Source organism: Chelonia mydas, chromosome 3 (assembly GCF_015237465.2).
Source record: "Chelonia mydas isolate rCheMyd1 chromosome 3, rCheMyd1.pri.v2, whole genome shotgun sequence".
In the NCBI taxonomy this organism is placed as follows: Eukaryota; Metazoa; Chordata; order Testudines; family Cheloniidae; genus Chelonia; species Chelonia mydas.
The window spans coordinates 90,803,766-90,875,854 of NC_057851.1; the positions used below are offsets into that span (position 1 = coordinate 90,803,766).

The 72,089-nt window shown below is 44.6% G+C and overlaps 1 long non-coding RNA gene across 1 annotated transcript; it reads left to right on the forward strand.

The window, feature by feature from the left end:
- Positions 1-11,974: 11,974 nt before the first annotated feature.
- On the forward strand, positions 11,975-34,606 carry LOC122465041. Its single transcript, XR_006289571.1, has 4 exons — positions 11,975-12,382; positions 28,613-28,697; positions 29,594-29,717; positions 32,731-34,606. It is a non-coding gene; the product is annotated as an uncharacterized LOC122465041 (long non-coding RNA).
- Positions 34,607-72,089: the final 37,483 nt, after the last annotated feature.

Here is a 72,089-nt window from a genome sequence, read left to right on the forward strand (position 1 = left end):
TATTCCCATTGTTATTGCTGCTTGCTGTGTGCTCCACAATATCTGTGAGAGTAAGGGGGAAGATGTTCATGGCAGGGCGGGAGGTTAAGACAAATCACCTGGTAGCCAATTACACACAGCCAGACACCAGGGTGGTTAGAAGAGCACAGCTGGGTGCCCTGCACATCAGAGAAGCTTTGAAAACCAGTTTCATGACTGGCCAGGCTACAGTATGACAGTTCTGCTTGTTTCTCCTTAATGAAAACCCGCCCCCTTGGTTGACTCTACTTCCCTGTAAGCCAACTGACCTCCCCCCTTCCATCACCACTTTCAGAGGCAATAAAGTCATTATTGTTTCAAAATCATGCATTCTTTATTAATTCATCACACAAATAGGGGGGAAACTCGCAAGGTAGCCCAGGAGGGGTGGATGAGGGGAGGAGGGAAGGACAAGGCCACACTACAGTTCAAAACTTATTGAATGCCAGCCTTCTGGTGCTTGGGCAATCCTCTGGGGTGGAGTGTCTGGGTGCCCATAGCCTCCCACCCCCACCCCCCGTTCTTGGGCATCTGGGTGATGAGGATATGGAACTTCGAGGAGGGCAGGCGGTTATACAGGGGCTGCAGTGGCAGTCTGTGCTCCTGCTGCCATTGTTTACCTCCACGCATTCTGCTGAGCTCTTTCAGTGCAGGAGGACTGCATGAGCTCTAAGAACATTTCATCGTGAGTGCGTTTTTTTCCACCTTCTAATCTGTGCTAGCCTCTGGGACAGAGATGATGGGGGGGGGAGGGAAATGTAGAAACATTTGCAGCTACGGGAGGAAAAAAGGGAGAGTAGTATTTAAAAAGATACAAAAAGATACAAAGGGAAGACTATTTCACACTGAATCAAGTGATTTACATTACATAGCACATGTGCTTTTGGTACAAGGTCACATTTTGCTTCTTATATTGAGTGCCTGCCAGTTTGGTATGAGACATCACACATGCTCGGCTGGGCAACAGAATTCGGCTTGCAGGCAATCATGGTAAGGCAAAGGGTTTCGGCTTCTTCAACCTTCATAACATGTGGGAACGGTTTCAAACAGCAGTGCCCTCCTTTCCCATACCAAGCAAAACCCTTTGGGTTGGCCATTTAAAAGGAGGGGCTATAGTTTTAGGGTGAATGTGCAGCACAGCCCAAACCCCGCCCCCCAATTCTCTGGGATGATTGCTTCACACCCCTCCCCCACCGCATGGCTAGTATCATGGAAGATCCTTGTCAGCCAAACGCAAACAGCTCAGCATGAACGGGCCTCCCCCCACCACGTGGCTAACAGCAGGGATGGTTTCTTTTTAGCCAAAGACAAACAGCCCAGCAGGAACGGGCACCTCTGAATGTCCCCTTAAACAAATTTCCTGTATTTGAACCAGGTGACCATGAATGATATCACTCTCCTGAGGCTAACACAAAGAGATAAAGAACAGATGTTGCTTGAATGCTACCAAACCCTGGGCCCATTCGCTGCAATGCTTTGTTCTGCAGTGATTCCAGACTACTTGCTACTGGCTTGGCCTGGTAAAAGTGTCCTACCATTGAGGACGGAATAAGGCTGACCTCCCCAGAAACCTTCTTCAAAGGCTTGGGAGTACCTCCAGGAGAGCTTCATGGAGATGTCCCTGGAGGATTTCCGCTTCATCCCCAGACACGTTAGACTTTTCCAATAGCTATACTGGCCGCAAATGCATCCCAAGTCTTCAAGGCAAATTAATCATTAAACACGCTTGCTTTTAAACCCTGTATTATATTTACAAAGGTACACTCACCAGAGGTGCCTTCTCCAGCTTCGTGGTCCATGGCTTCAGGATGATGAACAGTTTCTGGCTGCCAGGGAGAAGGGATTTTCCGCTTGCGTGCTGTGCGCTATCCTCAGCCTCCTCCTCATCCACGTTGCGTGAGAGTCCCCCCTTGCAGGTGTCCACAGATAGTGGTGGGGAAGTGGTAGGGGTGCTCCCTAGAATTGCATGCAGCTCATCATAGAAGCGGCATGTATGGGACTCTGACCCGGAGCAACCGTTTGCAACCTTTGTTTATTGGTAGGCTTGCCTCAGCTCCTTAACTTTCACACAGCACTGCTGTGTGTCCCTGTTGTAGCCTCTGTCCATCATGCCCTTGGAGATTTTGGCAAATATATTGGCATTTCGTCTTTTGGAACGGAGTTCTGCCTGCACGGATTCTTCTCCCCATACAGCGATCAGATCCAGTCTCTCCCATTCAGTCCATGCTGGAGCGCCTTTGCGATTCTGGGACTCCATGGTCACCTATGCTGATCAGCTCGCCACGCTGGCCAAACAGGAAATGAAATTCAAAAGTTCCCGGGGCTTTTCCTGTCTACCTGGCCAGTGCATCTGGGTTGAGAGTGCTGTCCAGAGCGGTCACAATGGAGCACTCTGGGATAGCTCCCCGAGTCCAATACCGTCAAATTGTGTCTACACTACCCCAAATTCGACCCAGCGAGGTTGATTTTAGCACTACTCCCCTTGCCGGGGAGGAGTACAGAAATCGATTTTAAGAGCCCTTTAAGTCAACAAAACAGGCTTGGGTGCAGGGTTAAATCGACCTAACTCTGCTAAATTCGACCTAAACTCATAGTGTAGACCAGGGCTTAATTGTGAACAGGGACATCATCATATGATATTTGACCAGTGTCCCTGTTCACAATTAATATATATTGAAAAAAGTGCTGATATTTGAAAGCAACTGACAGGGTTACGTAACTAGGAATTGCCATACAACAACAGCCCCAGGGTGCACCTAATTCAGTATCTTGTGGGCGGTCATAATCTGAAAGGAGAGGTTCCCAAGCGTATATTTAGACACGTATATTTATCCAATAGGATTCTACAGAGAGAAATTTCTTCATAGTCATAGCTAGAGATCAGTTTGTGATGTAAAACAGGAGGCTGGATCATCTTTGTAATGTTATGCAGTAACAGCAATTGCTATCATTTCATATTAATGTAACTGGATTTGAATCTTTGCTGCTTGCCTCTGTCCTACACAAGTGAGTTACAAGGACTGATTAATGATTTATGTAAGGACTGATTATTTAAATATCAACTGAGCCCTGGTCTACACTAGGAGTTGAGGTCGAATTTAGCAGCGTTAAATCGATTTAACCCTGCATCCGTCCACACGACGAAGCCCTTTTTTTCGACTTAAAGGGCTCTTAAAATAGATTTCCTTACTCTACACCTGACAACGGGATTAGCGCTGAAATCGGCCTTGCTGGGTCAAATTTGGGGTACTGTGGATGCAATTAGACAGTATTGGCCTCCGGGAGCTATCCCAGAGTGCTCCATTGTGACCGCTCTGGACAGCGCTCTCAACTCAGATGCACTGGCCAGGTAGACAGGAAAAGGCCCGCAAACTTTTGAATTTCAATTTCCTGTTTGGCTAGCGTGGCGAGCTGATCAGCAGAGGTGACCATGCAGAGCTCATCAGCAGAGGTGACCATGATGGAGTCCCAGAATCGCAGAAGAGCTCCAGCATGGACCGAACAGGAGGTACGGGATCTGATCGCTGTATTGGGAGAGGAATCCGTGCTATCAGAACTCCGTTCCAGTTTTCGAAATGCCAAAACATTTGTCAAAATCTCCCAGGGCATGAAGGACAGAGGCCATAACAGGGACCCGAAGCAGTGCCGCGTGAAACTTAAGGAGCTGAAGCAAGCCTACCAGAAAACCAGAGAGGCGAATGGCCGCTCCAGGTCAGAGCCCAAAACATGCCGCTTCTATGATGAGCTGCATGCCATTTTAGGGGGTTCAGCCACCACTACCCCAGCCATGTTGTTTGACTCCTTCAATGGAGATGGAGGCAACACGGAAGCAGGTTTTGGGGACGAGGAAGATGATGATGAGGTTGTAGATAGCTCAAGGCAACCAAGCGGAGAAACCGGTTTTCCCAACAGCCAGGAACTGTTTCTCACCCTGGACCTGGAGCCAGTACCCCCCAAACCCACCCAAGGCTGCCTCCCGGACCCGCCAGGTAGAGAAGGGACCTCTGGTGAGTGTACCTTTTAAAATACTATACGTGGTTTAAAAGCAAGCATGTTTAATAATTAATTTTCCCTGGCATTCACGGCTCTCCTGGATGTACTCCCAAAGCCTTTGCAAAAGGTTTCTGGGGAGGGCAGCCTTATTCCATCCACCACGGTAGGACACTTTACCACTCCAGACCAGTAGCACGTACTCGAGAATCAATGCAGAACAAAACATTGCAGTGTGTGTTTGCTGGCGTTCAAACAACATCCGTTCTTTATCTCTCTGTGTTATCCTCAGGAGAGTGATATCATTCATGGTCACCTGGCTGAAATAGGGTGCTTTTCTTAAGGGGACATTCAGAGGTGCCTGTTCCTGCTGGGCTGTTTGCCTGTGGCTGAACAGAAATGTTCCCCGCTGTTGGCCACGGAGGGGGGGAGGGGCTAGCCACGCAGTGGGGGGAGGCAAAATGCGACCTTGGAACGAAAGCACATGTGCTATCTATGTAATGTTAACAGCAAGGTTTACCGTGAAAGAGTGTACCCATTGTTCTATAAAATGTGTCTTTTAAATACCACTGTCCTTTTTTTTCCTCCACCAGCTGCATGTGTTTCGAGGATCACAGGATCTTCTCCTTCCCAGAGGCTAGCAAAGATTAGAAGGCGAAAAAAACGCACTCATGATGAAATGTTCTCTGAGCTCATGCTGTCCTCCCACACTGACAGAGCACAGACGAATGCGTGGAGGCAGACAATGTCAGAGTGCAGGAAAGCACAAAATGACCAGGAGGAGAGGTGGCGGGCTGAAGAGAGGGCTGAAGCTGAAAGGTGGCAGCAGCGTGATGAGAGGAGGCAGGATTCAATGCTAGGCTGCTGGAGGATCAAACTCATATGCTCCAGCGTATGCCTGAGCTGCTGGAAAGGCAGCCAGAGCACAGACTGCCGCTACAGCCCGTGTAACCAACCACCCTCCTCCCCAAGTTCCATAGCCTCTTCACCCAGATGCCCAAGAACGGGGGGGGCCTCCGGCCACTCCACCCCAGAGGATTGCCCAAGCAACAGAAGGCTGGCATTCAATAAGTTTTAAAGTGCTGTGTAGCCTTGTCCTTCCCTCCTCCACCACCACCCCTCCTGGTGCTTCTCTCCTCCACCACCCCTCCTGGGCTACCTTGGTAGTTATCCCCCTATTTGTGTGCTGAATTAATAAAGAATGCAGGAATGTGAAGCAACAATGACTTTATTGCCTCTGCAAGCAGTGATCGAAGGGAGGAGGTGAGGTGGTTAGCTTGCAGAGAAGTAGAGTGAACCAAGGGGCAGGGGGTTTCATCAAGGAGAAACAAAGAGAACTTTCACACCGTAGCCTGGCCAGTCATGAAATTTGTTTTCAAAGCTTCTCTGATGTGCACCACGCCCTCCTGTGCTCTTCTAAATGCCCTGCTTTCTGGCTGTGCGTAACCAGCAGCCAGGCGATTTGCCTCAACCTCCCACCCCGCCATAAACGTCTCCCCCTTACTCTCACAGATATTGTGGAGCGCACAGCAAGCAGTAATAACAGTGGGAATATTGGTTTAGCTGAGGTCTAACCGAGTCAGTAAACTGCACCAGCGCACTTTTAAACATTCAAATGCACGTTCTACCACCATTCTGCACTTGCTCAGCCTGTAGTTGAACAGCTCCTGACTACTGTCCAGGCTGCCTGTGTATGGCTTCATGAGCCATGGCATTAAGGGGTAGGCTGGGTCCCCAAGGATAACTATTGGCATTTCAACATCCCCAACAGTTATTTTCTGGTCTGGGAAGTAAATCCCTTCCTGCAGCTTTTGAAACAGACCAGAGTTCCTGAAGACGCGAGCGTCATGTACCTTTCCCGGCCATCCCACGTTGATGTTGGTGAAATGTCCCTTGTGATCCACCAGTGCTTGCAGCACTATCAAAAAGTACCCCTTGCGGTTTATGTACTCACCGGGTTGGTGCTCCGGTCCCAAGATAGGGATATGCGTTCCGTCCATGGCCCCACCACAGTTAGGGAATCCCATTGCAGCAAAACCATCCACTATGACCTGCACATTTCCCAGAGTCACTACCTTTGATAGCAGCAGCTCAGTGATTGCGTCGGCTACTTGCATCACAGCAACCCCCACAGTAGATTTGCCCACTCCAAACTGATTCTGACAGGTAGCTGTCTGGCGTTGCAAGCTTCCACAGGACTATTGCCACTTGCTTCTCAACTGTGAGGGCTGCTCTCATCTTGGTATTCTTGCGCCTCAGGGCAGGGGAAAGCAAGTCAAAGTTCCATGAAAGTGCCCTTACGCATGCGAAAGTTTCGCAACCACTAGGAATCATCCCAGACCTGCAACACTATGCGGTCCCACCAGTCTGTGCTTGTTTCCCGAGCCCAGAATCGGCGTTCCACCGCATGAACCTGCCCCATTAGCACCATGATGCCCAAATTGCAAGGGCCCGTGGTTTGACAGAAGTCTGTGTCCATGTCCTTATCACTCTCGTCACCGCGCTGACGTCACCTACTCGCCCGGTTTCTCTTTGCCAGGTTCTGGTGCTGCATATACTGCTGGATAATGCGTGTGGTGTTTAATGTGCTCCTAATTGCCAAAGTGATCTGAGCGGGCTCCATGCTTGCCATGGTATGGCGTCTGCACAGAAAAAAAGGCGCGGAACGATTGTCTGCCGTTGCCCTGACAGAGGGAGGGGCGACTGACAACATGGGCTTACAGGGTTAGCTTACAGGGAATTAAAATCAACAAAGGGGGTGGCTTTGTGAGAAACAGAATGGCCCCCTCAAGGATGGAACTCAAAACTGGGTTTAGCAGGCCGTTGATTTCACGGAGAGAGGGAGGAGAAAATGAATACAAAACAAATCTGGTCTATTTCTTGTTTTGAGCCACTTCGTCTATCTTTATACATCTTGCTGGCAGCAGTCTGTGCAGTATGACTGATAGCCATCGTCATCTCCTGTGTGCTCGGCAGAAGACGGTGCAGTATGACTGCTGGCCATCATCCGGTAGGACTCAATCACCATGAGACGAAACTTAAAAGGGAAATGACCAGGCTGAGTCACTCAAGCAGGCTCCATGCTTGCCGTGGTATGGCATCTGCACAGGTAACAAGAAAAAAGGCGCAAAACGATTGTCTGCCCTTGCTTTCACGGAGGGAGGAAGGGAATGGGGGCCTGACAATATGTACCCAGAACCACCCGCGACAATGTTTTAGCCCCATCAGGCACTGGAATTTCTACCCAGAATTCAAATGGGTGGTGGAGACTGCGGGGACTGTGGGATAGCCACCCACAGTGCAATGCTCCGTGAGTCGACGGTTGCCTCGGTACTGTGGACACACTCCGCCGACTACATGCAATTAGAGCATTTGTGTGGGGACACACACAATCGACTGTATAAAAACGATTTCTGCAAAACCGACTTCTATAAATTCGACTTAATTTCGTAGTGTAGACAAGGCCTGAGTAAAATAATATCTTACTTGTTTTAAATTTGTTTTCTTAGCTTTGCTGAGTGCCTTTGTAGCCTGTTACTGTGAGACAAGATGAAAAGGAGCATCTGCTTGACCGCTTTTCTGTATACCATTTATTTTTTACATGTGAATGTGATGGACTGTCCACCCCACAGGGGTGTAAAAAGGATTAATCATTCGCCCTTATCCCAGAGTGGAGCAATGGAGGTGAGTCCTCCAAGCAGCCTATGCTGCAGGGACATGCTGGCCGCCACTTCCCGCAGCTCCCATTGGCCAGGAATGGCGAACTGCGGCCACTGGGAGCTGCAGGTGGCCGTATAAATGTAAACAAGCTGTAATCTGCTGGCAGGCCACCAGACTACACTGACGGGCCGCGTGCAGACCTCAGGTTGCCCACCATTGACTTAGGATATGTCTACACAGCAAAGAAATTCACAGCTGGCTAGTGCCAGCCAACTTGGGCTAACGGGCTCGAGCTGAGGGGCTGATTCATTGCTGTGGAGATTTATGGGTTCAGGCTGTAGCCCAGCTCTAGGATCCTGTAAGGTGAAGGTCCCAGAGCTCAAGCTCCAGCCCAAACAGTGAGCCTAAGTGGGCTGGCATGGGCCAGCCGTAGTTTGGGGGGTTTTTTGCTATGTAGATATACTCTTAGATTTGTTCCAACTTGCCTTACCTTCCTCTTCTGGCCCAGTCAGCAACCAGATAGCTATGCCTCTCCTGGCATCACCCCTTCAACAGTTGGCCAGATCAAGGCACTTTCCCTAATTGTCTTGATTCATGGGCCTAGCAGTCAGACCTGGTTCATGCCATCTGCTAGCTGGGCCTGGCTCTCTATGCTCTAACAGTATTGCCTAGTGGATAGCACACTGGAGTAGGACTCAGATGACCTGGGTTCCATTCCTGGCTCTGCCACTGGTCTGCTGGGTGACCAGAGCAAGTCACTTGGCTGCTCTGTGCCTCAGTTTCCCCATTTGTAAAATGGGAATAATGATACTGACTTCCTTTGTAAAGCACTTTGAGATCAAGTGATTTGCTCCAGCAGGCTTCTCTGTGAGTCTATCTCCAAGTCCCAGTCTTAGATTGTTTGGGCTAGCTGATTGGTCATGAGCTGCCCAGGTGGCCTATATCCAGTTTGCCATTCTAAAGGAGGTGCTCGGTCCTGCTGTCACAGCCTCCAATAAGAGGAGGGTGGGATTTCTTGCCAGCTCCCTAACCAAAACGGTGCTTGGGGGTAAAGAGATCAACTTCTCTCTTCTGCCCAGGCCATAAACAATTAAGGTTTGGGAGGGGGGATTGGCCCCTTCCAAAATGGTAATTTGCCATCTCAGTGAAGGCTTCATACAGGCCTCCGATAAATTTGTAGCACCCTACCCAACTCTTGAGGGTGCCAGGAGGAGCATTCTTTCCTTCTGTTTTCCCAGCCAGTCCCAGAGCCAGATGGCTAATACAAAGGTGAGGGCTCTTCCCTACTTTCTCTCTCCCAGCCTCCGGTCAGCTGCTACAGGGACTGGGTGTGTCTATATCAGGCTTTCCCAAATGATGGGGACTTGAACCAGTGGTGGGGGCAGGAGAGCATCTGTCTGGATTGGGGCTGTTCATTTACAGCCTTGAAAATAAGCAAATGCAAATGGCCATATGCAGTGCTTAAAGTGGTAGGGGGTGTGGGTGTATCATAATCTGGGAGCAGCAGCTCTGGTAAGACCATGCTTGAGGTGACCCAGCTTGTTTGGGGGGGGTTTTTTTGGCTGGGTATATGACTCCTTGTCACTCCCATCCCCACAGCTGCTAAGCACTGTCTGTAATAATTCTCTGTTCCATTTCCTAGCTCCAGCCGAGGTTTGTCTCTCACACCCAGCTGGGGAGAGAGCAGGGTTTCCCTTAAGTAGTATTGGGAAGCATCCTACTGCTGTGGCACCGGGACAGGAGACAGGGAGACCTTCTCCCGAAGCCAAACTGAGAATGGAGGAGAGAGAGGCTGTAGCACTCAGCTGTCTGACAGCCTTGTTAATAGCACGGTGAGGATGACAGAATGGAGGACTGGACTTTGAGAAAACAGACTTGCAAGGGATCAGGCTGGGAAGACAGAAGCTCAAGAAGGGACAAGGCTGAGGATGCTCCCCCTTGAGTCTTTATGCTCCCATTTTGTTTCCCCTCTTTTGCTCCTTGAGCCCTGTTCTTCCTTAAGCCCCATTCCTGTGAGGAGATGGGCAGATCACTCTTCAGTTTCATTCGGAGTCATTCTGGTTGCACAGAAACAAGCTCTGTCATGAAACAAGTCAAGGTAAAGGCTATTCTAACTGCATATACTAATATTTCATTAATAGTTATATTTAAACAAACAGAAAGAAAGAGAGAGAGAGAGAGACATTGTCCCTAGCACACTCGAAGTACTAAGCTCATTTTCTTTGAAAAAAAAATGGGGCTTGATGGTAAAGAGTTTGAGAACCACTGTTCTGCACTACTCCACACATACACACTCCCATCAGCTAGAATTACTATACAATTCCCCTTCATTATAGCCTTCATTTTTTAATGTCTCCCCACCCTTCCTCTATTTGAGGTTTTTAAACTTTAGCAGAATTACATTTTAATTGATTCCTGTTAATTTCCCTTGTTCCCATAGGCATTTGAAATACATCAGTGGAAACTGGACAGTTTTCAGTCTCTGCAGCTTTTAGAAACTTAGCAGTAGCAGAAGCGCTGGAGCCTTAAGCACCAACTTCTGCTGGTGCCAGTGGGTGCTCGACCCCACTCTGCTCCTGGCCCCGCCCTGACTCCACCCCTGCCCTGTCCCCATTCCAACCCCCTCCCCAAAGTCCTTGCCCCGGCCCCACCTCCTCCCCTGAGCACACCATGTTCCCGCTCCTCCCCTCTCCTTCCCAGAGCTTGTTTCGCAGCTGCAAGTGCTGGGAGGTAGGCGGAGAAGCAACGCGCTCAGGGGATGGGGGGGAAGCTTGGCTGCGGTGGGTGCAGAGCACGCACTAATTTTTCCCTGTGGGTGCTCGAGCCCCAGAGCACCCATGGAGTCAGCACTTGTGTCTGGAGCTGTGCATTTGCAGAGTGAGGCAAACGTGTCTGCACTTGTCATAAATATAAAGGGAAGGGTAAACACCTTTAAAATTGCTCCTGGCCAGAGGAAAACCCCTTTCACCTGTAAAGGGTTAAGAAGCTAGGATAACCTCACTGGCACCTGACCAAAATGGCCAGTAAGGAGACAAGATACTGTCAAAGCTGGAGGCGGGGAGAAACAAAGGCTCTCTCTGTCTGTGTGACGCTTTTGCCGGGAACAGAAAAGGAATGGAGTCTTAGAACTTCATAAGTAATCTAGTTAGATATGCGTTAGATTCTGTTTTGTTTAAATGGCTGATAAAATAAGCTGTGCTGAATGGAATGTATATTCCTGTTTGTGTCTTTTTGTAACTTAAGGTTTTGCCTAGAGGGATTCTCTATGTTTTGAATCTAATTACCCTGTAAGGTATTTACCATCCTGATTTTACAGAGGTGATTCTTTTACTTTTTTTCTTCAATTAACATTCTTCTTTTAAGAACCTGATTACTTTTTCATTGTTCTTAAGATCCAAGGGCTTGGGTCTGTGTTCACCTATGCAAATTGGTGAGGATTTTTATCAAGCCTTCCCAAGGAAAGGGGGTGTAGGTTTTGGGGAGGATTTTGGGGGGAAAGACATTTCCAAGTGGGCTCTTTCCCGGTTATATATTTGTTAGACGCTTGGTGGTGGCAGCAATAAAGTCCAAGGGCAAAAGGTAAAATAGTTTTGTACCTTGGGGAAGTTTTAACCTAAGCTGGTAAAAATAAGCTTAGGGGGTTTTCATGCAGGTCCCCACATCTGTACCCTAGAGTTCAGAGTGGGGAAGGAACCTTGACAGCACTGGATGCATTAAAATCATGTTTGGAAAGTTATCTTTGCAAACAAAAGGGACAGAGCCCTGGGAGCTTTTTTGGGGTGGAGAGTTATGAAAAACTAGATTCTGCAGAAAGTGATAACATAGACCCAAGAATGTTTCCTACTCACCCTGGGCAAATACTTGTGTGGATTTTTGAAGGCCTGACTTTCCCTAGGAAAGAGATGGTGATTGAATGAAGGTGGGAAAAAATTAGAGCATTTAGAAAAAAAAACTGAAGAAAGAATGAAATTGAAACATGTTCAAATATATGAATGGATATGTCAGGGGGTGCACTCACCGATGGTGGCATCTTCTGCTAGCTGTCCTGGAAATTAGCTCTGCCAGGCATTGAGCTCCCCCTCTGGCAGGGTCTTCCCCCCAGGTGGTGTCTCCCTGCAACCCTCTCACTCCAGGGACTGCAATCTCCTCTTCATGGCACATCACTAAGGTCCTCCCTCTCTGGGGAACTTGAAGTCCTTCCCGACCCACTAGCTGGCCTCTCCAACATCCTCTGACACTCACAAGAGGCTGGTAGGGGAACCCAGGCCTCTCCTCTACACTGGATTCCAGCCCAGGGACCCTATAACAAGCAGCTAAGGCTCTGTAGGGACCCAGCCCTTGCTGCTGTTTCCCTGGACTACTTGCTACATAACTAACTTCCTTTTTCCCTGAATTCACTAGCCTTGCAAATTCCTCCACTCAGGGAATGACTGCAGCTTGCTTTGCTGCACAGCCTCTTTGCTGTTTACTGATCCTGGGCTTTATCCTGGTTCCACCTGTTTCTGGCCAACTGAGCCTACTTCTAATCAGTGGCATTCTCATGTGCTCCTCCTCCAGGTGCATCCAGTGGAGTTCTTATTGAAGGCCGGCCCCCATAGCCCCTTTCAGCACTGTGTAATACAGATGCCCTATAAATATAAAGGAGTGGGGACTTGGCAAGGCAAGAATTCAGGTACAGTGGGCTGCTGAAGTGAAAAATAAAGAGGAAAGAAAGGTAAAATTAAGTTTATATACACGGCTTGCATTGATATTGCTGAACCATATTATTCACAGTAGAAAACTAAATGATTGCACCTGTCTATAGGGCCTGAAGTTCTTGACAGCACTCTTCTGAAGACACAAACCTTTCAGTCCCCTCCAAAATGTGTTCTTTTAAATAAAATATTACAGCAATTATCAACAGGTTTTATAACTGATTAACAAATGTAATATGCATCTTTGTATTTTTATTTTTATTGAGTTAGTTTAAGACAAATACATTTGCCTGCCTGATAGTTTATTATGATAGTTAATATAAGTTACATTTTCAGATAACTGTGGATGACAAACACTAGAGAAGTGAACATTTTGATTCTTATTATTCCTGTAATGGCAAAATAGATAAATTATACCTGTCTCTTTAAAAGTGCTTATGCTGTGGCTCAACCTAAAGGGACTAGGAACTGCCTTAAAGATTACCCTGGAGGTCTAGTTATGTCAATAACTAACTGTTACATACCTACTGGAAAGATTTCTAAAGCTGCGCACAGAAAAGCAAAAAGGTCACTCCTTGAAGCACCTATGCTGTAAGTGATCTAAAGAACTTCTCCTAGGGAGTGAACTATAGATTCTTTGTACTACTAAGCTAGCACATCAATGGCCCTCACCTCCCTTATAAGCTATGTTTGATGTGGAATGGAAACTGAGGTGAAAGAACCATATCTAATGAATGTGGAGGAAAACAAAGTGAAAATAGGAATACATATCTGATCTGCCCTGCCTAGCCTAGCTTCACCTAGTTTATATTGTGTATAGTACCAAGTACTATTTGCCCATGTTCCCTTCGTGAAGATTTTGCACTTTACCTTCCATGGCAGCAAATTAAATCTATTCCTGCTTTCAGCATGAACTTTTCTTCTGTTACATGTATTAGTTACAGATTGAATCAAAGAATATCATGCATATTAATTCAAGTAATGCAAATAAGATATACTGTAATTCAAATAGCTAAGATCAAAGTCCTGTTTCTTGGATATGTGAAAGATTGGGTGATTAACACTTCAAGTAGCAGAATAATTACAATCGGTGAGAGCACTTAAAACTTCTTTCTTTGTACATTTAAACAGGAACCTCTTAAAAATCATGTAATGAGATATCTTGTTATCAGCATCTTTCCTAAACACATCTTCTGAATAGGAACCTGTCAGGCCTCTTCTGTAGGTACTGGGCTGTGCTACAGTATGCACAGAAAGTAAAGCAGTTCTGGAAGTAGTTTTTTCCCCATGCAAAGTTTCAACAAAACCGATTTTTTTCATGTTAAATTTTTCAGTTTTTCATATAAAAACCGAAAACTGCAAAACTGAAGATTTTTCAAAGTTTACATCATTTTCAGTTTTTCAACAAAAACTTGAAATTTTTAAACAAACATGGAATGTTTTGCAAAAAAACCCAACCTCACATGAAAACAACATTTTCCATTAAAAATGCTCTACTGGCAAATTTTCAGTCAGGTTTAGGAACCAGTATCCAGTCTAGATTTCTTAATGAGCTCTTTGACCCATAGAACAAATATCCCTCCCTTTCCACTGAATAACCAGTAAAATGCACTTTGTGCAATCCAGGGCATTATTTTTCTGATGACTTTCATAGCATGCAATAATGTTAATAGTAGAGATGGTCAAACGATGGCAAAATTATTCATGAATAATTTGTCAAAATCCCAACATTGGCTAAATTATTTATAAATAATAATTTGACCAGCCCTAATGAACAGTCCAATAGTTACATCATCATCCTTCAGTACAACTCATGGGTTGTTTGTTTCTCTTTTAAATTACATTTACAAGTATGCAAGCACAGGACCATCTGTATCCCCTGCCAGGGTCTACCAGTCAATAAAGAGATGAAACTAACATTGTAATAGACCAAAGGCTGTGTCTACACCAAGGATTATCAGTAAGTCTAGCATCAGTTCAGTTTCATCAGTGATAGCAATAGTACAGGTTCTAGTATAGACCAGGTGCAAATATATGTAATGTTGTTTTCACACAGAATCTCCCATCCAAGTGTTGACCATGGCTACTGCTGTTTCTCTTGTGAGAGCTGACAAAAGCACAGCAAAGGATGGGATGTTTGAAGGCTCTACTTTTGAATATTTCATTTCTGCCTATAATATTCTTTTTAATTTGACTCCATAGGACTCAATAAAACAGGATTTGTAGTAAAACAAGCAAGGAATTCATCACGTGACAGGTGGTAATCAATAAATCATGTGCTAGTTGTGGCTATCTTGTGTTTCAAGTCAAATTTCTACATTTCAGTGTCAAGACTGCTAGCATGCTTGTGGTTTTGCACTTGTAGCTTTCCAGCTCTGCAGTGCTGATTTAAAAATTGCTATTCTTCTCTCCTAATGCTTGTGAGAATCAAATTCAATATCCACAAAACTAAGGAAATGGAATGAAGGAGCCAACAGAGAATGCTGCTTGCTAATCATCACTTGTTTGCAATAGCCCACATCTATGGCTTTTCAATGGAGATTCATGTTCTGGTGGGTTTCATGAACTAAAGGGAGTAACAATATAACACAACACATAGCGCTCAACATATTCGGAGTTCAGTACAAACATTAAGGGCTAGATTGTGCAACCCCGGCTCATATTGGCGAGGATTTACTCACCTGAGTAGTCCCTTTGAAGTCTATGGGATTACTTTTGTGAGTAAGTGTTGCACTAGCCCTAAGTAAGAAAATAAAATCCACATGGTTGCTTGGTTACCAGCTCATCACTTTGGTCAACCGATCACACTCTTGACCAGTGGTGAGCTGAAGCCAGTTTGCACCGGTTCATGGGAACTGGTTGTTAAATTTTGAAGCCGGTTTAGAACCAGTTGTTAAAGGGATGGGCAAACTGTGGCCTGCGGGCCACATGCAGCCCACAGGACCATCCTTTCCATCCCACCTGAGCTCTCGGCTGGGGAAGAGACCCTGAGAATTTTTATTCACCCAGTGGCACTCCGGGCCTTCGGGGGCACTTCGGCGGCAGGTTCTTCAGTGCCGCCGAAGATGTGGAGCGACTGAAGGACGTGCCGCCGAAGACCCAGAACAACTGAAGGAACCGGTTCTTCAGCTTCTGGCAGCTCATCACTGCTCTTGATATCTACAACAAGGGGGAAGGAAAGAAAGCCAAAATAGGGAAAGAACGAGTTGAAGAATAGTTAGATAACTCAGGCCTTGTTTACACTACGAAATTAGGTCAAATTTATAGAAGTCGGTTTTGTAGAAAGCATTTTTATACAGTTGATTGTGTGTGTCCCCACACAAATGCTCTAAGTGCATGTAGTCGGTGGAGTGTGTCCACAGTACCGAGGCAACCATCGACTTACGGAGCGTTGCACTCTGGGTAGCTATCCCATAGTTCCCGCAGTCTCCACCACCCATTTGAATTCTGGGTAGAAATTCCAGTGCCTGATGGGGCTAAAACATTGACACGGGTGGTTCTGGGTACATATCGTCAGGCCCCCCTTCCCTCCGTCCCTCCCTCCGTGAAAGCAAGGGCAGACAATCGTTTTGCACCTTTTTTCTTGAGTTACCTGTGCAGACGCCATACCACGGCAAGCATGGAGCCCGCTCAGCTAACCGTCACTGTATGTCTCCTGGGTGCTGGCAGACACGGTACTGCATTGCTACACAGCAATCAGTTTATTGCCTTTTGGCAGCAGACAGTGCAGTATGACTGGTAGTCCAGGGTGCTCTTTTAACCGACCTCGATGAGGTCGGGGCGCCTGGGCAAACATGGGAGTGACTCAGCCAGGTCATTTCCCTTTTAAGTTTTCTCCTGGCGATTCAATCCTACCGGCAGTGCACTGCCTTTTAATCTGCAGCCAGCAGAAGACGATGGCCAGCAGTCAGAGTGCACCGTCTTCTGCCAAGCACCCAGGTGATGACGATGGCTATCGGTCATACTGCACAGTCTGCTGCCAGCAAGATGTATAAAGATAGATGAAGTGGCTCAAAACAAGAAATAGACCAGATTTGTTTTGTATTCATTTTCTCCTCCGTCCCTCCATGAAATCAACCACCTGCTAAACCCAGTTTTGAGTTCTATCCTTGAGGGGGGCCATTCTGTTTCTCGCAAAGCCACCCCCTTTGTTGATTTTAATTCCCTGTAAGCCAACCCTGTAAGCCATGTTGTCAGTCGCCCCTCCCTCCACCAGAGCAACGGCAAACAATCGTTTCGCACCCTTTTCCCTGGATTTGCCCGAGCAGAAGCAGACGCCATAGCAGAGCAAGCATGGAGCCCGTTCAGCTCACCACAGCAGTTATAACCATTGTAAACACCTCGCGCATTATCATGCAGTGTATGCAGAACCAGCACCTGAAAAACCAGGCGAGGAGGCGACAGCAGAGTGGTGATGAGGACATGAATACACTTTTCTCTAAAACTGTATTCCCCCACAATTTGGAGATCATGGTGTTAATGGGGCAGGCTCATGCTGTGGAACGCCGATTCTGGGCCCGGGAAACAAGCACAGACTGGTGGGACCACATAGTGTTGCAGGTCTGGGATGATTCCCAGTGGCTCCGAAACTTTCGCATGCGTAAGGGTACTTTCATGGAACTTTGTGACTTGCTTTCCCCTGCCCTGAAGTGCAAGAATACCAAGATGAGAGCAGCCCTCATAGTTCACAAGTGAGTGGCAATAGCACTGTGGAAGCTTGCAACTCCAGACAGCTACCGGTCAGTCGAGAATCAATTTGGAGTGGGCAAATCTACTGTGGGGGTTGCTGTGATGTGAGTAGCCAATGCAATCACTGAGCTGCTGCTATCAAAGGTAGTGACTCTGGGAAATGTGCAGGTCATAGTGGATGGTTTTGCTGCAATGGGATTCCCTAACTGTGGTGGGGCTATAGACGGAACCCATATCCCTATCTTGGGACCGGAGCACCAAGCCGGCGAGTACATAAACCGCAAGGGGTACTTTTTGATAGTGCTGCAAGCACTGGTGGATCACAAGGGACATTTCACCAACATCAACGTGGGATGACCGGGAAAGGTACATGACGCTCGTGTCTTCAGGAACTCTGGTCTGTTTCAAAAGCTGCAGGAAGGGACTTTATTCCCAGACCAGAAAATAACAGTTGGGGATGTTGAAATGCCAATAGTTATCCTTGGGGACCCAGCCTACCCCTTAATGCCATGGCTCATGAAGCCATACACAGGCAGCCTGGACAGTAGTCAGGAGCTGTTCAACTACAGGCTGAGCAAGTGCAGAATGGTGGTAGAATATGCATTTGGATGTTTAAAAGCGCGCTGGTGCAGTTTACTGACTTGGTTAGACCTCAGCGAAACCAATATTCCCACTGTTATTACTGCTTGCTGTGTGCTCCACAATATCTGCGAGAGTAAGGGGGAGACGTTTATGGCGGGGTGAGAGGTTGATGCAAATCGCCTGGCTGCTGGTTACGCACAGCCAGACACCAGGGCGATTAGAAGAGCACAGCAGGAAGTGGTGCACATCAGAGAAGCTTTGAAAACCAGTTTCATGACTGGCCAGGTTACTGTGTGACACTTCTGTTTGTTTCTCCTTGATGAAAACCTGCCCCCTTGGTTTACTCTAATTCCCTGTGAGCCACCCGCCCTCCCGCCTTCGATCACAGCTTGCTTGCAAAGGAAATAAAGTCACTGTCGTTTAAAAAACATGTATTCTTTATTAATTGATTATAAAAATAGAGAGAGAACTCACAAGGTAGCCCGGGTGGGGTGTGGGAGGAGGGAAGGAAAAGGCCACTTTAAAACTTGTTGAATTCCAGCCTTCTGTTTCTTTGGCTGTCCACTGGGGTGGAGTGGTTGGGTGCCCGGAGCCTCCCACCCCTCGTTCTTGGGCGTCTGGGTGAGGAGGCTATGGAACTTGGGGAGGAGGGGAGGCGGTTAAGCAGGGGCTGCCGCGGCAGTCTGTGATCCTGCTGCCATTCATGAACCTCCACCAGACGCCGGAGCATGTCCATTTGATCCCGCAGTATGCCCAGCATTTCCTCATGCCTCCTCTGATCTTCCTGCCACCACCTCTCCTCACGTTCATCGGCCACTGTCCTGTACTCTGCTATTGTGTCCCTCTACACAGCTCTGTCAGTGCTGGATGACTGCATGAGCTCAGAGAACATGTCATCACGCGTGTGTTTTTTTTCGCCACCTTATCTGAGATAGCCTCTGGAATGGAGGAGGGAAACATTTGCAGCTGCTGGAGGAAAAAAAGGGAGTGAAGTATTTAAAAAGATAAATTTTACAGGACAATGGCTATACTCTTTCACGGTGAACAACACTATTCACATTACATAGCACGTGATTTTGGTACAAGGTCGCATTTTGCATCTTATATTGAGTGCCTGCAGGTTTGGTGTTAGAGATCACACACGCAGGGCCGGGCAACAGAATTCGGCTTGCAGGCGGCCATGGTAAGCCATAGTCTTTCAGCTTCTGCAACCTTCATAACAGCAGCCCCCTCCTTTCCCAAACCAAGCAAAGTCCGTTGAGTTGACCATTTACTGCTGCAGTTTTCCTATTAACATGCAGCAGCAGAAACCAAACTAACCCCCTCCCCCCATCCAATTCTCTGGGATGATCACTTTTCCCGTCCCCCCACCACCTGGCTGGTATCAGGGAAGATCCATGCTAGCCAAACACGAACAGCTCAGCGCCAATGGCCCCCCCTCCCACCGCGTGGCTAACTGCGGGGAGGATTTATTTTCAGCCACAGGCAAACAGCCCAGTAGGAATGGCCACCTCTGAATGTCCCCTTAATCAAATTCCCCTATTTCAACCAGCTTACCATGAACTATATCACTCTCCTGAGGATAACACAGAGAGAGAAAGAACGGATGTTGCTTGAATGCCAGCAAACACCGGGACCCTATGCTGCCAGGCTTTGTCATGCAATGATACCAGAATACTTGCTACTAGCATGACATGGTAAAGTGTCCTACCGTGGAGGACGGAATAAGGCTGCTCTCCCCAGAAACCTTCTGCAAAGGCTTTTAGAGTACCTCCAGGAGAGCTTCATGGAGATGTCCCTGGAGGATTTCCGCTCTATCCCCAGACACGTTAACAGACTTTTCCAGTAGCAGTACTGGCCACAAATGCATCCCAAGTCCTCAGGGCTACTTAATCATTAAAAAATGCTTGCTTTTATAACATGTCTTATATTTAAAAAGGTACACTCACCAGAGGTCCCTTCTCCGGCTTCGTTGGGTTGGGAGGGTATTTCAGTCAGGGTGATAAAAAGATCCCGGCTGTCGGGGAGAACAGCATGCTGTGTGCTCTCCCCAAGCTCGTCCTCCTCCTCATCTTCCCCATCTGCAAAATCCTCAGCCACGGCGGAGAGTATCCCATCCTTGGAGTCCACGGACAGGAGTGGGGTACTGGTGGCGGCCCCCCCTAGAATTGCATGCAGCTCAGCATAAAGCGGCTTGTCTGGGGCTCTGTCCCGGAGTGTCCGTTTGGTTTTCTGGTACGCTTGTCTGAGCTCCTTAATGCAGCCTCTGTCCCTCATGGCCTCTGAGATTTTTTTTGAAATGTTTTGGCATTTTGTCTTTTGGAACGTAGTTCTGATAGCACGGATTCCTCTCCCCATACAGCGATCAGCTCCAGTACCTCCCGTTCGGTCCGTTCTGGAGCTCTTTTTCGATTCTGGGACTGCATGGTCACCTGTGCTGATGAGCTCGCCTGGCCAAACAGGAAATGAGATTCAAAAGTTCCCGGGGCTTTTCCTGTACACCTGGCCAGTGCATCCGAGTTCAGAGTGCTGTCCAGAGTGGTCACAATGGTGCATTGTGGGATAGTTCCCAGAGGCCAATACCTTCGAATTGCATCCACACTAACCCTAATTCAAAATGGTGATGTCAATTTCAGCGCTAATCCCCTCGTTGGGGAGGAGTACAGAAATCAGTTTTAAGAGCCCTTTATGTCGAAAAAATGGCATTGTTGTGTGGACGGGTGCAGGGTTAATTCAGATTTAATGCTGCTAAATCTGACATAAACTCGTAGTGTAGACCAGGCCTCAGATTTATTTAAGTCAGTAGGGCAGGGTCTGATGAGAATTGGTCTGAAATAAACAAGATGATATTCAGTCAAGACAAGTGCAAAGTAGTAAACTTATTAAAGAAAATCAAACTGAATCACAACTACTAGGCTAGGTGGTGGTACTGCTGAAGAGGATCTGGGGTTTATAGTGAATCACAAATTGAATATAAGTCAACAATGGAATGCAGTTGCAAAAAAGGCTAATATCATTCTGTACTCAGTGAGGATGAGACACACTTCATTCTCAGAAACAGCTGAATCATTTTTGAACTGTTGAAAAAACACTCAACCTGAGGCAGACCTGACATGAAAAATTTCAAAGGTTGGCAAAGTTATAAGCAACTGAAAACAGGGTCTTATAATGGGTCGTGTTGGGCAATCTTGATAATAGGTGGTGCTAGCAGCTTTCTTAAAAAGGAAAATAACTTTTGTACACACTTAACTGTATCCCTCTCCTGAATCCTTTGTATGCTGCCTTCCTTATGTGGTAAACTCTTTGCAGCAGAGACTCTGTCTTTATAGATGTGCAATAGCTAGCAGAGTAGAATCCTCATGAGGGCCACTTTGCACTAGCACACTATGAATAAATAGATAAGAATGAAGCATCCTAGCTTCAAAACAAAAACAAGTACATTTCATTCCCCCTCTAAAACAAATCATCTTGCTAAAATACTTGGTGGCTGAAAAAACTTGATTTTTGAAATCATTAAAATATTGGTTCATGCCTGGCCACTGAAATTCAGTTGCTTGTCCTAAACTCTCACTTCCCTTAGGTAGCAGGAGAGAATTATAGAAGAGTTGGGGAGGGGAAGGAGCAAGGGGAGGAAGAGAATTCCTAGCATCAGTGTATAGCAATCACTCTGTAGTGTGCATTCAGATTCTGCTTCTCTTGAATTTGGGATAATTACATTGCTATGAAATCCTCCAACCAGTTTGGATGATAGCTTTTCTGTTAGAAACAGAATGGTTGGAGTGAATAATGGGAGCCTGTGTGCTGTATAATAAGCTAAGCAATAATACTGAGCCAAATGCTGTTCTCAGTTATCTGAGGATATGATAAAAGCATCTCTCTCTGTAAGTATGCATATAGATATAAATTAAATCACACAGTATCCCTTTGAAAATCCTATTTTACAGATTTTAAATAAAGAGAAGTGAAAGCATAATAATTAAAATTGATTTATTATTGCTTATTTTATGGTTCAGTATATGTTTCACTTCTCTAGCATCCTCCATGCAAGAATATCAAGGTGCTTTACAAACCCTTATGCTTGAAGCCTCCCTGCATCATTGTGAACTAGGCATGTATTATCCATATTTTACAGATTTGAAAAACAAGGTACGAACTGGCTAAAGTGGTGTTTATGTTAGAAATAGGCTGTGGTCTCAGCACACCAGAAGACTATGTCAAGTTTTTGTAGGCCTTATGGGAAAGCAGAGTTTTAAGGAGAAAGAAAAGGAGTACTTGTGGCACCTTAGAGACTAACCAATTTATTTGAGTATAAGCTTTCGTGAGCTACAGCTCACTTCATGCATCCGATGAAGTGAGCTGTAGCTCACGAAAGCTTATGCTCAAATAAATTGGTTAGTCTCTAAGGTGCCACAAGTACTCCTTTTCTTTTTGAGAATACAGACTAACACGGCTGTTACTCTGAAACCAGTTTTAAGGAGGGATCTGAAGTAAGACAATGAGTTAGTTTTGCAGATGTTTACAGGCTGAGGGGCAGCCTGGGAGAAAGCATAAAGCTGCCACAGAATTCCTATGTGTTGCTAAGCAAGTCATTTAAACTACTCATAGGTGGTCACTAATTGTGTGTTCTTCATTTTCTGGGTGCCCAGCTTGTAACCCTGGGGTCTGATTTGCAGAAGTGTGAAGTGCTCACAGCTGCAATTGATGTCAATGAGAGCAGTGTTCTGAATATGTCAAATGTTATACAAAGCTATGTACTCTGACAAATCAGAACCTGGGCATCTCAGATTGGGCACCTAAAATTAGTGGACACATTTGATCTTAATCTCTCTGTGCCTCTGCTCCCCATCTCTAAAATGGGCATAATGCTGCCCGATCACCTGACATGGGTGTTGTGAAAATAAATTCATGTTTGTGAAGCACTCGGATACCTTAGTGATGAGCACCATAGAAAATTCCATGAGGAAATTAATAATTCTGTCTTCAGAGCATGGTTTGAATAGTGCACAAAAAATAAGACCTGGGCCCACATGCTGAATAAGGAAGAGAAAATTAAATATTGACTAGGTGTTCATTAATTGAGCACTGTCCATGCTGTGCACTGAATGAAACAGGTGTCCCATGAAAAAAATAGTATGCACTCATGTAATTGACTGTATCATGCATTTGCACCCGGGGGCCAAATTAAAGTTGCATGGCTATCTTAAATCTGGCATTTCCTATCTTTTGAGTACTTGAGTTGACTTTATTAATGTTCTTTTAACATCATTTTTGTGTGTAAATAAATAGTAACTCTCCTCAGCACAGCTTTCCCTTCAATAGCTGCTGCACTCATTGCAGGGAGGGAAGTTTGTGTAGGACAAATAAGAAGTGTGGCAAATACTTGTAATAAAATACAGAACTAATTGAAATGTAAGAGCTTTTACATTATGTTATAATCACAAAATTGGGACATGTTCATGGAATATTTTGTTAAGGTGTATGATTTTTTTTCCCCCACACAAAAATAGGCTCATTTCACAGTGAACATGGGCTAACTTTTGAGAGAAACCAGGCCTTTTCCCAACGAAAAATGTTTTTCACAATAAAAATATCAAATTTTGCATTTCCACAAGTCTTGGATGCAAAATATAGCCATTCTTTCACTGTAGACAGTGCAAAACTGGGGGCTGTGAAACTATGTATAACAAAACAGCACAAACTGTTGAGAAATTCCACACAACAAAAACAATGATTTTTCCCACAGTTCTAAAACAGGCTGTTTATACTTTTCATGTATCTGGGTTGTGTCTTTCCTCTGCTTGAAGTCAGATTTTTCCTTGTGCTGCCAAAATTCGACACTGCAGCACAATTGCCTTAGGATCCTTCTATGCTACATGAACTGCAGGCTGCCGTGCGTCAGGAGACTTGGTTGTAGGCAGTCAGGCCTAGAGTGGCCAGAGTTCAGATGCTAGAGCCAGGAGTCAAGATAGGGCCGGAAGCAGAGCCAAAGGTCAGAACTGAAGTCAGATTCTAAATGCCAGAGCCAAGGGTGAAGACTGAGTTGGAATTAGAGTTGAGGGTCAGAACCATATTACAATGAGTCAGGGAAGGCAGGAGCAGGGATGGTTCTGAGGCAGGAACAAGGCTGAGACAGGATGAGAACAGAGCTGGGTGCAGGGCAGGATCTGGGCCGGATCAGCAGAGGAACAGAGCAGGGCTTGGTGAAAGGTGAGCACAGAGTGACAGAGAGTCTATGGCCAGCAAGCTGCTGCTGAGCTTAAGAACTGGCCTGCTAGCTTCCTTAGGCAATCAGGCAGGGTGGTCCATCAGGTAGCCAGCTGGCTTGTTAGGGTATCAGGAGTACTCGGCAGCTGCAGGAACTAAACATGTATCTTGATACAGCCACAAAGCCTAGGCACTAATCCGAAAACTTGGTGCTGCTCAGAAGTCTCCAGCATAGTGCCGTCACCTGTTTCTCCAAACAGCATTGCTACCCACCTAATCAAAGGTGGATAAGGACAAAAACTTTGAAGAAAACTTTGGGGTGAAGAAAAATGGCGGCAATAAAAATAGTGCATACCTGAAACCAAAGAAGACTGCGGATGAAATAGAAAGGGTGATCAAAACACTGAGAACAGGTAAAGCATGTGGGCTTCATAACATCTCCCCCAAATGCCTGAAGAACTAGTAAACACTGAACTATCTTTCTATCTAGAGTCATTGAGGAGAATAAAATATCTAAGATCTGGTGCAGAGCAAAAGTAATAGCCTTGCCAAAATCTGAGGAAAAACTATTGATTTGCAGAAAATTACCACCCCATCTCTTTGTTAAGCTGCGTGTAAAAATTACTTTAAAGGCATATACTTTAAAGAATTGCTCCCACCATTGGTAGTATACTGAGTGTAGATCAAGTAGGCTTCAGACCAAACTGCAGCACCTGTGATCCAGTGGTGTCCCCATCTACATCAAGAATGGCTTCTGGACTGAACTGCTGCCCAGAGGCCACTGGTTTCAAGTTTCACTTAGACAAAAGAACAGCTCCTGGAGGTCCCAAAACAATTGACCTCAGGACTCAGTTCTAGCACCAACGATTTTCAACTTTTTCACAAATGACCTTCTCTTCACCACTGCCAGGTGTTTTAATCTATGCAGATGTCATCTGCCTGGTAGTGCAGGCCCAGGATTTCAGTCACCTAGAAGAAATCTTGGATGCAGAAAAGAGATGGCCCTCTATTGTAAAAGGTGGTGATTTAAACCAAGTGCCAGAAAGACAGCGTCCAGCTGTTTCCATCTAAACCACATGAAAGCCAACAAACATTTTAACATCTTCCTGAATGGCCACAGGCTGGCCCACGACCCAAAGCCTGTGCATTTAGGTGTTACACTGGACCGCATCTAGACATTCAAGGGACCTCTTACCAAGACCTCACTGAAAATAAAGACAAGAAACAACCTGATCATCAAACTAGCTGCTTCAACCTGGGGAGCCAATGCACAGACACTGAGAAGCTCTGGGCTTTCCTTGTTCTATTCTGTGGCAGAGTATTGCTCCCTGGTGTGGGTCAGTTCCTTTCACAAAGGACTAGTGGACGCTCAGCTGAATGACACAGTGTATAATAACTGGTACCATGAGACCGACCAACCAACCTGGCCTGGCTGCTGGTCTCGTTCAGTCTTGCCCCTTCTGACATCAAGTGACAAGTCACCTTCCGAAATCTGCTCCTTAGGGTATAAGATCAGTCACATCTATCCCTTTTTAAAGGTGTGTCTAATTCACTGATCTACTGGCTTGGCTCCAGGCACCTCATAAGGACAATTTCTTTAAAGAACCTTGGTATTGCCTCTGAAGTGGCATGCTAGGTGGCAAGAACAAGCTTCAAACATAGACACTGCCTATCTTCTGACAGACCCAATAGTTCAGCCTCCTGGTTTTGACCTTCTGCGGGCAGAGGTCTATCGCTTCAGATGTAGAGTGATCAGATGTGCTTCAAATGGCTATACATGGAGCCTTTGTGACTCTCCTCTTTGCCACTGTGGCCAGTGAGAAGTTGTAGATTACATACTTGCAAGGGCTGCCTGGTTCCCTCATGGACTTTCCCAATGCACTTCCCTCAGCTATTGAATAGTTAAACATTTAGACTGTCATGCTTGACTTCAACGCCTATTTAAATGCAATCACAATTTTAAAAAAACGGTACTAACAATGTGGCTAGAAAAACACTGTTCTATAACTAAAGGAAACAGTTTAAAACATGTTTTTTGTTTACAAACACAATTAAAAAATGTTAGAACATGAATTCTTCTAACACTGGTAAAGAGAACTGTGCATTGACCTGCTTTTTCCAGTAGTGCTGATAGTGCAGAACTATCAGGCCCTGATCATGGATGGCTACTCATAGTAGTAAAGATGGGCACATGCTTAAATGTTTGCAGGATTGGGGCCTCAATGAGCTGCCTATATTTCGGTGGGAGTTGAGTGCACTCAACATGACTCTGGAGATGCACCACTTGGGTTTGTTCTCTGAACCAGTAAGTCAGGCTACAGTACAGAAAGTACCCCCACCCCTTTGGGGGGGGTAGCATGCAATCTCTGGGACTCCCCCGTGCCTCCATCATAGTGGGGAATAGGAACCTGATAGCATTGTTACTTTTGCAATGTCACTTCTAATCAAGAGTTTTTACACTGATAGATCTGCAAAGCAAATCTTTCCTCTTTCACTTTATGTAGGGAATTACTGAATGGCTGTCTAGTATAACTAAACATATAATTTCATACTTTGTATCGTTTGAACACCTTTTGGTTATAACTGTGTTTGCCACCGTATTTTTAACTCTAATTAGGTCAATTTCTGAGTTCTGCTTTTTCAGCTGGATAGTATTCCTTCACATCGATCAAATGTTTGTCTGTTGCTCTGTGAAATAGTCAGCTGAGCATTAATTATAATTTACCATAGCATTGTGTCTCTGGCTGATGTAAAACATACCCCAGGACATGCACATCTGGTGATCAAATATACTTGTTTAATTGATTCTTTCAGTGAACTTTCATCCAGGAGGCCAGGCAAGGAATTTGTGAATAAATTTAGATACGTCAGTTACAAGTGCTGCCATAAAAAAAATTTTGGTTGCAAAAATGAGGTGTTTTTATAATTCTAATGTCTTCTTGCAGAGCTGTGCTTGTTGCCAATTAACCCCAGTTGGTTTTACATTTACCAGAGTTCAGTAGGAAATAAATGCAAAGGTCCAGATCCTCAAAGATTTTTAGGAGCCTACTTCCCATTGAATTCAATTTGAGTTAGATGCGTAGGTATACTTATGGTATCACCAATTAGAAACCTCATTTTACTGTGAGACTGAGCTAAGGTGGCGATAATAATTCTTAAATATATGTTCTGAATATGGCTATTCACCATAGCAACAATTCTAAAAGCATATCTTTATCACTAACTATATTTTTGTCATCCACTGGTGATCTGATTTCCTACGCATCACTGGGATCATTTTGTCTGTGGATGGATGTGTTACAGGCATAGCAGGAGGACCAAACAATGGGTAGAACCCCAAACTTCTCTCATGTAGACAAGGCTACAACTTTTAATCTAATTTGTAACCAGTTAGTGATATCATTGTCTATAAGCATCATTTATGTCCACACACCACACTGTTAAACCTTGGTTGGTAACAAGTGGCAACCAACAGTGTTTTGTTCTTTCCTAGTCTCATATATGGTAGTTTTTCCTGTAACTGATTCCGCGTGATGGCCACTATCTTGGCTGACCCCAATGATTGAACTGGGGAATTCTAGAGCTAAAAACATGAGTGGCTGTCGCATAAACTAAAGAGCCAGGTTCTCAAGCTAAGAACTGTAACAGACTCGCGTCCTCTGTGGATTTGTTACCTGGGGTTATCTGAACCCAAAGCTATGGTAATTATTCTGTTTTCCAGGCGGTGTCAAGAAATAAATCAGTGGGGGACACAGCACCTCCGTCTGATGAATGATTGGTACACATGAGGGCTTCTGCCCAAAAATCTTTGTTTTTCTTAAGTACAAAGCACACATCAAAATGTAATAGTCTAGAACAGTGCTACTCAAAGTGGTGGTCCGCGGACTGGTGCTGGTCTGCGAGCCATCAGCTGCTGGTCTGCGCGCACAGTGGGAAAAAAAATTGCCGGTCCCCCACATCAGATAGCTTGAGAAGCACTGGTCTAGAACACACCAGAATATAGTTTTACCCAAAGTCTGAGGTGGTGAGTGGCAGCAACAGGTTTCCAGTGTCCAGCATTTCTCCTAGCTGCTGGGGAGTTTTATGCCAGTGACTCCAGGCTCATAGACAATCCAAAGTACACTCTCTAACTAAAGTCTTTATAGGTTTTTCTCTGGATCAAGCACATAACTCATAATGGACTCTAATAGGCTAAAAATCTCCACAGCAATAGCAAATAATAATTCATTATTCTACTTATCAGCAAAGCAACTTCAGCAAGAAACTTATCATTACAATCACAGACCAAGGTCAGTTATTCACACTTCCTCCCCCTTTTCATGAATCTGTCCTTGTGAGTAACACTGCAATTGTGCAGATGTTTTTGTTATGTCTGCCTAAGCCAAGGCCAGATTTTTCCTGACCCTGGTTTTCTTGTTTCCATCTTATGGTGGCTGAGTAGTAAATCCAATTCTCTCCTAACAAATTGGGCACAGAGGAAGACCTGTAATTCACACAACGAATAGTGGGTTACATCAGGACATTTTTTCTTCAATATGGACCGTCTCCCTAAGCATGTTCGTATAACCATGTTGACCAGTCCTCCTTCCTATCACGTCTCCATCTGATGGGACTTGCAACATTGCATTTTCCATGTGCTTCCTGTTTAATAGTGTGGATTGGAACTTCCGCTCACCCTTTCTTGATGTTTTATTTTTTTCGAATAATTATTTGTTATGAGGCTGCTCACTTAATAGAAGATTCTCTTTTTTTATCTTGATTTTTTTTTATTACAGTTATTTACATTCTTTGGAAGAGTTGAAGATCAAACACAGAACAGGATCAGAGAAATTATGGAAATTAGCCACTTAAGGAGACTTGGTAAGAATGTTAATAGAATTGAGGAAGGAAAACATCAAGTAATAAAAACGAAACCCATGCAACTTGCAATATAAACATCAAAAGAGAGCTGGTTTGGAAATGATAATGAGGCATGCTTAGAATAAATGTAGACCAGTCTAGGGCTGGTGTGATCCAAATAGTGCCAAGAGGTTGTGTAATTTACATTGTATCCGAGTTTCTCTATAGCTTTTCATCCAGGCGAATTCAGTATTTCGTGAACATGTGTGGGAGTGTCGAGATGAGGATGGGAGGGAAACGAGAAGAAAATGGCTGCAGGACACCTCTCACATGCCACCTGTCAGTGGCAGTTCCTGACTAAAAAAGCAACACTGCAGTCCAGTCTCCAGCTCTGTCATTCTGATACAAATGTAAATTTCATCTCCAGATACTCCAGGTAGACACCTTAACCTTAATCTGGGCAATGTAATCCCTTCCAATATATTTTTATACATATAGTAGTCAGTTCTGCTTTGGGTCACAGCAAGTTGTGATGTCTAATTCTAAATCATAAAAGACAGAATCCTTGGTCCTCAAGATGTGCATATGTGTGGGTGTACCTCATGCAATGTAGGCCTGACTTTTGTCTCTCACCAGTGTTGATCTTTAACGGAGTTACTCTTGATTTACACCCATGTGAGATCAGAATGAGGCTCTGAGTGTTTCTGGGAGGGCTGTTATGGTATAAGAATCTGGCCACTCTGATGTTTCTGATTAATTGGTAGAGAGAGATTTTTTTAAAAACATTTCTGTTCCTAGATTTTACTGTTCAGCATCATTTAAGCTACAGAAACTTCAAAGCCACAGTGCTGTGATGATGATGTCAGTATTTTATTTTAAAAAAGTCCAGTTTGTTTGTTTGTTGTTTTTAAATCCAGTATTGGAGAGCTTGAAGAATCTGCTTGACTATGGAGAATTGGAAGCCTTCCCAGGCAAGTGTTGTAAACTTCTGCTATCTAAGCCATCATCAAGACACAGATTACAAGCCTTATGACTGTAAAGGTAATATTTAAATATGAACCAGGTTTAACCGATGCAGTACTATTTTCCAGGACCTCCAGACACATAGCTCCAGCTCCTCTGTTGCTGCTTATAGCTTTGTCAAGCTGTAGCAGTGAAAACCACCCAGAACTTTATTTTCACGGCTGCTTACAGGGTTCTGAATACCAACAATGATATTGTCATGCATAAGACGCTCTGCTGCTCCTTGGAAAAGCTATGAGTAGCAACAGAGTCAGATCCTGGACCAGCTTACTGGGGAAGAAGGCTCGAAATGGAGGTTGGGAACTGTGGAGAAATAGAAATATCACTCACTCATCTCAGTTGCTAGAAGTGTCTGGGGTGAGAGTGGAAAGAAAGAGAATTCTCCTTTTCCCTTTTGGCAACCAGAGGGATTGGGGATAGTTGGAGGGCTTGGAGGTTCAAAAATATCAGAAATTTGCTACATGGGGGGATGATCTGGAAGACGGACTAAGCCCTGAGTACAGTTGAGGGGAACCACTATTAGCATCGTCTTCTTTCTAAAAAATTGGGCCTGGGGTAGAATGTGTTGACTTTTTTCACATGGATCATGAGTCCTCCATCTTCTACACTGATTTCTGGCTAGTAGGTGTATTCTTCTGGCTAATATCTGACTGGTTAAATTCTAATCCCGATGTATGAAAGGATATGAGTGATAGATTGTATACACGAGAGAAATACGGTATTTAAAGAAAAATGTTATGCATAGAAGGAGGGAGAATATATAAAGGAGGAGATAGAGAACACAATGTACGGAAAGAAAGAGAGTTAAGTGAGGTGCGGGGGAGAAGGAAAAGAGGAAACAGATGTTTAAGGCAGCACAGGAAATGAAATGCTATGAGCCTGATGTTCACAAATGCTGAGTATCCACTCGCCAAATGAACGGTTTCAGAGTAGCAGCCGTATTAGTCTGTATTCGCAAAAAGAAAAGGAGTACTTGTGGCACCTTAGAGACTAACAAATTTATTTGAGCATAAGCTTTCGTGAGCTACAGCTCACTTCATTGGATGCATTCTGTGGAAAATACAGTGGGGAGATTTATATACGTAGAGAACTTGAAACAAGGGGTTACCATACACACTGTAACGAGAGTGATCACTTAAGGTGAGCTATTACCAGCAGGAGAGCGGGGGGTGGAGGGGTGGAGAAAAAGTCAATGTGAGTGATAGGTGCTCAGCAACTGGAAATCAGGCCCCAGGAGTTATTCCAGGAAAGAAAAGTTGGCAAGAAGCCAGGAAGGGAAAGAAAGTACAAGAAGGCAAGAAACGTGTAGAAAATTACATGTAAAAATATACAGAGTAGAAGGTGGCCTGAAAACATGTTATAGTTAAGTATGGTACATACTAAGCAGCATATAGCTGTTTATTCCTTTAAATTGGAGGGGACTCAGCACTACAGCAGGCTTAGGCCTGTTTTGTAGTTTTTCAAACCCTGCAGTATCACTTCTTTTAAGAACCTCTAAATTAGCAGTTAGCAAGATAAACATAATGTCACATGGAGTTCCCAGGAAAGTTGTCCATGGTTTAATTGAACTAGGAGAATCAATAGATTGTTTTTCAAGTAACTTCAGTGCATACTGAAATGAATATATGTTGCTGTTCCACAATATTTCTAAGTGTAGCCATGATGTGTATACGATGCTCAGAATTTTGAAAATAAGTCAATAATGCAGAGTTATTAAGTCATAGAAATTAGGCAGGAATACGAAATAGGTCTTTTCCATGTCAATCTCCATTCTATGCAAAGTTGTTTCCTATTGTACATTTTCTAGAACTCAGCCATGCTCCTAAATGTGTTACCCTGACTTTATTCTCACAAGTCACCATGGTTTTCAGATGATCTGCTACTGATCAAACAGGAGGGCAAACTGCTAGAGCACTGGTTGCAGAAGTCCTGTTCTGAGGCTAACAAATTGTGACAGAGTTTTAAAAATTCTTATCATGGCTGTGCTGCAGGCAAAGAAAAATGTCTTCCGTACCCCAGCATCCAGATCTGGTTAATGCAGGTTGTTTTCATCTGGGACAGTGTAGTGTATTTCTCAATGAGAAATTGGCAAATTATTTTGCAAATGAGATCGCTCCGCTTCAGACCAAACCATCTGTCTGCTTGGTAGCAGAGTATGGGTGGCAGGGAAAATGCAGAATCCAAATGTCAGCTGGTGTTTCTCACTGAGGCTCTGGGACATGTGAGTTAGGTCCATGAGCCTTTTTCCTAATGAACACCAGTTGAGCTGCTGGTGCCACCATTAGAGCTGTTAACATATGGCTGTAACAGGGCAAAATTCCAGCTTCTCTGTGAACACAGATCTGTAGGGAGAGTTGACTCACCCTTACTTTAGCCACCAAGCCTTTGCCCTCCGTTTGAAAGATGAGCCTGATTTTTAAAGGTCAGCTGGAGCTATGCATGCACATCGATGGGAACTGTGGCTGTTCAGCCACTCTGACAATCAAGCCCAGTGTAAATAGATGCAGGGAGTATTGAATTCCACAACTGTTTGTTCCCCAATTCAGCCAAAGGTACAGGTCTTTGCTGTAATTCATTGTTACTAAACTGAAAGTGGCAAAAGTGGGATACTTCAGTGAGACAAATAGTGCGCTATGTTTGTGTTTCATTGTGTGTTAACCCCCCTTCAACAGAGGAATCATAGCCGTCTCACACTGAATCACACTGTCACAGGCATATACAGACCTGGGTAGGAGGATCATGGATCCCAGGCAGTAAGAATTTAATTAAGAATAATTTACAGTTTGTATCGGATGAGAAGTTCCCTGGGGGGCAGAGAATCCCAACAACACTTATTACTTAGTGTTTTCTTTGGTGGATTGGGTGTGGTTTTTCATGATATCACTTGCTGAAACAATACTGCGCAGTCTTTATTTAAACCTGTGTTTTTTCCATCAAAAATGTCCAACAATATGTACAGTATAATATAAGTAAAGACATTTTTGGTACTGGTATTGCTCAAATACCTTAGGATTTTTTCCTAATCCTCTAGGTGTCTAAAAATATTCAAACATTACAAAGTCAGCACATGAAAAGTTTCCAGGCATGTCTTTGGAGATCTAAAATCTGTTTGTGAAGTGACATTCATTCTACCACGGAGAGAAATTTATTGAAAAGAAATCAAAGGAATAACAGTTTGTAATAAAGAAACAGGTTTGCGGTTCTAAAATGTAATGCTTCATACTTCTCTCAAGGCTTGCTTGTGGCAGAAAACCCGTGTTGTCCATTTTGTTTCAATAGCTCTATGCTACAGTGGAGCATAAGTGAAATGAATTTCTCCTTGAAGGAAAACCATAGTCATTGGGGTCCATGGGTGGGATCCCTGAAAGTACTTAGATGCCTAAGTCTCTGTTTTGGCTCCTTTGCAATCCACAAACCTTCCACCAGACCCTATAGGCACCTAAAGTCACTCAGCATGTAAGGTTTCAGGGTAAAATTTCCCCAGATGTCTGTGTTTCTACATCTGAGCACATGTACTGTTGCCCCTGTCGATCTCCCACCTAAGCCCCAGAGTGATCCACAAACCAGGGGAAGACAGGCATTCCATGCAGGGTCTGATTTGGTAGGGGCCCTTTGAGCATACCTACCGGACCAGATCCCATTCAGAATTCAGCAGGAGGAAGTGCTGTTGCTACCCACCTTAACTTTTAGCCCAGTGGCTAGAGCACGCACTTGGGATGTGGGAGAGCCAGGTTCAATGCCATCCTCTCTACTAGATGGGGAGAGAGGATTTGAACAGCGGGCTCCCACCTCTCAGGAGGGTGCTCACACCACTGAGCTATGGAATATTCTAATGTAGGGGTCCCTCCATCCTTCCTGTTGAAGCTGTTTCACTGTGGATAAATAATCAAAGAGTGGTTGGAGCAGGGAGACTGCACTAGGGTGACCAGATGCTAAATACAAAATATCGGGACTGCCGCAGGGGGAGCGCCTTTTCAGTTGTTACACTCACTCGGCACGTTTGGTGGCGGGAAATAAATCTTGCCAGCGAAGAAAGAAGTACCCACCACCAAAATGCTGCTGAAGCCCGTCAGCAACTGAAGTACCTGCCGCCGAAGTGCCGCCGAAGACCCGGATGTGCCGGGTGAGTGTAACAATTGAAAAAGGGCTCCCCCTGCCTGTCACTGCCGCCTAAGAGGGGGGAAAAAAGACACACCCGAAACAAAATATCGGGATAAATGGCGTCCCTACCATGCTTTGGTTGGGACACAGGACAAACTGCTCAATATCGGGACAGTCCCGATTTTATCGGGATGTCTGGTCACCCTAGACTGGACTGGGGTCTCCGACCTTCCCACTGGGTGCCCTAACCACTGGATTACAGAATCATTCATTCTCTATCTGTGTCTCTGTCTCTGGCCCAAAGAGTATTTAAGAATTTATCCACAGTGGACCTGTCATTGGCCCAGCAGTCCAACACTCGGGGAGGCTCTAGGCTTCCTGTCCTCACCTCACCATTCCTCAGGTGCCCCCATAAGAATCAGGTACAATCTAACCTGTCACACTTAAATCTCACTAATCTCTGGCTCCTGGATGGGGAAAATGAGTGAGTGAGTATAAATTTTTATCTGAATATTATTTTCATGGAAGAACAATTACAGGTATTTTTTAACTTCTTTGAATAAATTTCCCATATAATCCTCACACTTAATATGATTATCCTATTTGTATGCCTGTATCATTTCTGTATCTGAAGTTAGGAATTGACTATGTATCAATTACAAGTGGGTTTACACCTGGAGAACGCCTACCTGACAGAATGCAATCCGTCTGGATGGGCCATTAGGGAGAGCAATAGGTCTTTAAAGATGCTAATCTCCCACCTTCCTGAGAAATTTCCTGGGATGCTACAAACAACCTTTGACTCATGGCTGCTTTGACACTGCAGGGTCATGTGATCATGTCACCTGGTACTGGACATGATAGAATACCAGTATTTTTCCGGGGTGGGACCACTCTGGAAAACAAAGGGTTCCTTCCATATTTAAAACCTATTTAAGGCCAAGGAGTGACTTAATCAGTGTTCATTCTCCACTGAATCCCCACCCAGGATGACTGCTGGAAACGTCTAAGAAACAAAGACAAAGGAGGGTGGGGGAGAGACGGACTGAGCCTAGGCTGGGAAAGTGTCTGGCCTGTGAAAGAAATACCTAGAGTTTTAAGCTGCAAGCAAGAGCAGCTTGCCTTCAAGAACCTCTGCAATTTGTCTAAAACAACAGTTAAGGTGAGAAGTTACTACTTGTAACTAGTTTCTTTAGTGTATTAAGCTTAGCTTGTGTGTTTGTTTTATTTACTCAGTAATGTGCTTTGATCTGTTTGCTAACCCTTATAATCACTTAAAATCTATCTTTTGTAGTTAATAAACTTGTTTTTGTTTTCTCTGAAACCAGAGAACTGGGGGGCAAAAAGCTGTGCATTTCTTCTTCCACATTGAAGGGGGGAGCAAATTTTATGAGCTTACCTGTACAGTTCTCTCTGCAATGCAAGACAGTACAATTTGGGGTTTACACTCCAGGGCGTGTGTGCACTTGAGTGCTGGGCAATTCCCTGAATCCTCCCATGCAGAACTGATTTCGGTATCTGTGTCTTTATGCAGCTGGGTGTGTCCCTAGCTGTGTGTGTGCTGGAGGATGCTTGAGGGCCTGGCTCAGCAGGACAGTAGGGCAGCACAGGCTGGTGGAACAGGTGGGCTCAGTGGTACCCCAGTACATCATGTGGCACCCTGTGTGTGTGTGTGTGTGTGTGTGTGTGGGAAACCTGTCACAGTCTGCATAAGTAAAGAAAAATAGCACAATGCAGTCAGTCACACAAGTCTTTCTAAGGAACCAAATAGCACTCCCAAATTATAAAATCAAAAGACAAAGGGAAGAATCAATAAAACTACTTGATATAATAGGTCACCTCCAGAAGAGGAAAAGGTTTTGCTGAGAACAGAAACATGACTTCTAAGCAAAACGCATGTTTTTATATGTAAGAGGAATAAAATAACTCCAAGCCAATCAATATAAGATCGTACAGAGAATTCTTTAACAAATAACAGGATTGAAGACAGGTGCTTTTGAAAATTTTACCTCAGTGAGCACATGGCCCATTTTTAGAAGTGATTTATGCACTTGGGTCCAGATTTTTAAAAATGGGTAGGCATTGATGCACTCAAAATTGTAAAGTGATTTATATGGCTAAATTCTATTTTCAAACATGACATAGGCAATTAGGAGCCTAAGTCTCAGTGAAAAAGATATGTTTAGTCATACCAGTTATTGGGCTCAATACAGGGTAACTGGGTGAAATGTAATGGCCTGTGAAACACAGGAGATGAGATTAGATTAAGTGATCTAATGGGCCATTTTTGCTTTAAAAATCTATGAATCTGAGAAAGTACAAAGTCTGTATCAGATGGGAGAGTGCCACCAACTGATTCACTATTAGGTGCTGCAGACAGTGGTAATAAGTGTTCCTTTCTTGGAGCTGATCAGCAAACAGGTCCAAGCCCCAAGTTAGCCTGGACTGGGTGTAAAAAGCCATGCTGCAAAGCCATATTTAAGTTATTGTGTCTTCACTGATGCTGTACTCTCCCATGTGTGTCACAAGAACTTCTGAGGGCATATCCCAAAATTCTTTGTGCTGCAGTAAGATGAGTTGCTCAATCATTTTCCCCCCAGTGAATTGTGGGAGAATTTGTCCTTCTGGGCACAAAGGGGAATTGTGGAATATCACTGGAGGACTATCAGCACTGAAATGATTTAGCCTGTGTCCTCAGTGCTAAACGGGTGGATTACCAGCCCAAATGAAAGCTTTAGGTTTCAGGTTTTAGCCTACAACCTCAAATAAGCCAGCTAGCCCAGGTTGAAAGAGTTATTAAAAGTGGGTGAGTGAGTTTTGTGTGTGTGTGTGTGTGTGTGTTGGGGGAGGGAAGGGGGTTTGGGTAACAGGAGTAAAGTGCCCAAGTTAACTCCACAGTGAAGACACACCCTAAATACGGACCGAACCTATCCTTGCTTAGTTTAAGTGATCACAACATACAGTGTTACAATTTGTGCTAGTTATGGAGTAAAATGTAGAGTTGTACGTAGTACAATAAAGTTAAAAATTCTAGGATCATCCTAGTATTTAAAATACCAGCTCACTTCAGAAAAGGGTAAATGGTAAATTCTGAATACTGTTGAATCCTGCTGGTTTTTGGCCTCAAACCCCCAAACTTTAGCAAAATAGAGAACACTCACACTCGGACATGTTGTGGAGTGTGAACTTTGCAAGAATGCAGATCAAGCATATCAGTCTTGCTGGACTAATGCCTACAAAATTCATGGCGTAAATAGAGAACAAGTTAATTGCTCCTACTGCACCTGGATCTAAACAGAGGACGAATACATCAGAAAAACCTGTATCCAATGCAATGAGTTTCTCAAAGCTGTCTAGGGGGACTTTGATACACATCTTCCATGAATGTGTTTAAAATTAATGAAAGATGAGTCTAAATCCCTGAGACTGTTTTGAAAATCTCAGTCAAGAGTTGATCAGCTAAACTCTGATGTCATCCACATCTGCCTAGTCAAGTTCTGTTGGCATGAAATTTGGTTGTCTGCAGAAAGATCAAGATGTGAGGATCTCCATTATTAAGATTTCACTGAAACACAATGAATTAGATATAGGTTTATTTGATGTTAAAGGATGGCTGCAATTGCTGTCTATCTGGGGGAATGGGGAGATTTGGGGGTAAAGTGAAAAAATAATCTACACTTTGCTGGAAGCAGGTGGGTCCATATTTGGACTTTTCAAGTTCTTGTGCATCAGGATGTGCTAGACGCTAGATTTTCATAGTACAGGTAGTAGACTGTGGCGGTTTGTGCCACCACCCCCAAAAAAGGCTGGATCTAACAACATCTAAGTGCCAGTTATTTGTGTTTTGCTTTGCTCATGCAGCAGAATGTGTTGAAGTTTCTGATCATGTAGGATCCAGAAGATGTACTATTGGTTTTGCTTGGCCAATATTCTCCACAAAGACTGTGGAATTTGGTGAACTGAAATTAAAAATGAAGGATCCAAGTAACAGGTATATTTTCCTGGTGCTATTGGGTGGAGATGCACCAGGGTCAATTTTTTTCCACTAATGCAAGATACCGCGGCACTTCTGGTCTATTAATATCGTACCGTACACTTTGGGTTGTGGGAGGGGCCAAAAATTGATCCAGGTTTTTATGGTGCTTTTTTTGTCTACATCAGAATCGTGTGTGTGTGTGGTAGGAAGGGCTAAATTTATTCTCTATTCATGCCATGGAATTTGGGGTGCGAGGGCCAAAAATTGGACGACTCAGGCAGGACACCTGGGTCGATCCATTTTGTGTGTGTGTGTCCCTCATGCTCCAGGTTGCCTGCAGATCCAGCTCTTTACCTTTTCCTGGTCTCTTTAATCTCTACCTCTCTAGTTTCTCATTGTCATCTAAGCGCAGGAATTCAAAAATTCCAGCAACAACCCCCTTCATCCAGCCCCGCCTCTAATCAGCCCGGGATTTAATAACATGCTGGGGGTGGGGAGGAGAGGGCAGATTGAATGGAACTGTCAGAGCAGACAGGAAAGCCCCGGACCGACGGCGGCTGCCCCTCTTGCTACATGGCTGTATGGGTACGGCCTGGCTTCTGACTTCGCCGCTGTCTCAAGGGTTAAGGGGAGGGGATAGCATTCCCTCTCCTGGGCCCTAGCCAGAGAGAGAGAGAGGCTGCCTCCCCATAACTCCCTCCCTGGCTTCGCGTCGATGCTCATTTCTCCAGCTGGCACAGGAGTGTGAGCTGCTCCTCCCTGCTTGTTATCTGCGCGGTGCCCTCCTTGGCCAGGAAAGGCTGCAAGCTCGAGGCTGTGTCAGTCAGAAAGGGGGCAAAGCTGGGAAACTCTGATCGCCGCTGGGAGCTCATCTGTGTGCCTCTGCTCCACGGGGTTACTGGTGAGTACAGGGGCGTCTGGTTGGGACAAGCCAAAGTTCCCCAGGTTTTAAGGTCTGCTGCGTGGTGGGTTCTGATCTGCATTTCGGGCGCCCTTAAAACCCACCACCGCAGTCTGTCATCGCCCGGCGCCGTGTAGCTGAGCTTTCCCATCGGCTGAGCTGTTGGAGTCGTGGGTTGGTTTGTTTGTTTGTTTGTTTTTAAATACTTTGATTCTTCATAATCTTGCACGCGGAGCGCCGAAATCCACCTCTCTCCCACGCCCGCCCGCCTCCCTAGCCGGTGGGTTCGAGGCCAACCCATATGGTTTAGGCGCTCTGTTTCACAAGGGGGGATGCCCGGGCGGCTCCCAGCTCGGGAGTGGCTCGCTCCTGCCGAGCGTGGCGCTTTGGCTTCCTTGCCGGGAAGGTTTGTGAAGTGCCAGCTGAAGAAAAGTCTCCCCGCGGGAGAAGTGTTGAAGTCCGGCGCAGGTGCGGCTCTCGGCGCCCGGCATTGATACGGGGAGCGATTAGAGCAGGCACTGAGCTGCTCCGGAGCCGGGGGGCAGACCCTTCCTTCCCTAGCCTGGAAGGGAGGCAGGTAAGTGCTGGGGAGGAACCCAGGGCGGTACTGTTGCCTGTTGGTGTGGTCCCAGGTCGTGTTGTGCCACCGGATAATTTACACCGGGGGAGAGGACCTGATTCCCCTGCTCTCCCCACATCGCTGATCAGATGCTTTCCGCTGATCCTGAAACGACGGAGAAGGAGCGCGGAGCAGTGCGCTCTTCTGGTTACAGCCAGCCACATGTGCTTTCGGTTCCATTCTCTTCATTCGCGTCCGCAAAAATCCCACAAACTCGGCTGCCAGCATTACTCTGTGGCATTTGCGGGAATGATTCTCTTGGCTCTAAAACGTGCCCACGGACAGCTCCCTCCTCAGGTTGAAATAACATTAAGATTATCGCAAGTCTACATCAGGCTGACTGTGAGCAGAGACTTTATTTCGAATCGAACTTCCCACAGGCCTTAAGAGTAGAAAAATGGCACAGCAGGTTTGTAGTCCGAATTGTTTGTTTGTTCAAAAAAATCAATATCTTAAGCAGATCCATTCTGTGACAAAGTGCTTTAAGGATGTATGTTATGTTCCCCCTAGTTACCATTTTTTAAAAAAAAATCTCTAAGAGCTGTCATAAATGGGTGTGGCTCTTGGGTCAGTAGCACACCCAGGAAATCAATAAATGTATAAATGTGTGTATGGAAATTGAGAGCACAGGAAACAATGGTTTCAAAGAAAGTATTACAGTTTACTGGGCGGGGGGGGGGGGGGGGGGGGGAATATGTTCCTCTTCATGTAGAGTTAAAAACATATATTGTATTCACCTAATGGCTCAGACTCTCTATCCTTTCACTAAAAAGTGGATTTTCCAGACAACTGATTATTGCCTAAATCCATCATGGTTCACAGATCAGTGAATCAAAAGATTGTAACACTTATTACCATCCTTTCGGCAGCAGTTAGGTGCTAGCACAGGTAGTCAGGGTTCATGTAATTAAAAATTCTTTTGAAAGGTCACAGGAAAAAAGTTACCCTTCAGGTGGTGGGGAAGGGTGGCTCAGCTGGTTCTAAAATAGGGCTGATGGCCCAGTGTTTAGGGGGTTAGTTAGGGACTTTGAAGACCTGGGTTCAAGGCACCCTAGACTTTCTGGGTGACTTGGGGCAAGGCACTTACTTGGAGTCTTTTTGTGCTTCAGTGCCTCATCAGTAAAGTAGGGCTAGCAGTCTTTTTCCTATCTGAGGAAGGGGTGCTGTGAGGTTCTTTTCATTAAAGGTTTTGAGGTGCTCAGATATTATATTAATAAGGGTCATAAGTACCTTAGATTATTTCTCAATCAGATATAATACATTTCCCCATGCAAAAATGGTCAAAAGTGCTCCAAAGCTATTATGTTCTAATCCTTTACCAAATTTAGTTTTAAAATTAGTCATTTTTCAGTGGTTTAAATATGGGAAAGTAAACAATAAGTATTATTTGTTCTGCTTTATTTGAATATAATACAATAACATTTAATTAAAATAAATCTCTGAACAGTAAATTTGATCCTGGAAGTCCAGAACTATTGTGTCATGAACAGTGATGCTATATAGATTAAATCAACATGCATTTTTAATGCAAACAATGGGTTAAAATATATCTTAAAATTCCATCTGTGACTGAAAGAGATTTCTTTATATCTTGGTCTATTGACCAAGTAAGAAATTTCTTCTCCTTTCTAAAGGTAACAAAGTAACTGCAGTTAGAGAAACTTTCCCTGGATCAGTTATGATGGTTCCACCCGCAAATGTTTAAAAAAAGCAAAACCCCACCACACTGGCTTCTGGACAGAAAAAGAAGGACTAAGAAAACATGCAAAATCCATTGATTCTTTTGGCCACCTAACATGAAACTGGCATGTAAATGAGCTACAATACACTGTACTGTATAGCCAATATCCACAGACCCATTCAGTTCCCATAGATTTATTTTAAAATCTAATAATAAAAATAATAGATCTTAGAATTACCAAGAAGGTTTTAACTCTTACAGACGGTCAGGAACTTTTCAACAAAATGTTTTTTGTCAGAAATGCTGATTTGTGGAAACTGCAACTTTTTGTGAAAACATCTCTGTTCTGATGAGAAGGTTTCTCAGTTCTACAGTTGAAATTCTGGTAAAAAGCAGAGAGAGAGAGGGAGGGAGAGGCTCCTACTCACCTGGGAGACACACATTTGAGTCCTGTTCCAAATGAACCCGAGTATGGACTTAAACTTGGATCTCCTACATCCTAGGACCCTGGGCTATTAAGTATCTATCTCTTTGGTGTGAGTGGTTGTTTTTGTGAAAAATTTCAAAAGGTCTAGGTTTCATTCCAAGGCAGAATGAAAGATGTCGAAACCTCAATTTTCATGAAACAGAATTTTTATTTTCCAGCCATCCCTACTAACTCAATTTTCAGTCTGTAGACTATGCTAATTGTTCCAACAGAGAATAAAATCCCTTTTGGGTTTAGCAGTGTCAGTGTAGGAACTAGAAGTATGAAGATATGTGTATTGACTTGTTTGTGTCTTCAAAGCTTTTTGCTGCTAACAAAAAAAAATCTTGATGAAGTATTTGAGCAGATCAGAAATCCTGAAAGTAGAAATAAAATAAGGAATATTTCTTGTTTACTTCTGTTCATTGCAGATACCTTTGGGATCAAGCTGATCCAGTTTTTTTTTCATTTGAATTGCTAATATTCCTTTTGAAATGGTGAAATAATTCACTACAGTGTCTGTCTATATTTTGATGTTTATGAAATGCTGCATCATAGCTGATGAAAGCTCCTTAAAAAAAAAAACCCTACATTAAAACATTCCTAGAAAGATACAAGTAATTTCCAAAAAACAATCCTTTAGCGCACCATAAGAATGAACGTTTTAATCTTATGCTTTCTAGTCCATGTAGATTGGAATACACATACCAATCCATTTTAATTAAGTTTAATCATGTCACAGCAGTTACAAGTTCATGCAGGTTATGCTGTTTCACTCCAATGTGCTATTAAAAACAGAAATGATCTTTAAGAAATCTAGACAAACTCAAAGAAAGATATTGATGTGAACCATAGAATCCAGAGATAAAAAAGGCCTATTAGGTCATCTAGTTATCTGCCTGTCAGTACAAAAGTGTCCCCTATTGTTCATTTATTGATAGACTAATATAATTATCTATTTCAAACAAGATTTGAACCTCCATATTTGGTTAATGAATCATTCATGAGCAAGTCTGACTTCCATAAATGTTTGTGCTCAGGGATCAGTTAGAAAAAGCAAAGGTATTTGTATTCTTGTAATCTCTACCCGCAAGAGATACTTCTCATAGTAGATGGTGGAGATGTTCAAAATATTATTATGCATGCTTTCTGTGCTCTTTGGGCATGGCTTGCCCTCAGTGGGACCCAAATACACCCAGGGACTCTGCTGGTCTCTCTGAGTTTAGCTTCTCCTTGATGGGACTCAATGGCCCTGTTTGGCTCCTCTTGGCTCCTTGGGTATGAATCCTTGATGGGAGGTTACTGTCTTTTGCCATCTCCATCCACCCTCAACTCTCTCACCCATGACACAATGAGCTGTCCCAGAATAGATTGTGAAGATCTTCCTAACTTGAACCTTTTTCCAGCATGCGCCCCCCCCCCTTTTTTTTTTTTACATGATTTGAGGAACAGTGAAATAGTTAGTGTTAATTTTTGAAGTATTAGTATTGGGCAACTGAGTTAGCACCCATTGAAATGAAGATGGCAGGTCACACCTCTTAGACTTATTGTTTCAGTTTTTGCAAATGTAGGCAGAGGTCTTAGCATCAGTGAGGTTCAGGTCACATTTCTGAGGCTCTCTCAGCTAGATGTTTTCCCTTTTTTTTTTTTTTTTTTTTTTAAAGAAAGCTGAGATTCTGAAGAACAAGAAGGCGGCATGAAAGAAATGCAGGCATACCTAATTGCCCGGTACTAACCCATTCTGGGCCCTCTATGTGTTATTCAAAAGTACATAGTTGTGTTCAATGATTTTTATCCTACAGAATATTTATGAACTGATTGCCTCTACTGTTTGGTGTTCAACACCGATGTTTTGTGAATGGTCGTCTAAATCACATGGTGGTATTCTATTCCCTGGATGATTAAAACCCTTGATATGGGAGACCAACACCAAGCACACAAAAATAAACAAACAAAACCCTTCCAGCACAAATATTTGGATAAATGAACATTTGTGCTAAAATTTGTGAAACTGCTTGAATTTGTATTTTCATGAGTATGTGGTAGTTTGCAATGCATATTTGGACAACTAATCAAATGACCCTCCAAGGATCGTAGGAAACCAAACATGACTATTTGTGAAAATTTTCACAAATCAATTTGCTTACTAAACACAGTTGGTCAAATAATGTTTGGTACAGTCTAGCTTTAAACAGATGAAGCAACCTCTCTTGAAGATTACTCAACAAGCGAATAGCTTTCTTTTAAAAATCTTTCCTGTTTAAGTTTTCCTTTTGTTAATTTCATCCCATCGCTCCTAGTTATACTACAGTTTTTTTATTATGCTTCCTAATCTTTCCTTTCTTCAAGTTCAGTCATCAAAGATTTGCAGGGTTTGCTTATGGCTCCTCTCCCCAGTAGTCCTCTTAGCACTCCAGTTTACCAGAATTATATTAAAAATGAGATTCCCAGAAATGAACACCACATTCCAGATGCAGTTGTACCACAGACACTCAGAGGGGGCCTATTACTTACTTGATTTGATACTTCTATGTATGGGGGCCAAAGTTGGACTAACTTTTTTGTTATCTCTTGTTTACTGTGGTCACAAAGTCAACCTACGTCAACAGTTATTGCTCAGTGTTATTTATGAGAACGTAACATTTCCCGATATTTTGAATAGGGAATAACTGGGGTATCTCATTTGCCACTGTGTAATAACTGCAGATAAATGTTGACTTTTAAAAGGTAATCCCTTTTATTTGGTCTCTACTATCATCATTTCTTTTATCATTACTGCCCTCCATACTTCCCCCTCCGAGTCAATACTTGTGTTTTGGGAGTATTTTTCGTCAGATGTATCAGCTTTGAAAGCTGAATCTCATTTTGCAACACTGGAAGCATCATTTGAAGTATGGATAACACATAATTCTGAATAAGCATGCTTTAAATAACATTAAGATTTCTGTCATGATAATTGTAGTTAATAAAATAATAATACTTGGTTAGTCATCTTGCTGTGAGAATAATATATAAATAAAAACTAAATATTTCCCCTGTCATACTGCTTAAATATGGATATATAGTACTATAGTAAAATGAAACAATGAATTCACACTACTCCTGACTCTTTTGGGTAATGTTGATCACTAATTTGGCTCCTGAACCACTGAGGTCTGAGTATCACTGGGATAGTAAGTTCATTTGCTAATCTCTTTAATATAGTAGAATACATATCATCTGAACTTGCCCTGTGTGTGTGTGTGTGTGAGAGAGAGAGAGATGAAAAATTTACCATAGAGCAGAGGCTAATTTTTTTTTAAATATGGATCTGCACCAAAAGTGCATAAAGCAACACATAACCATTTGTTCTGTTTCACCTTCTTGTACTTAAATAGCTGTAGCCAACACTTTTTTCCCCTCCTTTTTAACTAGTTGGATCTTCTGACAGTTGTCTGGTCACGTAGTACAGTAAGATACTCTGCATTCACTACTTAGAAGAAGGTATCAAAGAAGCAAGTCCATGTTTTTACGAACTAAAGCAGATATGACTTCCTTTTAAATCAAGCATGAATGAATCTAAAAATGCATACATCATGAGCAGATTCTGAAAATGGAACTCTTGCAGACTGATGCTAGCGAACACATGTGAGTTCACCATCAATCAGGGCTGTTCCAACTAGCTTGTCAAAGATGGTGAGTGCTGAGTATATGCAAAAGAAATGTCTTTGGATATAAGATAATAATGTGTACATACTACAGATCTTTCCTTGATGATCTCATGGACACTTGTAATTCAGTACCAGATCATGCTACAAAGACACAGCCCACAGCAGGGGGTGGAATGCTGCAGCACTATCTTAGAAGAATCCCAGGGAAGAAATCATGGCTCAGGGATCCACAATTCCCTCTCTGTTCCTTCCTTAAACCAGTGGGACCGTATTTGCTGCTTACCTGTGCCAACAGCAAATCTCTGCCCGCTCTGTATCCCATCTCTGCTGGCCAGTGTATTGGGGATGCAGAGCCAAGGTACCACTCCTTCCCTTCCCACTCCTTGCCCATCTGCTCCAGGATTGAGGGGAGAGGAATAATGGGTTCATAGCATCCGGTTTTGCCTAAGCATCCAGATCCAAGTCTGCACAGTGACATAAAGGGGGTTAATTTATGCCACCGTATAGCCCTGCTAGAGTGCTATATCATTTTACATTGTTTGTGAATTCAAATCACTTAGCATTGTTGATGTGATGGAACTTATTGGCTAAGATAAGGAACTGCATAATGAAAATGAAAATGTGTACGATTTGAAATCCAAGAGGAAGTAAATCTTAGTTTTCATGCTGGGAACATAGGTTCTGGCTGTAGTGGAACCCTTGGATGTGAATGAATTTGAGACAGATGTAAATATTTGCTGTGTCATAATGAAAGTTCAGAAAAGGAAACCACTTGTATGCTTGTAAGAAAGGTTTAATTTGGAATATATGTGTATGAGTATATTCATATACATTACAGAGAATACCTGATAATGTGGTACTGAATGAACTTGCGATGACCATATTGCTTAAAAGGAATAAAGTCATGATTGAGTTATGCAGCTGATACTAAATGAGTGCCAATGAAATCTTCATACTACACCATCATGAAATTCACGTCTCTGCATGGAGCCAATACACCATTTAAATCCCACTTAAGCCCTCTTTGCTATCAGTATTATTCACGTCCTGTGGCAGGGAAATAGGGCCTGCGGATATTTAGGATTTCTTCACTAAATTGTATGTGCTCAGATAGAATTGAAGCCTTTAGCAGCTGTGAGATATTTCATCCTAATTAATAAGTGTTTTTTAATATTGCTGTATGAGCCAGGAAAGGTTAACATTAAAATGAGCCTATAAGTATAATCTTCGTCCTTTGCAACAATCTAGCTTTGGTTCTTTAGCAATATGTGCTGTGCTGTGCACATATTATAAGCAATTAGTAAGTACAGGTAACAAGGCTGAAACTTATAGTCCTTATTCAGCTAAAACTCCTACTGACGTCAATGTGAGTTTCCATTGAATAGGAATCGTGGGATTAGGTCCATAACTATTTGGAGAATTTAAAATGTATGTTGTTGTGGAAAGGATTCATATGTCCAGTGACTGCTCATAGTAGTTTAGAGCTGAGCAGGCAAGGCTGCAGGAGAAAGGGGGAAAAATATGTCTAGATATTGGGCTTTTGATTGGGCATGCACCTTTGAAAATAGTGTTTGGAACTCAGCTGGGGTTTCCTCAGTGGTACACAGTAAAGGCTGGATATTGCCTGGCAATACCTGAGGGATGTATTTATGTTCCTAGGGCTTAACCAGATCTGAAACAGCTTTGTACTGAGCTGGCAGATGATATGATCAGATTTTAAAGAATCTTATAGTAGTTCATTTTCATCCAGGATATAGCTGGTATGCTGAGGGCTTCTCTGCTTTGTCTACACTTAAGTTCTGTAATTTACATAACACAAGTCAACGTAGTTTACATCGACGTACTGCGGTGTCTACACCGTGCTATGCGGCGGGAGATGCATTCCCGTCTACATAGCTTCTGCCTCTCATTGAACTGGATTACTGAAGTCGACAGAGTGCGCTCACATCAATTTATCATGTCTTCACCACTAAATTCACCCTGCTAAATCGATTGCAGCAGCACCGATTACGCCTGAAGTGAAGACAAGCCCTAAGCTAAACGATTTTGGAGCTGCCTGATAAACCTTCTGTTCCGTTCTGGCTGGAGGAATAGCTCAGGGGTTGAGGAATGAAACACACACTGATTATTGCTGTAAATAGTACTGAATTTCTAACACCAATAATTCCAACAACTAATATCTGACATATGGTGAAAGTCCTATTTGGTGGAAGAAATGCAAGAAAAAATAAGATGAGTATCTCCCAACACTGTTGCTGTTTGGCTTTTAAATCACTTCCTGTTTGAGGGTTTACAGAAATTAATTTTTGTTACTTGTATTTATTTTATTCCTAGTGCCAACTATAATGTTAGTTCTTATTTTGAAAGCTATTTTTGTCTGTGCAATTAATTTTGGGCACAATTCTAAAACTTAGATCTCAACATGTTCACTCCCACAAATCAGGTAGGCTGATAAAGCCTCTCATATTTTCTTTCAGTTAACACAGTACAAAACTATACCTGTAAAATTAGAGGCTAAATTGAAGCATATTTAAAAACATAGCATGTAATATTAGAAAGCCGTTCAGTACAGTGGCTAGAGGGAATAGGAGCAAGGACCACCTAAGTTCTATTCCTGGTTCATTATTTGGCCTTAGACAACTAGTCACTTATCCAGCCATATTGTCCCATGTCCAAATTACTCTCAGGTAGGGGGATGGAGGACATTGGTCCTTCTTGTGAGTTACTGTAAATAAATGTACTATACTTGTGCCTGCCAATCTGTGGATCGGTGTTTTTAAATAAATTCAGATAAACAAAATAATATTTTGTTGCACCACATTTTAGGTTTTGGATCTGTTAAAAGAACCAAAAATAATTGGAACCAAAAGAAATTGTCATCTGTAATTTGCAGGTACTACTCAGGTTAAGCCTGCCCACCTTTTAGCCTGCCCACTCCTCTCTCACCAGGTCTTACATATATATTCAACATCTACAGAAGTTGAGATGGCACCTAAGTTTAGCTATTTATTGCAACTTCAGGAGCCCTGGTTGGACCTTGGAACATAACTCCATTCCTGAAGCAGAGTCTCGGGATGATGACTAGAGTCCACAATCCTGGAACTCTGACTCTCCCATTACCAATTTTTTCCTCTGTAAAACATGATGGACTTTTCTCCAGAGAAGATCCAGTTTGCTGGAGTATAAATTTAGTGCTAGTCCTCTGAAAAATTGCTGTCATACCACTAGATTACAACTGTCAGATGTGGTTGAAGTATAAAAAATGACGGGAGGGATTCTTTCTCTCCAGAGTAAGTGAAGATAGATGACAGAACTTTTAATAATATTTGACATTTAAGTTTTATATTGCCGTAGCACCTAGGTATCTCAACCAGGTGGGGCCCCATTGTGCTAGAAAGACACTGTACAAAGAGTTAGTAAATGACAGCCCCAGCTTCATAGAGTTTACTGTGATGTTTTCCAGGGGTATCCAGAGTTATGATGCACCTCGTTACCATCTGCCCTTAGCATGAGGGAGCCTTTTATGTACCGTTAGTTTGGGTCAGCTTCCCAACTCTACCAGCCACAGGCAACACAAGCACTTCCCTCTAGGCCTCGTACGGCCTGCTGCCTCTCTACAGGTTAGTGATTGGTACACCCCAGCTCTAGAGCCTGGATCTCCCCTGATCCACTGGACACTTTCAGTATTCACTGACTTGCTGCTCGCAAAGAAGCAGTACACCCCAGCTTACTAGCTCCACCTCAGATCACCGCTCTGCTTAACACACAGCACTTAGGTGTGTTTACAATGAAGTAAGAATACATTTATTTAACAAAGCGCAGAGACTCAAGTAATGGCAAGTAGAAGAACTGGAAACAAATGATTACATATAAAATATCATAACATGCATTCTAGAGCCTAAACTTAATTAACAAGATATTCTCATGTCTTGTAGAGTATTGCCCATCCCAAATCCTTGCAGTGCTTTACAGCCAGGTTGGCTGTGACCCTCCTTTCATGACATCTGCACGCTGTCAGCTTGCCTCCTAGGTGAAGGGTTTTGTGTATTTCCTTGCACTCTAGAATATGCCAGAACAATAATTTGTAATTTATTCATGAACAGGACATCCTCCTGCTGTGTGTTTGATCCTGTACATTTTCTCTGTTGTAGATTTCAGTCTTTCATTCTGCCCCGACTTAGTATGCAAATAAACCTCCATTGAGAGGCATACAATACACAAATGACCAAACAGGGAAATCGGTATCTGCTACCTCCTGCCTGAAAGGAACGTTTCTGAGGTACGTCACCTCCTGGTGATCTGCCTTAACTCTAAGGCCTTAAGAGGATAGATTTTAGCATCCATAAATAACTCCTTAAATATTATCTGTACATACATTTTGCAATGATTATGATAACCAGTGGGCTACTGGCTCTCTGTATAGACCTCAAATGCTTACTTTTGGTGAAGGATTATGCATATATCTGACCCAGGGATCCCTGTAAAACCCCATGTACCCCTTGTGCCCTCTGCCATTTGACATGAAGGGGTCTCTGGGTCACATTCACTAATATAATATTATATTAAATATGGGTTTGTTTGTGATATCAATTGTGCATTTACTGTACCGGCGGTGTCCAGGCTGTCACAATCGTATTCTGTAAACTATAGCCTCTGTTAGAGTAAGAGTTTTCCTGAAGGCAAGATGCAGTGTTAGGAAAATGTGAAGGTTTCATACAAATATTTTTTGCTGAAGTGTTAGCACAATCAGATATTTACATTTGATGTTCAGAAATAAAAAGTTATTCCTATCACTTCCCCCATCATCAGGCATAGGCTATAATAGGATATTGTCTAGGTTTTAAAGAAGGGACTCCGGCACAAGGTTAGTGGTTTTTTAATATCTGACAAGTGGTTTTTTTGTTTGTTTGTTTTCCTCTGGGAAGAGCAAATTTTAAAAATTCAGTAAGAGCAGCTTTCATGTTCTTTACTCTTAACACAGTCTTTAAATGGCTTCTCAGGAGAGCTCAAGTATAGTGAAAGCTCCTACTAATGAAGTCCCCAGAGAAAGTATAGTTTTTCACTAATCACAATTAGGATTTAAGGCTGCCTCCATAAAGAGTGATTACTTTTATTATGGATGTGGTCACACTTTTGTAAACATCAGGCAAAAGCTCTTCTCTGTATTGTGAAATTGCTGGAGTGCCCAGGGGCTTCTAGGTAAGTAATTGAAGTAATCCATATGTTCTCCAGGTGGTATAACAAAGCTTTTGCATTAGTAAGCAGGTGCTGCTTTCATCCCCACCCTTCTTCCTCCCATTGTTAGCTTGAAAATTCTCAGGGCAAGTCTACACTACAAAATTAAGTCAACCTAAGTTATCCTGACCATCACAGTAATTAATTTTGCTTTTGCATATCTGCACTATGATCCTGGCAGAGCACATCCTCACTAGGAGTGCTTGCACTGATTTAACTGTCAATGTGGGCATTGTGGGACTGGTTCTGAAAGGCAGCAACAATCAATGTAAGCAACGCAGTGTCTACACCGACACTGAGTCAACCTAATTTCATCGACTTAAGTGCTACGCCTCTCGTGGAAGTGGAGTGGGCAAGTTACGTCGGTGGGAGTGACATTTTAGTGTAGACTTTTACAGAGTTAGGTTGATGTAAGCTGCCGTACATCAAGCTAACTGTAGTGTAGACTAGGCTTCACTCATGGCTGTTTGCCTTAAAGGGGTTTAGAAGTTTAAAAGAATTTGAAGGTGAGGCTTTGTTCTGTATACATTACAGGAATATTCATTTCTTTACCTTAGACTCATCATTTGTGTGCTGGAAAAGTCAGAATTCTGAAAGAAAGTGAATTTAATAAAAAAACAACAATATACATCTCTCAGTTACTATGGGAATGTTCTTGTATTGATGTGGGCTGCAGGCTATTCATCTGAATTATGAAGAATCTTAACACTGGATCAGGACAAAATCAAACATTTCATTGAATATGCTGTGTGTGATGGGGTGACTATCCCTCACCCAGGGCCGGCTCTAGGCCCCAGCAAACCAAGCATGTGCTTGGAGTTGCACTCTGGCTCTTTTTTTTTTTTTTTTTTTCCTCCCCGTTTGGGACGGCAAAAAACCTAGAGCCGGCCCTGCCCACACTTACCCAGATGGGCCAATTAACCCAAACAGGCAGCTGATTAAAGAGGCTCAGCTAGGCTGGAATAGGTAGGGCCTATAAAGCCCAGGAGCTGAAAGGAGAAGGGGGCTGCTGGAAAAAGGCAGACATTTCCAGGAGAAAGAGAGGAGTGAGTGGAGACTGCAGCTGAGAGTCTCTCCCTGGGAAGAGGGAGGAGGCTTTGGGGAACTGGTAGGCCGAGGAAGACAAGGGGAACCAGCAGTAGGAAGAAGCCCAGGGATAGAGCAGTAAGGCCAGAGAAAGAAGGCCCAGATTGCTGAGCTGAGAGTCGCTGGGCTGGAATCTGGAGAAGAGGGTGGGCCCAGGTTCCCCTACCAGCCAGTGGGCGAGTGGCACAGAGGCAGTGAGAGGGAAGAGTGCCTATGAGTACTGAGGAGCTAAACCCCCCACAGGAGGGGGGACACAAACAGCGATGCGGCTGGGGGGCTGAGCCTTAAGAGTATGCTGTGATTCCTGAGGCTGTGGGAGGAGCTACAGGCAGACAGAGTGATGGTGTGCCAACCGTGGAGGGGAGGTGTCAGCCTCGAGCTAATCCCCAGAGTACCAGGAAGAGGCACCAGTCCGGTGGTGAATGGTGCATCCCGTGACACTATGTCTCTAAGAAAAGAACTTAATTAGAAGTAGCTAACTTTTCTGTTCTGATACATCTTAATCCTTACAAAAAGGACAGTTTACACATTGTTCTATATAATTCATATCCATTAGTGCAGGGGTAGGCAACCTATGGCACACGTGCCGAAGGCAGCACACGAGCTGATTTTCAGTGGCCCTCACACTGCCTGGGTCCTGGCCACCAGACCGGGGGGCTCTGCATTTTAATTTAATTTTAAATGAAGCTTATTAAACATTTTTAAAACCTTATTTGCTTTACATACAACAACAGTTTAGCTATATATTATAGACTTATAGAAAGAGTCCTTCTAAAAATGTTAAAATGTATTACTGGCACACAAAACCTTAAATTAGAGTGAATAAATGAAAACTTGGCACACCACTTCTGAAAGGTTGCCGACCTCTGTATTAGTGACTTGATTCTCCCCCCAACTACCCCCAGAATTGCTGAGATCTATAAAGCTCCTATAACTTAAATGGAGGATGTGAGTGATCAGCATCTCTGAGGATTAGCCCATATGTGTATATAAAATCTATCTCCATCCATCATATAAAGTAGTGATCTAAGTCAGTCCATCTCAAAAAAGATATATTGGAATTGGAAAAGGTTCAGAAAAGGGCAACAAAAATGATTAGGGGTGTGGAACCGCTGCCATATGAGGAGAGATTGAAAAGTCCCAGTCTTATTAGCTTGGAAAAGAGACAATTAATGGGGGATATGTTAGAGGTCTATCAAATCATGACTGGTGTGGAGAAAGTAAATAAGGAAGTGTTGTTTACTCCTTCTCATAACACAAGAAATAGGGGGTCACTAAATGAAATTAATAGGCAGCAGGTTTAAAGCAAACAAAAGGAAGCATTTTTTCACACAACCCACAGTCAGCCTGTGGAACTCCTTGCCAGTGGATGTTGTGAAGGCCAAGACTATAACCGGGTTAAAAAAAAACAAGATACATTCATGTAGGATAGGTCCATCAATGGCTATTAGCTAGGGTGGGAAGCGATGATGTCCCTAGCCTCTGTTTGATGATTACCTGTTCTGTTCTTTCTCTCTGGGGCACCTGGCATTGGCCACTGTAGGAAGACAGGATACCTGGCTAGATGGACCTTTGGTCGGACGCAGTATGGCCATTCTTATGTTCTTAGGAACTGAATGATAAACTTTTAACAATGGCAGCTGAGTCAGGAAAGTCTGCTTCTCTTCTACAATCTCCCTATATTTATTAAACAAATTATCTTAGTGAGAGAAGGTAAGGTAATGAGGTGAGTCAACATTGCTAGATTAGAGCCTGGTGAGTGTGATATATGAATTCTGTGCTTCTTATCTGAATAATGGCCTCTGTATGCTTCCTTGCTCAGATGAATGATCTGTGTCTCAGTACAGGGTAGAAAGGGTTACATGATCCTTTTAACATCTGAAGCAATTATCTTGCTTTCTTGTTCTTTAGATGCTGATTTACTTGTTACATAGAGCATGTACTTCTGTGATTGGAGTTCTATCTTATAGTGTGAGTTAGAGAGGAAAAAAAAATTCAGGGTTTTGTTTAAAGCCCTGAAAAGCTGAGAATTCTGTTCTTGTCTCACCCCATCGAGACTAGGTATTGCAGCTCTCTTGAGATCAAATTTTGATCTGATTTGTACCTAGGAGGTCTGATCCAAAGCCCAGTGATGTCGATAGAAAGACTCCCATTGACTTAAACTGGTGTTGGATCAGGTCTGTGAAAAATGGGAGCAGGTAGAACAGCAAAGGAACCCATATCCCAAAGGGCACCTGTAACCAGACCTCTTGCCTCTTTGATGTGTCAGCTCCCTCATAATTTCCTGATCTTTGATCAAGTGGCCAAATAGTAACTTTGCTCCTGGTCTGTTAAGGTCAGAAGTCAAGCGGGGTACCTCTGGGGGATGCCTACTGGCAGTTGTCCTCAATGGAAGAGCATATGCAACCAGTTCCAATTACCTTAAACAAAAGCAAAACAAATGTAACCCTTCTGCCCATCAGAGTTGGCAGCAACAAGGGTCAGGTTCAGTATCTAGGGGTTCCATTCCAATAACACCATGCCGGCTCGAGCCCACACCCAGTGACCTAGGACAAATACATACCACTCCCCTGGGTGCCTCTAAGAGGCAATACTTCCCTCTCACAAGCACAGAGTCTGAGTGTAGCAAAAGCCTCTTAATAACAGAGAGAAAACAACACGGCATTATGTTGAGGAAACACCACAAACATATTCGTAACACAAACCATGAACCAAAAGACCCACCTCAAGCAGATTGGGCCGTGTCCTTCCCTTTTGGTTCTTGAGTCCAGCAACCCAAAAGTTACCCAAAGTCCCAGAAGTCCAGCAACCCTGAAGTTCAAAAGTTCATCTGCAGAGTTTACCTCCCAGCCTGGGTGGAAAAGGGGGGAGGTATGGGGGCACCTTACGTACTCCGCTGCTCGTGTCAATGGCCAACTGCCCTGCCTCTCCATGGGGGTCTGCTGCAGCCTTCACCAGGAGCTGCTCCACTCTGCCAGCCATCCCAAGAACTGCTCCTCTCCAGCAGACGTCCTGCTAGTTGCTCATCAATATATCTTCAGGTCCTCCCCCCACTTAACAGCACTCAGTGATTACTAAGAGCTGAAATTTTATCTCTTCTAGTGATTTCAGCTTGTAGTGGGGGAGCCTCAGTATTGGCACAAAGTGAAATCAGCTCAACAGCCTGTAACCAGACTCCTTATGGAATTAAAATTAGCTCTGATGTTATATAGCAGAGGTGTGAGAAGAAGGGTGAAATTGATGTTTGAGGTCCATTCTACCAGCTACAAATACCTATCCCCAACCTCTCTCAATTCACTGGGTTTTGGAACCCATGTGCCTTGCCTAGCAAGTGATACTTAGTTGAGAGTGAGTCCCTCCATCATAAAATGCCAAGTACAGTTCTTCTGTCCTTGATTCACATAACCATGATAACAACACTTTATTCGTCCTGCCCCAATAACAAAGAGACTGGGGATCCCACAGCAGCCAAAGTGACCAGTTGGGCAAGCAGTCCCATCATGCTGGGCAGGCTGGGTGTGCCCATGCAAACAAGATCAGCCCCTGAAGTCTTTTTCCACAACTCACCACCAGATGTCAGGGTAGAGCTCATCCTGACTCTGCTTACATGTATTTGTCCTAGGGTAGACTACAGAGAGAAAACTATCAAATGACAATTGGAAGTAAACACATCTGGTCAGATATGATAACAAAAATAGGACAGAGCCTTTGTTACAAAGTAGAGAGTGACTTTTTACAGCATTGTGAAGTAAAGTTCCTCACCTGAAGGCTTTTGGGCCTTGTCCCAGCTTGTTAACTCTGAGTTTCAGCATCCCTCTGAAAGTCTGTGTGTCATATCACTCCCCTCACTGAGACGTAGCCCAGCAAGGAACTCTGTGTCTTGTCATCCTCCCCTCTTTTCACTTTCCTTTAATCTCTAAAAAGGACTGTCCAATCTACATACCTTTTATATCTGAGGGTCTCTAGTGTCTATAAAAGTCCTACACAGTAATGCTATAACACAGGCCTGTTTTTTTTCTCATTATTTCTGCCTCTGTTGGTGTTTTGCTTGCATTCTGACTTACATTTCCTAAAAAGGGTTTCCCCATTTCCAACAAAGGTGTATAATTGAACAGGAGGTGTCTGTAGAGTGGTTCACATAATGTTCTATTAGTCTCTTTTTGAAAGAATGCTGTTATCATGCCAATGGAATTGACTCTAATTTTAAGATAGTTATCATGTATCGTAATATATAAAACAATATTAATTTCCTCAAGTTTATCTTGTAAATACTGGACAAGTCACAGTGTACAACCTAAAGCACAGTTCTTAGTGGACAGCAAAATACTAACCATGTGGCTGCCATTTTGAAAATACACTCAAGTATAGAATGGCAGAATAAATAGTGGATGTCATTTTCCTTGTGATTTTCAGGCCAGAACTAGAATGGCACAAAAGGACATGACCTGGTCCTTGAAGGTGTTTTCCTCATTTTCCCCATCTATAAAATGGAGTTGGTCATGCTTACCTTCATCATTCACAAAAGGGTAATGAAGATTAATGAGTTAGACTGTAAAGCTCTTTGAAGACTTAAAAATGCTATTTAAGTGCTAATTATTATTATTAAATAAAAACTAAGGACCATCCACTAGATTCAACTTATGCATAAATCTCCCTTCAACATTAATGGAAGTTATATTCTGATACCATAGCATTTAGGGACTATGCAAATGTATAATGGTATAATAGATCTTAGTATATAAAGTCTTAAGTACATTAAAAAAAACACTAAAGAGCATCCATTGGGCATTGCAAGTCAAGGCCCCTATCCTGCAAACTGGTCCACATTGTTGGACTCCTGTGCGCTTAGGCATGATTGGGGCTTAAGTGCTTGATCCTTCTGTGCTGTGAGTGCCCCCAAATGCCATTGACTTAACTGGGAATGGAGGTTATTCACAGAATGGTGCCCTAAGGAAACACTCAGAGAGAACATGAGTTAGGATTGATTTCCTCCACCCCTCCCCTGACCCTTGGAATTGAATTGGATTCTCTTACATATGAAAAGAGAAAAATAGTGGATGATGAGTCTGTCTAACCAATTTCTATATTGTGTTGATTTATCATGTATGGAACCATTACTCTTCAGCATTTCTTTCAGTGGTAAGTACCAAAAAATATTGTAATGAAGAATTAATGTTTGTAACTGAGTATTATAAAAACCCTCACAATTATGAAAACAATGTAGAGTATTCACAAGAAAACTGAGTCAATCACCTGATTTGATCTTCCTAAAACAGCACATGCTTCTAAAAATGAAAAACTAACATAATTATGGAAATGTAGTTATATATTCTGAGTGGAACTCCTAATGTATTTAATTCAATATTTACTATATTGATGAACTAATTGGTCAACAGGCCAGTCTTTGTAAAAACAGCTAAATTGTATTTCACAAAGAAGAAGAAATCATTTTGGAGTCTGTCTTTCAAAATGTTTGTAACTGGTGAACCAAAGCTTTTAAAGCTGTTAAAAAAAATTGCACAATTTGTTCAGACATGTATTTTGAAAGTTCACATGAGTTGACATCCTCCTTTTGATGCTGTTCTCTCTTATATAAATTACTACTTGACATCTTAGTGAATTTAGAGTAGCCCATACCTTAAGTTGTGATAAAATCTAGAACTTAGTCAATTTTCATACCTCAGAATTCAATAATTTTTTCACTAGAGGGATCTGGAAAAAAAAAGATGAGGTTTACACAAAATTTCTTAAGGAGACTATTTAAAAATGCTTAATGCTGATAAACTTATTGAGAGATTTAACTGTAAATTCTTCGAAAATACATTCTGAACTGTAAAGGCTGAAGCAGGTCCTTTGTACATGGTTAGTCTTACGCCCTGACCTAATTTCTATACTTCTCCCTTGAGACTTAGCTGTCCAAAACTTTGTGATCTTATATTTATTGTTTCAGAAGAGTCAATGAGCATTTACAAAAACATATCAATTTAGATTTTGGTTCTGAAAAACCAAAATGTGGTCTGACTTTTTTTTCTTTTTTAATCTAGGTCCTTTTTACCTAAATCAACAATAGTTAGGAAAGATTGTTTAAAAAGTTCCACGTCTAGCCCATGTCTAACTATGTGGATTTCTACTGGCCCTGGTGTGAATTAAGGAATCTTTTTTTTTTTTTTTTGGTAGCTCTCAACTATCCAATAATCAAAGATGTAACAGTGAAGAAAAGCTTTACCATGAGGATGTAGCTTGTGTTAATGCTTTTCTCTAGTGTGAATGAAATTTTCTATAATCTGTTTCCTCATTCAATATTTCTGTTGTCAATAATTTATATAATAATACCAGTGGACCTGATGATTTGATATATAAATGATAGCCAGTTGTTTAACCGTGTGTATAAAAAGTCAGAGAGTTTGGCAATTTAGGCTGACGTGAGATATAAATGACATTTGAAACTAAAATCTTCACAAAAAGATGTTGGTCAGATTCTTCATAAGCTAACAGTGGCAATTTGTAGGGTCTAAAGAACTCTTTGATGTGAGCAAATATTGACATGCTCGTTACATCCCAAAGTGTAACTGGGAGAACTTTTGTCAGTGTTAAATATAGAAGGATGTTTATTGGAGGTCTGTGCTATTAGAAGAGAGAGACTGAACATGGGGGGAAAAGATGCTGCAACCTTATTGTACTAGCGTAAGGAGACTGTTGCCCCCTTACTAACATTCAGTGGGGGTGTTTTAGTTGCTAGCTCTCACTACTAAAAGGCAGAAGGGTCGATGGGGAATCAGGACCCTGAGACTGACAGTCCCTAGGAACAATGGGGAGAGGCCAACGCTCCAGGTCACCCTGAAAGACAGGGCGGGCAGGCGAATCAGGGAGTCAGGAGGCCAGGGAGGTCCCATCCTCCTTGTGAGCTGGAATTGTCTGGGTCAGACAGAGTGGGGCCGAGCTAAGGAGAAAGCAGGGGGCCAAGCTGAGCTGGGGAGCAGAGCTGTGCCAGATCCAGAGGGACCAGAAAAGCAGCCCAGAGAGAGCAGATCCTGTCCCGGGAGCAGAGCTGCAGCCCCAAAGCCAGAGGTACAGCCCAGAGAGAGCAGACTTGCCCTGGGAGCAGAGCTGCAGCAACCAGAGCCAGAGGGGCCAGAAAAGCAGCCCATGAAGCAGGTCAGTGCTGGGAGCAGAGTCACAGAAGCAGCCTGCAGAGCAGACCTGTCCTGGGAGCAGAGCTGTAGCAACCAGAGCCAGAGGGGCAAGAGAAGCAGCCCAAGGAGCTGGAGGCAGAGCAGCAGCCATGCTGAGGCAAAGTGGAGCTGGAGCTAAGACAGAGTGGAGCTGGAGCTGGGGCTGGAGCAGTCCGGAGCCGGGTGTCGTGAGCAGCTGGGGAGAGCGATGGGGGACCCTGGGCAGTGGACCCAGCACAGGGAGACGCCTCAGCCAGGAGGCTCTGTAGGTCAGACTCGGAGGGGGATTGGTAACTCTGACAGGGCGGTGGCAATGCTGGGAAGAAGGGCCCTGCCACTTAGAGCCTGAAAGCGTGTGGCCACCACCAGAGCGAGTGTCCGACCCGCAGCATCCCTGCAGCACAGCTAGGGCCTGAGAAGGAGGCCTGAGACTTACAAGGAACAGACTGTGAACTGCCCTGACATTCCAGAGACATTGTTTGTGATGTTCCCTGCCACAGAGCAGGTTGATGTGTTTCCTTTAACCTTTCCCATTTTCCCTTATTCTTTTTAAAATTAATTGTTGATTAAATAACTTGCATTTGCTTCAAATTGTATGAAATGATGAGTGGGTCAGAGAAGTGCCCAGTGCAGAGAGAGTACCCCAGAGTGGGGACACCCTAGCCCCTGTCCTAGGTGACCACAGCAGGATTTGGGGTCGAACCCCCCAGGAATCCTGGGCCCAGCCTTGTTGGGGTTACGAGGACTCTGCCAGACAGGAGAGTGGAAGGGGAGTCCCTCAAGGGCAGGGAGGCCACTGGGTAAAGGACGTGGGAGTGAGGACTCAGATCCTTTCACTAGCCCACTTCACCGGGGTAGTGCAGAACCCAGGAAAGTTCCCCACAATAGCGGGACTATTCCCCCGCTTACACTAGCATGGCATTGGAAAGGAGCAGACAGACTTTGCTAAGATGTAAGACTTTGAATCCTACTTGAGCGAGAGATTATAACCAGAATATATAGCCTGTCTAGTTAGGCTGTGACTCAGTATCCATACTATTACGTTTTATTCTGGTTCACCTTTGTATTAGTTTGATTTTTATTATCCATGTCAAATAAACATTGCTGCATTTCAGTCCATTGGCAGTGGTAGGCAGTCCATTGGCAGTAGTGAAGGCAAAAACTGCTAGCTGTTTCTTTGAGAAACTCCAGACCCTGATCTCAGATAGCGTGGGACCACTTGGTCAAAGGCACAAGCACCTTCCCAAAATGGTGTGGAAAAAGGTGCTAACCTCAATCAGTATGGGTCACGGGCGTGCGTACAGGGTGTGCTGGGTGTGTCCAGGCACACCCTAATGTCTCAAAAAAAAAGTGGCTTTGCGTTTTAATTTAATCGCATGATACACTCTTTTAGTTTTAAAGTATGGATTGTTGTGTTATGCAATAAGCGCTGAATTGTGTAATATAGATGTTCTAGAAATGTATAGAAAGCCCGCGTTCGCTCGCAGCATGCATCCCCACTACTGCGGCGCCGCATCACCATTGGTCCTCCCCTCCCCCTCCGACTACTATTCTAGAAAATTCTTTGACCTATATAAGCGGCCGTGTCAGGCCTGCCTAGCGCAGTGTCTACAGTGTTTGTAATCTTTGTGACGTGTACTCTACTGAAATAGCATAATAAGCCCGTGGCTTTGTTTTAATTCAATCGTATGATACCCGCTTTTAATTTTAAAATATGGATTGGTCCGTTGTTAAGATAAGAAAAGGAGCAGAGAAACTGAATTATAATGAATGTGCTGATAGTAGTGCAAATACCTCGGACTCCTCAGTTAAGAACTTACATGAGGATAATGCCGCCACCAGTTCCTGTGCGTTCAATAAACTGAATAATGACCAACAGAAACAGACTTTGTCTCTTAGTTCAGGTCAGTGTAGTTCCTATTCAAAGTCATCAAACATTCCATCTGATGACCCGGTTTGTGACATTCCAAAAAATAGAACGCCGGTATCGATTATCTAGAGGTCCTTATCAGCCTAGATTGAGCATGTTTCCTAGAAGTAAAATAGGGAATAAACAAAGAAGTTTTCAGTCCGATTGGTATGAAAAGTATAGGTGGTTAGAATATAGCCCATCAAAGGACGCAGCATTTTGCTTTTACTGCCATTTCTTCTCCTCTAATGATGCAGCAGACAAAGGTCACACTGATCCAGCATTTATTGATAAGGGATTCAGAAACTGGCATAGGGCTAACGAATGTTTTAAAAACCACCAACTGTCAAAATCTCATGTGTTGAGCTGTTCTTCATGGTCAAGTTTTAATGAAGGGAAACCTACTGATGTATTGTTGGATGAGGGCAAGCAGGCTTATATGTCTAAACAAGAAGAACTGTGCCACAACCGAAGTGTAATGGAGTGACTGATTGACATTTGTTCTGTGTTTGGCGAAAGGTGGGAGACCATTCAGGGGTCACAATGAAAAAGCTGACAGTTTTGAGAGAGGTTTATTTCTAAATCTTGTCAATATGCTCCAAAAATATGATTCCATAATGGCAAAGCATGTGCAACAATCTCCTCGAAATGCTACCTATCTGAGTAACCGCATCCAAAATGATTTAATTGTGGCCTTGCACAACATTGTGCAACAAAAGATTGTGTCTTCACTAAATGGAAAAATGGTCTCAATAATTGCCGACGACACTACTGACTGTGGACACCATGAACAGATGTCCATTGAGGTGCAGTATTTTGACAATGAAAAACATAGTCCAGTTGGACATTTTGTGTCTGTTCAGAGACTATTAACGGTTGATGCTCAGTCTATTTTTGATAAGTTAAATGACGTCCTTGGCATTCTTAAAATTGACTGGTTATCAGTGATGTCTGTTTTGATGGTGCATCTACTATATCTGGATGTACGACTGGAGTTCAAATGAAATGTAAAGAAAGAAACTGTGAAATACTCTATGTACGTTGTTGCTATGCTCATTGTTTGAACCTCCTCCTGGTAGATGCATGCACTTCAAGTAAACAAAACAGAACCGTCTTTGATTTTTTTGGTGTTGTTCAGACTCTTTATCCCTTCATGGAGGGGAGTCCTGTGCAACATGCAGTGATGGAGAAGATTTCGCAAGAAGTAGAATCCCAGTTGAAGACTTTGAAGTTACTGTCAAACACAAGATGGGCATGCAGAGCAGAAGCAGTGGCTGCTGTAAAACAAAACTACTCCATCATTTTACAAGCTTTTCAAGAGATTATCGAAACAACTCGCCTTGCTGACACTAAAATAAAAGACAGGGGCCTTATCCATGAATTAAATTCATTCAAGTTCATCTTTGCCCTTCACATGATTTACCTTATTCTCCAAATGGTGGTAAAAGTGAGTAAGGCTCTTCAAACACCAGATCTCAATTTACTGCAATGAGAGAGGTGAAAAGCTTGCGTAACTCTTTGGCTGTGATGAGAAGTGGCCCAGGATATTTTCAATCTATTTTCAATGACAGTATGAAAATGTGTATAGAGAATGAAATATCGATTCCCCCAGTTAAAAAGAGGAAAAACGTCCACTCGTATTGATGACGCGTTTGAATCCCAGCATCACTTTGATACAAAAGAGGAGCAGGAGAGAATAACTTCATTTTACCCACTCCTAGACTCAATGAATCATAGAATCATAGAATAACAGAGTTGGAAGGGACCTCTGGAGGCCATCTTGTCCAACCCCCTGCCCAGAGCAGGACCAATCCCAGCTAAATCATCCCAGCCAGGGCCTTGTCAAGCCTGACCTTAAAAACTTCTAAGGAAGGGGATTCCACCACCTCCCTAGGTAACGCATTCCACTGTTTCACCACCCTCCTAGTGAAAAACTTTTTCCTAATATCCAACCTAAACCTCCCCCACTGCAACTTGAGACCATTACTCCTTGTCCTGTCATCTGCTATCACTGAGAGTAGTCTAGATCAATCCTCTTTGGATCCACCTTTCAGGTAGTTGAAAGCAGCTATCAAATCCCCCCTCATTCTTCTCTTCCATAGACTAAACAATCCCAGTTCCCTCCGCCTCTCCTCAAAACTCATGTGTTCCAGTCCCCTAATCATTTTTGTTGCCCTTCGCTGGACTCTCTCCAATTTCTCCACATCCTTCTTGTAGTGTGGGGCCCAAAACTGGACACCGTACTCCAGATGAGGCCTCACCAATGTCGAATAGAGGGGAACGATCACGTCCCTCGATCTGCTGGCAATGCCCCTACTTAAACACCCCAAAATGCCATTGGCCTTCTTGGCAACAAGGGCACACTGTTGACTCATATCCAGCTTCTCGTCCACTGTCACCCCTAGGTCCTTCTCTGCAGAACTGCTGCCTAGCCATTCGGTCCCTAGTCTGTAGCGGTGCATTGGATTCTTCCGTCCTAAGTGCAGGACTCTGCACTTGTCCTTGTTGAACCTCATCAGATTTCTTTTGGCCCAATCCTCTAATTTGTCTAGGTCCCTCTGTATCCTATCCCTACCCTCCAGTGTATCTACCACTCCTCCCAGTTTAGTGTCATCCGCAAACTTGCTGAGGGTGCAGTCCACACCATCCTCCAGATTATTAATGAAGATATTGAACAAAACCGGCCCCAGGACTGACCCTTGGGGCACTCCGCTAGATACCGGCTGCCAACTAGACATGGAGCCATTGATCACTACCCGTTGAGCCCGACAATCTAGCCAATTTTCTACCCACCTTGTAGTGCATCCATCCAGCCCATACTTCTTTAACTTGCTGGCAAGAATACTGTGGGAGACCGTGTCAAAAGCATTGCTAAAGTCAAGGAACAACACGTCCACTGCTTTCCCTTCATCCACAGAACCAGTTATCTCATCATAGAAGGCAATTAGATTAGTCAGGCATGACTTGCCCTTGCTGAATCCATGCTGACTGTTCCTGATCACTTTCCTCTCATCTAAGTGCTTCAGAATTGATTCCTTGAGGACATGCTCCATGATTTTTCCAGGGACTGAGGTGAGGCTGACCGGCCTGTAATTCCCAGGATCATCCTTCTTCCCTTTTTTAAAGATGGGCACTACATTAGCCTTTTTCCAATCTTCCGGGACTTCCCCCGATCACCATGAGTTTTCAAAGATAATGGCCAATGGCTCTGCAATCACATCTGCCAATTCCTTTAGCACTCTCAGATGCAACGCATCCGGCCCCATGGACTTGTGCACGTCCAGTTTTTCTAAATAGTCCTGAACCACTTCTTCCTTCACAGAGGGCTGGCCACCTCCTCCCCATGCTGTGCTGCCCAGTGCAGTAGTCTGGGAGCTGACCTTGTTCGATTACCAGCATTGACCAGCGATTTGAACAGGAGATTTGTAAAATTGTGACTGCAATGGGAAAACTGCTGAGCTTAGACATTGGCAGGGACGATATGAGAATCATTGTCAACAAATGTAAAGTGTCCTTGGATGAGTTGGAAGCTGAAGTCGGATTGCTTTGGAGTTATGATGGATCTGTTCCTAAAGGTAGTACTACGAACACCACCAGAGAGTGGCTTGATTGTCTAAAAGAATCGGATCGGTCTTCCATGTTCCAGGCCTTTTACAAATCTATTCAATGCTTTGCAGTCTTACCTGTTACAAGCTGTTCATGTGAAAGAGCCTTTTCGAAACTAGCACATGTAAAAAACAAACTAGGAAGTACAATGTCCCAACAGCGCCTTGACTCACTCATGATTTTAAACATTGAACAAGAATTGGCTTCGTCAGTTAATAACAATGATGTGATTGAGGAATTTAAGTCCATAACACCTGGTGAGTGACATCTCATTCTCTAGGACAGGAAGATGAAGAAACCTTAATCTGTTTTGGTCAATTTGGGTTAGCTCATTATCTGGTTAAAGATATAAATCATGAAAATTGACTATATCTTTGGAAACACCTCGTTATCACTACAGCAAAAATTTGGTATTTTGTGTCTCATTTTTTAAGTAAAGTTTAGTTGTTGTTAATTTAAAAAAAATTAAGTTTAGTTAAGTTTTAGTTTCTTTAGTTTGTTTGATGAATACAAATAATGTCCTTTATGATTGAGTGTTCAATAATTGTTTGCCTTTTAAAAAAATAAATACAAAATTCCCTGGGTGCACACCCTAATGAAATGTGCTGCGCACTCCTATGGTATGGGTATAGAGGAAGCCTAATGACATTGGATTGAAATTCTTTGGTACAGTTTCAGTGAGAGAACAGCAGCTTTGTGTGGGACAGAGGGGCTAAAAAGGGTAATCCTCTGTATCTTATAACTTGCTACAGTTCAGAGGCATGGATGCTACTGGGGAGAGTATCCCTGGTTAATAATTAAGCTAAAGAATTAATTTTATTAAGATGATGTTGAAGTAAAAAGAAAATGGTACAGAGTTTAAGCATAGAAGTTTCTGGTTATCAGGGAATAAGGTACAGATTATCAAGGGGTACGAAATTCAGTTTAGGAACGGGTAGCGTAAGGAATACATAATCTGCAATCTCCCCAATTGGGGGTAAAAGGTTAACAGGTCAAAGTACAGACATTGAGATATGGGGGTATGTTGTTCATATAATGGCTATGTTCAGGTGTGGAGTATAATGAGTGGATACGATGATGAGGATGGATTTACCCTCATTTGGTGTGATTTAATGTTCAATGAGTTTATGGTTCCAGTTCATATGGTCCAATGGAAAAAGTCTTTCTGTCCTTTTCCCATAGTTGATGCACGATGTCGTACCGGCTCACACCTCCTGGTACTCTTGGTGGCTGGTGATGTGTTTGATGTAGATGTCCCTGGACCATCGGATGGTGTCCTAGACCATGAGGCGCCGCATGAGCTGTGCGTAGCGTCGACTGATCCCACGGGTCCACAGCACATGCTCGTTGCAGGGGTCCCAAGTGCCCAGGGCTCTGACAGTCAGAGCGTCCATCTGCACCTCATAGCCTTTTGCTCTCAGGGTGTCTGCCAGGGGAGCGTATTTTTCCAGCTTACGAGCTCGGGCTTCGCGGAAAGTCGGGGTCCTGTTCTCAAAGGAGACCGTGACGTCGACGAAGATGATCTTTTTCTGGGCCTCGTCGGTGACTACAACTTCAGGTCACAACTGGCTGTCAGTACCGGGGATGGCGCAGTTCACGGTGACCTCCCCGAGGCATGGTGCGATGGCTTTCACCAGGCGGTTCTGGATGGCATTGTGGCGCAGCTGCCAGGCTCTGGAGTGGGGCTTGCAGCTGCACAGGACATGGGGCAGGGTCTCGTTGGAGTAGCCGCACTTCCTGCAACGCTTGTCTCGGTTCCCGTGGCGGACGGCTCCATTGAGCTGGACGCAGTTGAGCTGGGCACAGTGGATGAACCGCCGGTCAGCGAAACGGGTGAAGCCGCCCCCGGCAAGGAAGTGGTTGCTGGTGTCCCACTTGCTGGTCAGTTCGAAGGCTTTACCCTGGTCCGGTTTATGCTTCAGGGTTTCCATGTACAGTGAGTGGATGGCTGCCTTCAGGGTCCTCTCCAGCATGCCCCTGGTGCTCAGGGTGATGATGGTGTTGTCGTCAGACCTGATCTGCGGCACCAGGACTCCCAGCTCCTGGCGCTCCTCGCACCACTCCCAGCGGCAGCCGATGCACTTCCCCAGGCGATGCGTGGCATTGCGAGTGCGGGACCACAGTGAAGCGATGTTGCGCCAATCCTGTCCGAATTTGCCATCCAGGGAACTGCTCAGGAAGGTGGCAGTGTCTTGGTTGGAGGGTGCTCTGCCTATCCACTTCTTTGTTGCCTCATGGAGGGCATTTATCGCGATGTTCCTTACCATGGCGTTGGGACATGTCAGCAGGCGGAAGGCGTGGGTGATCACCGAAATGTCACACAGGTCACCCATTCGGGGGACATTGGCACCGCCGTGCCTGTGGACGATGTAGACCAGCTCATTCCTGGCTCTCTGGGGAAGGAACAGCCACTTCTTCACCAGCTGCCAGACGATCTTGTCTGCCTTGTTGAGGGGTCCCTTCACCACGGCGGATCCCCTTAGGATGAACAAGATGCGGGGGATCAGGAAGGTGTTCAGGGCGTTTATCTTCTGCCACGGTGCTAGCAGGGAGGCATCGATCTTGGCGGCATCCTGCAAGGTCTCCTGGATGGTGTCCTCGGGTGTCTGCCAGACACGGAAACCCGTCGGCGTGCTGAAGTGCTGGGCCTGCCCCTCTGCCAGGGGGATGACAGGCTCGCCCTGGATCTAGAACCCCGTTGTCTGCATGAGTCCCTTTTGCTGCCGTTGATGTGGAGAGTTGCGCACTTCTTTGCATTGAAGCGGAGCCCCATCCAGTCGGCAGCTTGACTGGTGGCATCTAGCATACGTTGGAGGCTCTCTGGGTTGTCCGCGGTCAGGACCAGGTCATCCGCATAAGCCAGGATGCTCACCCTCTCACCGTGGAGGTTGAAGCCATCTGTGCCATTGGAGATCGCTCGCAGCAATGGCTCCATGGTGAGGTTAAAGATGATGGGGCTGAGGGGACAGCCCTGCTTAACTCAGCTCCGGATTGGGATCTTGGCGGTCTCCCCTTTGACCGAGCGAATGGTGGTGCTGCATCCCTCATACACCTCTCGGATCACACAAAGGAAGTTCTCTGGCATCCCAAACTCCTGGAGCGTGGCAAAGATGTGGTGGTGGGGCATGGACCCAAAGGCGTTAGCCAAGTCGAGCCACGCTACCGTACACTGCCTCCACGCCCTTCTGGCCATTTCGATGGTGGTTTGGAGGACAAAGTTGTGTTAATAGAAGCCCTCGCAGGACATGAAGCCTTTCTGGATGGAGCTGATAGCTCCCCCGCTCACCGACCACTCTATTATCCTCGACGCCAGACAGCTGGCATAGAGCTTGTACATCGTGGAGCAGAGAGAGATGGGCCTCCAGTTGCTGGGGTCATCCCGCTCACCCTTCTTGTACACCAGTACCATCATGGTCTTCTTCCAGGAGCTGGGAGTCCGGCAGAATCACTTGCACTGGTTGAAGGGCGTGGCGAGGACCAGGCAGCCAGGATCTCACTTTTTCAGGAGGCTGTAGGGGATGCCATCTTTCCCAGGAGCTGTGTTTTTTTGTTTTTGAGAGTCTGGCCATCACTTCCTTGGGCATATAGTCAGTTTCCAGGACACCTGCTTTGTCGACACGGGGTCCCATGGGGTGGAGGCACTCTGGGCGCTGCACGTCATTCCGGGCTATGAGGTCGAATACATCTTTGAAGTAGCTGAAGAGACACTCAGATGGGATTGTGCAGTAGGGCGAGGGCCCGTTTAGGATCTCCCTCATGGCCTTGGAGCGGTTTGCCTGGTACAGCTTTTGGATCCTTGAAGCTGCTGCTGGATCGTAGTGGCGGCTGGCATCTCTATTTCCGGTTCCCTGGTGGTGGTGTTGTGGTTCAAAGCAGGCTTTCTGTGGGCAGGCGGGGCATTCTCCTGGTTCGAACTTCTGCTGGGAGCGATTTCCGCAGACAGTTCTTGGGTGAGCATGTCTACAAGGTGGTCGAAGTTGTCAAAGAAAGCTGCCACTTGTAGTTCCTTGGTCCAAGCAGTCTGCCACGGAGTGGCAGCCCTCACCATTGGCGGCTGACCCTCATGGTCCTCGACCTCGTCTGGTGCACGCTCAAAGCCTGCATGGTCAGCCTGCCGTCTATCTCGTGGGTCAGGATTCCCTTCGGTTGGGTGCTGGGGCGGGATTTCTGGCAGGATGCTGGTGTTGCTAGTGGTCGGAGAGACGCGGTCCAGCTCGAGGGTTGCTAGGACACCGCTGGTCCTTCTATGAGTGGCTGCTGCCTGGGTGGTTGCTGCTGGAGCATGAGATCTCCCGTAGGCAGTGTCCTGCAGAATGGACTTGGGGGCCCTGCTGGGCCGTCTGGCGATGAAGGCCCGGTGCTTTGGTGTGTCTGTGGGGCTGGTTCCTCCAGCAACGTCTGGAGTTTGTAGGGCGATCTGGGGCATGGTGCTGGCTCCTCTGGCTGCTGGAGCTTGCAGGGCGGTCTGGGGCGTGGCACTGGCTCCTCCGGCGGCTGGAGCTCACAGGGCGGTCTGAGGGGCGGCGCTGGCTCCTCTGGCTGCTGGAGCTCATAGGGTGGTCTGAGGTGTGGCTCTGGCTCCTCCGGCGGTTGGAGTTCGCAGGGCGCTCTTCCGGCAACAGGATCTCTAGCAGCTATGCGCAGTGGGGAGCTGATCCTTCTGGGGACGGGGACGTGCTGGACAGGTGGCAAGGTAGCACTGAGACGTCTCAGTATGGAGATCTGCTTAGTGACATGAGAGGGTGAGACAGGCCTCCTGCTGGCAAGGACCTGGGTGATGTTCCCCGAGGCAGCAGGTACCTTCTCGATCCCAGCATCCCGTTCCACTGGCCTGGCGACGGGGGCAGGCTTCTTGACGGCAGCTTGCAAGGTCACTTTTCTTTGTTGAGGCTCAGGAGCAGCGAGCCAGTGCGCAGCAGGAGGGCTGGGAGCCAGGGCAGGAGACTGTGTTGTTCCCTTGAGGCGTTTCCTGCAGGCGACTTGGTGCATCTTGCATTGCTTCTGCGTCTCAAAGGGCAGGCTGCAGAGGGCACAGCTGAAGGCGACCCGCTTGCTGTGGCATCTCTTCAGGTGCCTGGTGACACCACCGAGGAGGTGGAAGCTTCAGGGCGGACAGCAGATGGGGCAGATGAGCACGTCTGCAGCGAGGGGGTACTGCAGGTAGATGGTGTCCTCATTACCTTGCAGCGGGGGGGTTCCAACAGCATCAGCGATATCGCTGGCTGGTTCATCCTGGTGTGGACGGGTGGGGTCAAGAGGTCTGGCTGGCCAGGCATCCAGCAAGGTCCTGGGGTCCCTCTGGGTGGTTTCTGAGGCTGGGCAGGCATCTGGCGAGGTGCTGGTGACCCTCTGGGTGGTCTCAGGAGAGATGCTGGTCCCATCTATGGAGATTCCTCTCTTGATGGTGTGTAGAGCAGCGAGAGCACCACCAGCATCAGGGACCTGGGCAGCTGCGGGGGTGGGAGGTGGTTGCCTCAGAGCATCTTGCAGCTGTAGAGTGGGGGGGGGCTCTCCACTGGCGGCTGGTGCTGCTGGGGAGCGGGGGGGCTGTTCCTTCTGGTTGTGATGTCCCAACAGACCGGCCTCAGGATGCAGGATCTTACTGGAACAGCATCTCGGAGGGGGTCCTTCGAGCAGCCACCGTTCTTCCCCTTCATGCTGCTGGTCTGCAATGTCCTGGAGGCACCTAGGATCTTCTTTGTAGTCATTGTCCGAGAGACCTTCTGTGGAGCACAGTGCAGCTGGGGATGTCTCAGGAGCAGAGAGAGGATTTCCTTCCAAAGTAGCAGCAGCAGAATACATCTTCAAAGCAGCATCAATTATTTAAAAAATGGCAGCAGGAGAATCCATCTTCAGAGCAGGTGTTGCAAATGTTCATCAAAAGAGATTAAACTGATAAGAACAGATACTACACTTGACCGGGTCTGATGTCTATGCACTGGTTGCTAAGACTTTCAATGAGACATATATGTAGAATACAAGCTTCCAAAAAGGTGCATAAGTTTTCTTGGAGTAAAGGTGGGTGACATTTTTCTGCTGGTGAAAAGTGCAGAGTCAGGGAAACTCAGTTTTTTTATAAATTCCTGTTGGTTTTGCCAAATTATGTTGCACAAAAAACCAAAAACAAATTTAAAAAAATCAAAATATTCTGTTTTGACATTTTTGAAACAAAAACATTTCAGTGTTTTGACTTGAAATGTCTTTTCATTTTGACATTTACCTTAGTTTTATTAAAAAACTGAAAGTTCAAAAAAATGCTTGAAATTGAAATACCTCTGTGACGTTATTGACATGAACTGTGACCATGTAGATCAGGGGTGGGCAAACTTTTTGGCCCGAGGTCCACGTCAGGATGGGGAAATTGCTTGCAGAGCCATGAATGTAGGGCTTGGCATGGGGTTGGGGTGTAGGAGGGAGTGCGGGGTGTGGGAGGGAGTGCCGTGTGCAGGAAGGGGCTCAGGGCAAGGGGTTGGGGCACAGGAGGAGTGCAGGGTGTACAAGGGGGCTCAGGGAAGAGGGTTGGGGTGCAGGAGGGGGTGCACAGTGCGGGAGGGGACTCAGGGCAGGGTGTTGGGGTGCAGGAGGGATGCAAGGTGCAGCAGGGGGTTCAGGGCAGTGCAGGAGGGGTGCAGGGTGTGGTAGGGAGCTCAGGGCAGGAGGTTGGGGTGCAGGAGAGGTGCAGGGTGTGGCAGGGGGCTCAGGGCAGGGGGTTGGGGTGCAGGGTGCAGGAGGAGTTCAGGGTGCGGGGACTGGCCCGGCACTGCTTACCTGGAGTGGCTCTGGGGTGGCAGTGTCACGCACTGGGGCCAGGGCAGGCAGGGTCGCTGCCTGCCCTGGCCCCAGCCCCAGCGGCTCCAGGAAACGTCCGGCACCATGTCCCTGTGGCCCCTGGGGGAGGGGGCACAGAAGGAGCTTCGGGGGAGGTACCCACAGGCAAGAGCAGCACATGGAGCCCTCTGCCCGCGCTCCCCCAGGAGCTGAAGGGACGTGGTACCGTCTGCTTCCCAGAGTGGTGCAGGGCCCACGGCACCACGGAGCAGGGGGGAGGGGGAACAAATCTGCGGTCCAGATCCAAAGCCCTGAGGGACTGGATAGTTTGCCCACCCCTGGTATAGATCATTGTTGCAACCAAGATCATACAGTGGCAGCAAATATTGTACCAAGGTTGTCGTGTGAGGTGTCTATGAAGAGGTTATGATTAGCTGGTTATAATTATGCTAGCTGTATGTGAGTATCATTTTTGTTTTTGAAGTTATGAATATGGGCTATGTACTTGTATCTCAAATATATTTGATTCCAAGTAGCCTCAGGGAAGCATTTGATCAGCTTCTTGGGAAAGGACTATTTTCAGTAAGTGCCCAATCAAGAAACACTTAACTTAATCAAGTTATGAACTCTAGGGTACAGATATGGGGACCCGCATGAAAGACCCCCTAAACTTATTTCTACCAGCTTAGGTTAAAAACTTCCCCAAGGTACAAATTCTTCCTTGTCCTTGGATGGTATCACTGCCACCACCAAGTGAGTTAGATAAACATTTAGGAAAAGGACCACTTGGAGTTCCTGTTTCCCCAAAATATCCCCCCAAGCCCCTTTACCCCCTTTCCTGGGGAGGCTTAAGAATAATATACCAACCAAATAGGTAAACAAGGTGAGCACAGACCAGACCTTTGGGTTTTTAGGACAATAAAAACCAATCAGGTTCTTAAAACAGAACTTTGTAATAAAGAAAAAAATTAAAAAAGCACCTCTGTAAAACCAGGATGGAAGGTAATTTTACAGGGTAATAAGATTTAAAAACACAAAGGATTCCCCTCTAGGCAAAACTTCAAAGTTACAAAAACAGGAATAAACCTCCCTCTTAGCATAGGGAAAATTCACAAGCTAAAACAAAAGATAAGCTAACGCATTTCCTTGCTATTTCTTACAATTTTTGTAATCTTGGATGCTTATTTCAGGTACATTTTTAGGAGATTTTTTTTTTCTGC